Source organism: Nuphar pumila, chromosome 14 (genome assembly GCF_984573655.1).
Source record: "Nuphar pumila chromosome 14, dmNupPumi1.hap1.1, whole genome shotgun sequence".
Taxonomy (NCBI): domain Eukaryota; kingdom Viridiplantae; phylum Streptophyta; class Magnoliopsida; order Nymphaeales; family Nymphaeaceae; genus Nuphar; species Nuphar pumila.
In genome coordinates this window covers 85,308,653-85,380,741 of record NC_143262.1, presented here as the reverse complement: position 1 = coordinate 85,380,741, position 72,089 = coordinate 85,308,653, and the positions used below count along the sequence as shown (strand labels likewise).

At 37.2% G+C, this 72,089-nt stretch overlaps 2 protein-coding genes, 1 non-coding gene and 1 pseudogene across 5 annotated transcripts in view; 2 read left to right on the top strand and 2 right to left on the bottom strand.

The window, feature by feature from the left end:
- LOC149817211 (uncharacterized) overlaps window positions 1–7,836 on the bottom strand; it is a 13,677-nt gene extending 5,841 nt beyond the window's left edge. Inside the window, exons 1-2 of one of the 3 annotated variants that reach the window (XM_089986678.1) lie at window positions 7,670–7,836; window positions 5,779–6,976 (exon numbers count right to left, since the gene is read on the bottom strand). In XM_089986678.1, coding sequence (XP_089842804.1) covers window positions 5,779–6,672 — 894 coding nt within the window. In that variant the 5' untranslated portion in view covers window positions 6,673–6,976; window positions 7,670–7,836. The remainder of the gene's footprint in view (window positions 1–5,778; window positions 6,977–7,669) is intronic. The other 2 variants (XM_089986679.1, XM_089986680.1) reach the window with 2 other exon arrangements.
- A 419-nt stretch (window positions 7,837–8,255) lies between these two features.
- Window positions 8,256–8,336, top strand: TRNAS-UGA (transfer RNA serine (anticodon UGA)). The gene has a single exon. It is a non-coding gene; the product is annotated as a tRNA-Ser (tRNA).
- A 12,353-nt stretch (window positions 8,337–20,689) lies between these two features.
- Window positions 20,690–50,310, top strand: LOC149817209 (single-stranded DNA-binding protein, mitochondrial-like). Its single transcript, XM_089987910.1, has 7 exons — window positions 20,690–20,787; window positions 22,952–23,049; window positions 24,867–25,036; window positions 25,170–25,378; window positions 25,558–25,658; window positions 49,945–50,004; window positions 50,080–50,310. The coding sequence occupies exons 2-7, from the start codon at window positions 22,968–22,970 to the stop codon at window positions 50,094–50,096; spliced, it is 639 nt and encodes a 212-aa protein (XP_089844036.1). The 5' UTR covers window positions 20,690–20,787; window positions 22,952–22,967; the 3' UTR covers window positions 50,097–50,310.
- A 2,030-nt stretch (window positions 50,311–52,340) lies between these two features.
- Window positions 52,341–53,933, bottom strand: LOC149817208 (uncharacterized; annotated as a pseudogene).
- Window positions 53,934–72,089: the final 18,156 nt, after the last annotated feature.

The following is a 72,089-nucleotide window of genomic DNA, read 5'->3' as shown; positions in this document are numbered from 1 at the left end:
AGAATAAAGAGTATTTTCTGAACCCAATTACTGTACATTGTACAAGCAAAAGATCAGGATTTTGTAATGAAATGGTGATCTTCCACGAATGCACTCGGATCACTCAAAAGGAAGTGTTTACAAGACACTTTAAGCAAGGCTCATAAAGGGTAAAAGCGGAAAACCACAAATAAATAATGCTATTTTATTGAAGTAGACAAATGCTTAAAAAGCATTTGAGAAGATATTTTACAAGAGGGGCTGCACCCTTATTTATACAAGAGCAAGAGGGAGAGCTCACCCTTCTAGTTGTTGGACTAGTCCAATGGCTAGAAATCTAGCCGTTGGAACTAGTCCAACGACTAGATCGTTTGGTTAAGTTCCAGTTGGAACTTAACCAAACTATATTATCTAGTTCTCTATGAACTAGATAATATAAAATACATTAAAATAAAATAAAATAGAAAAAATATATATAATATTATTATTATATATATGTTACATTTTAACACTCCCCCTCAAAATTACGGTACAATGACCAAAAGTTTGTCTAAAAGGAAGTGAAATCGAGGAGCTGCGAGAGGTTTGGTGAAGAAATTTGCTAATTGGTATTCTGATGTAACATATGGCAGATCAATGGTGCCATGCAAGTATTCCTTTCTGACGTAGTGACAATCCATCTCAATGTGTTTGGTGCGTTCATGGAAAGTTCAGTTGCTTACGATATAGATTGCACTCTTGTTGTCACAACACATTTGTAAGGCTTGTATTGCTTCAGCTCCCATATCAGCGAGCAATCGCCTAAGCCAAACTTCCATTGTGGTGGTTGTCATGGCTCTATATTCAGCTTCAGCGGAGGAAAGAGAAACTTTCTACTGCTTTTTGCACCTCCACGATATTAGAGATTCACCTAAAAACACACAGAAACCAGTGGTTGAGTGTATTATTAGGATCACCCCCCAAGTCAGCATCAGTATAAGCAATTAAATCTAAAGATGACGATGCAGACAAGAAGAGTCTGCGTGAGAGAAAACTCTTTAAATATCTAATAATGCGTAAAACTGCTCTCATGTGAATGGAAGTGGGAGCATGCTGAAACAGGCTAGCTTTGTGAACAACATGTGCAATGTTTGGTCGAGTGATAGAAAGGTACGAAAGTGCTCCAACAAGTTATCTAAACGAAGTGGGATCTTCTAGTCGTTCTCCATCATCAATTTTCATTTTAACATTTACTACTTCTGGAGTGTCAACTTTCTTATCATCGATAATGTCAGACATGCAAACAATCAAAAGCGAATTTAGATTGAGATATTAAGTACCCACGAGGGGAATAAGCAACTTTTATGCCTAGGAAATATCGTAAAAGTCCTAGGTCAGACATTTCAAAATGAGTTTTAAGAAGAATTTTGATATTGGCTACTCCCTGTTTGTCACCTCCGGTGATAATCATATCATCCACATAAAGAAGAAGAATGATGATACCTGCATCAAATTGCTTAATAAACAAGACAGTGTCAGTCAAACAAGAATGAAATCAAATATCAGTCATAACATGACTAAATCTGTTATACCAGGCTTTTGGTGCCGGCTTAAGGCCATAAAGGGCTTTCTCAAGACGAAGAATTTTACCCTTAGGAAGACTGATACCAGGCGGAGCTTCTATGTATACTTCTTCAATAAGACTCCCATTTAAAAAGACATTTTTGACGTCTATTTAAAATATAGGCCATTTTTTGATAAAAACTAAAGCAATTAAAGTTCGAACAGTGGTCATTCGAGCCACAGGAGCAAAGGTTTCTTCGTAGTCAATGTCATACTCTTGAGCATAGCCTTTGGCCACAAGTCGGGTTTTATATCTTTCTAGGGTCCCATTACTTTTGGTTTTGACTTTGTATACCCATCTACAGCCTATAGGTTTCTTTCCAAGTGACAAGTCTTGAATGGACCAAGTGTTGGCCTTCTCTAATGCATCTAATTCAATTTTCATAGCTTCAATCCATTCTCCATGATTTTTTGCTTCAAAGTATGAGGAAGGTTCAGTATATGATTGAATTAATGCAAGGGCAGCCCTATATGAGGGTGAAAAAGATTCATAAGAGACGATTTTTTTGGGAGGTCTAGCAATTCTAGAAGTCCTGCGAGGAGGAGCTTCGGAGAATCTTTCTAACGCACATGAAGGGCGTTGCTCTCCAATTCTTCATCTTGAATACTGTAAACCAACATCCCTATTGGTTTGGTCTTCACTATCATTTTCAGAGATAGTAGGACTTTGATCATTGTCAACGTTATATTCAAAAACCTCTTCGTTGGATTTTGAAGTTAAATCAATTAAAAAAGAATATTCAGTAATATCTTTGGATTTTTCACTTTCAAAAAAATTTTCTTTTTTAAGAAAAACCACGTTTCTTGACACATATAATTTACCATTTTGAAGATCATAGCATCTGTACCCTTTTTTATTTTCAGCATATCCTAAAAAGGCACATGGGATTGCCCGAGGGGAGAATTTATCGTTCTTGTTTGTAAATCCAAAACATTTGCAACCAAACACTCTTAATCTAGAGTAGTCCGGAGCTAACTCATAGAGTTTTTGAATTGGAGATATATTTTCTAAAGAAGAAGATGACATTTTGTTGATGAGATAAGTGGTCGTTAAAGCTGCTTCAGCACAAAACCCTTTTGGCACTTGACTTGCTATTAGCAAAGTCGAGTAGTTTCCATAATGTGGCGATGTTTGCGTTCCGCAAGACCATTTTGTTGAGGGGTGTTTGGGCAAGATCGTTGATGAATAATGCCATATGAATTAAGATAGTTTTGAAATTCTCCAGACATAAATTCTCCCCCTGAATCGGTGCGAAAGATGAAAATATTATTTTGAAATTTGTTTGTGACCATTTTATGAAAGATTTGAAAGTGAGCAAAGACTTTAGATTTATATTTAAGAAAATAAATCCAGGTATGTCTAGAAAAATCATCAACAAAGATGACATAATATGCATAACCGCCTTTAGAAATAACTGGTGCGCGTCCCCAAACATCCGAATGTATTAGCTCAAGAGGTTTTGTAGAAACAAAGGTTCTACTAGAAAACGGTAATATTTTCATTTTTCTAAGAATGCAGTCTTTACAAGCAAAATTTTCAGATTTACAAAATTTTCCCAAACTTGGGAAGTATTGAATTTTAGACATATGAGGATGGCCAAGTCTTTTGTGCCATAAGTCTATTTCCAATTTTTGAACATTTAAACAAAATGCATTCTTTGGTAGTTCCAAAAGGTCCATGTAATATAGCCCTTCTTCTCTATGGCCTTTCCCAATCAGCTTCCCTGATTGACGATCCTATATCCAGCAACCATCAGAAGAGAAGGATATATTACATCCATAATCAGAGATTTGAGGAACAAATAAAAGGTTTAAATTCAGTTTTGGGATATATCTAACTTTTGGAATACAAAAAGTTTTGGGTTTTTCAAAACATCCAACTCCTTTTATATCGAGAGATGTTCCATCTGATGTAAAGACTTTTGAAATATTTGAGTTATTTTTAAGACATTCAGATAAACATTTGTAATTTGGGGTCATATGAAATGAGGCGCCAGAATCTAAGAGCCAAGTAAAGTTACCTAGACCGAATACAGATGCGACTGTTGCTCCAGTTGAGGCTTCAGCGGAAGAGGATACCCTTTGGAGAAGGGGTTGAAGGATCTCCATTAATTGAGTCATGGAAACAGGTGCATCTTGATCTTTTGGCTCGGCTTCAACTGATGCAACATTCTTTTCATGTCTCCTTTTTAACTTTGGACATTGGGGCCTATAGTGTCCTGGTTCATGACAGTGATGACAAATCACTTTTCTTTTGTCAAACTAGTCATTTTGCCTCCCAAATTGGGGTGGCCTATAAGTGCGAGTATGATTCACAGGCCTAGATACTGCTAGGACAGAATCATCATCAGCTTTAGAGAAAAAATTTCGGAGACGATTTTCCTCCATTGTTAATTCTTCAATAGTTTCCACAATAGAAGGAACTTTTCCTCTGTGAAGGAGGGCTGATTTGGTGGATTCAAATTTTAGCCTTTAACCAGTTATAAACTAATAGAAATGTTCAGCATCGAGTTGTTTTTGGCGAAGCTCAATATCGTCGATACAGTGCCATTTTGGCTCTAGAAGAGATAGTTCTTCCCAAAGTTCGGATAACCCATTGTAATATTCTCGAATTGATTTGTCTCCTTGGGTCATCATCCGAACCTTCTCTTGAGGATTGCACACATGTGCAAAATCTTCAAGGGAATACATATTTTTAAGGTATTCTCATGCCTTATCGTCGTGATCAAATTTGGCAAGACGAGCACTTTTAATGTCTACACTATTGATAAGCCATGACATTATTTTCGCATGTCCCATTCTCCACTCTTTTCACTTTTTTTCATAGGAGGCTAAAGCCTTTATTTTCTCCTCTTCTGATAATGGGACCACCTTATCTCCCTCTTTCTTGGTAAGGGATAGTTCAGGTTCCGAATCAGAACCATCCACGATCCCCCATAAGCCTTTACCTCATATGTGGTGCTTCATGATTGAAGCCCACGTTACATAATCTGTATCGCTTAATTTCATGGGGATGATGGTGACTTTATCATTGTCATCCATCGTTTACAAGAGGGAACAAAAAGAGAAAGATAGAAGAAAAGAACAAAAACAAAAAAATAGGAAGGGAAAGAGATACAATACAAGATGTTGAAACCCTTCAAATGATGCGATTTGAAGTCAATAATGAAGTGATAAAACACCTCTCTCTAAGTGGCGAAACACTTTGTAAGAACAAGGTGATGACACACCTTTTGCACAAGCGACACAAAAACCGAGGCGGCCTTTCTCCAAGATCTAGTAATCCCACGGCTCTGATACCATGTAATGAAATGGTGATCTTCCACGAATGCACTTGGATCACTCAAAAGGAAGTGTTTACAAGACACTTTAAGCAAGGCCCATAAAAGGGTAACAGCTGAAAACCACAAATAAATAATGCTATTTTATTAAAGTAGACAAATGCTTAAAAAGCATTTGAGAAGATATTTTACAAGAGGGGCTGCACCCTTATTTATACAAGAGCAAGAGGGAGAGCTCATAAGGAGCTCTCCCTTCTAGTCGTTGGACTAGTTCCAACGACTAGATTGTTTGGTTAAGTTCCGGTTGGAACTTAACCAAACTATATTATCTAGTTCTATATGAACTAGATAATATAAAATACATGAAAATAAAATAGGAAAAATATATATAATAATATAATATAATAATAATAATAATATAATATAATATTATTATTGTATATATGTTACATTTTAACAGATTTTACTCTATGTTGCCCAAGAATCATAATATGCTACCATCTACTGAATCATTTACTCTATGTTGTACAAGAAAAAAATCAGGATTTTCTACATATATTATGTTCTTATTCATTGCATGAAACAACATAAAGTACTCATGAATTCTAATTCCATTTTATACACTTAAATCTCAGCAAGTTCTTGAATAGGTGATGTGTAACTGTATTTTCTGCTTCGGGATTTTATTGAGATAAGCATGCCACCAAATCTGGTAACTTATCTAATTCTAGGAACTATTAACCCAGCTCATCCAAAAAAGATAATTCAGCTTTAAAGACTAAAAGATGAAAAAGAAGACAACAAAGCAAATGAATAAGCAAAATGTCTGCAAACTTATGTGACAATAGAATGAAAAAGAGGGGCTATGATATCCATACCAGGCATTGATTTGAATACCACATAAAAAGAAGTGTACCTTTCCAACACGAGGTGCAATCAGCCATGCCAAAGTAACTGTAAGCAATCCAGTGGCTATGAGTATCCCAGTACCTTCTACAGCCCATTTGGTAGTAGGATTCTCATTGGGGGTAGCATCCTCAGCAGGTGCAATGGAAACTTGATCAGTAGCACCTTGTGACGTTGCAGTGAAGTGATTTTGTGGATTAAACCACAAAGAGATCTCAGTAAGCCTTTGTCTTCGAATTGCAGCAACAGCGTCAGGATCTACACCTGGAATCGCCTGTACATGTACAGGTGTAGGTTCTCCTGCAGCAGTTCTTTCTCTTAAAGTTTCGCAATCCTTCAAAGAGTCCATGACCTTCTGGAAGTCTGCAGCCCTGATCTTTGTTGCTACACTGCCACAAATTTCACAGACAGTGGATCCATGGCTGATGAACCACCTAAGGGCGCAAGCATAATGTGCAAGGGCAAGATCATTCTTGCATGAACATCCAAGAATGATCAGTGCGTCTTGATAGTGATATGTCCCTGCTTCTAAATCATCACTACAAATAAACACTTCACCTTCGGGGCTCACAAACTTGATAAAACCAGGCTCCTTTTCGCAGACTTTAAGATCATGAACACTATCATGAGCATTCCTCAAGGCATCCTTGTCGCCCAAACTATTCTCCTTACTACTTTGTGAATCAATGTCTACTGGGGGAATGATGTCAAGGAAAACCAATGCCGCATCCCCCCTTCTATCAGGCTCAGCACATTGACAAACACGGCAAATTTGCGACAGTCCTTCATTGTCGGAACCATCATAAGATGCGGAGGTGGTCAGATCCTTTTCAACTTCAGAAACTGAAGGTGTTTTATCATCCTGAGCTCCATTGCACTGCACATGGTCATCTTGCACTACCATTATGATGTGATTAATTTCACCTTTGAATTTATGTTATTTCAATTGTGAATTTTTCACCATAAACTGTTAAATATTTTTCCAGTTCTTTAATATATTAGAGTTGCTCTAGCATTCTACCAAGATGGGACAACTGATTCACAAAGAAGGAACAAACTTCTTGACCTAAAATACCAAAGGTGGGTATCTCCAACAGAGAGGCCTGATATACAAGGCATCCAATATAGCAAAGAAACTCACAGACCATCACTCGAAATTAGTCTGATGCAGGAGGGAAACCACTTCTACATGGCAACCAGTATCTGCACTAGAATGAAGAGACGCAGTAAGGAGATCTAGTAAAAATTAAAATGGATGGGCTTAAGATTTAGATTTTTACAAAATGCAACAAATGATTCTTTGCAACAATATTCAGTAAATACACTCCTTGGTTCTTTGCTAGAAACTCAAATCCCATCAATCATCTATTTAAAACAATTTTGCTTCAGAAATAAGCAACAAGAGTCTTTAGAAACTGAATTCCACAAAAGAGATGGTTCAAATTCTGGCACAAACCCATTACACCCAAACAAACCCAAATAACTTAAGAAGAAAAAGACAGGATTAAGATGATAAACATGAACATAGCCACTCTAACCTTCACGATCATTCTAGTTGCCCATCTACACCAAACAAAACATGAAGAAAGTAAACATCGGTTTTCTCTCACTAATCTGAAAAATAACCAAGAACAATGAAAACCCACAATTTAAAACTCATCGGTTCACATCCCAGAACCCCAAACGGTGACCACCACCATCTTCAAAAACCATTTTGGTTAAATACCCACATCAAAAAAACGTAAAAATCTCAGCTCTCTCACACGAATCTTTCCAAACAAACAAAAAGAAAAGATACCCAACAATTGAAACTCATCGCCTTACCCACATAAGGACTCGCATCTTTCCACCAATCCAAGGAGAGAAAATGAACCAAGAAAGGAAGGGGTGAGGAAACCAACCTGTTAATCATTCATGGGAGCAAAATTCGACTGACGAGTAACCACAAAACGCTTGGGAGTTGGGTACATGTTCTAAAGGAAGGAAAATAGGGCTCCCCATGATCACACGAATACGGGAACGTTAACGTTTTCGACAATAAAGTCGCCACTCATTATCACGAACACAAATATTATGTCATCCGCGTGACTACCAACACTAACGATGTGTTGACAAGATTACCTTTTTTTCTCTCTCTAATATCATCGTTGAAGACTACTGACTACTAATAAATGTTTTAAGAGTAATTTGTGCATTCTTTTCAGATAGTAATTTGTACAATTTTTTTTTTTGAAAGGCTAATTCCTACAAATTTTTATATGACTACATTACCATATATGTCAAATCATCTGGTTTGGTTTGGATACCCATCGTTCTGAAGCCACTTAAAACTGTATTTGGTGAGCCCGTATAAGAGTACATGAATGGTAGGTGAACCATGTTTCTAAATATGAGTTTGATAAGAATTAGGAATATGATTATATGTCACTACAAACGTGGTGGTGTTAACCTCGAATACTAGTTACATTAGATTTATAGTGACCAAATGTCGATATGTCCGAGTGGTTAAGGAGACAGACTTGAAATCTGTTGGCTTCGCTCGCGCAGGTTCGATCCTTGCTGTCGACGTTACATTTTTCACCATTCTTTCTTTTTTATCTATTCCCTCAAAAAAAAAAAGAGATGCTCTAAGTGGTCTACAGTGACGATCAAGTTTGCTCGGTGGATTCAACACGATTTTATTTTTTGTTAATTACGAATTTTAACAGTAATTTTTGGGGAAAAAGATGATATCATCAAGTGCCTAATTTGAACAAAAAAAAAGAAAGTCTAATAACTCTGCCACGCGTATTTCTCAAATTCATTTTTTTTTCTTGAGTCAGCTCAATTGAGCAGCATCTTGAAAATGAGATTGTCATTAAGAGAATCAGATAATATAATATAATAAGATGGGATTTGTGTTCTGTAGAATATAGACCTCTGTGACAAATATAGCTAGATTTATAAAAATCTCGCGATAATGATAATATCGCGAGAAATTGCCTCGCGAGATTTTGAAAACAGTGACACATATCGTGGTATTTACGGTTTTATCAGATATTTATCATGAAAAAACCTTAATATTTTTATTTTAAGTGTATTTTATTTGTATTTTCTTATAAAAATATTTTCTAATTTTTAATTTATTTTTTATTCCCAAGATTTTGCCAAAAAATGCATGATTTATGAAAAATTTCAAAATCTCCTGAGTTTTTTACTCTGGAGATTTTTACCGTTTTTAACTTTTGTCACTATGATTTGGACAAGAATTAAATAAAAAGTACAAACAAAAATAGACTTTGGTTATTTTATTATGAGTAAATTCTTCAATTTGATTCCCAGCACTACTCGTACTGTAAGGGCTACTTGTAAATGTCACCAAGTCGACGAGACATCACAAGTTCAAAACTCATGGGTGACATCCCTTGTCGCAAGGTCGAAGCTGTGTCAACTTCCCGGTGATAGGTGGGGCCTCAAGGGTTTTACCGACTGGAGGTCTGCCAATATGCGGTCATGAGGGGTTTTACCTTTGGATTATCCGAAAAAAAAATTCATTTTGATACATAAATTTAATGATAGTTACGGCATTATTTGCCTAACTTAGATTAAAAGTTTGGCGGGATTTGAAAAAATGAGAAACTTTGGTGGATATATTAATTAATTACTGCCAAATTTTTTATGGCCATTTGAACTTACACTCTTTTTCTTGGAAATTTCTTTGTGAATTCCCAACTTTTAAATCAAAACGAACCAACCTTTTTTTTAACAAAAAGGCAAATTAGGATCTGAGTTCCATTAACACAGGCCACAATATATTTAGCAACAAGTTACATATAGTATTTTTGTTAAACTATTCTTCTTATATACAAACCGATGGTGAAAACACCTTTTCAAAATGATGAAACTAACTTTTTGCATGTTCTTCATCTTCCACTTATTCATAAAAGTACTATATATTTGTAAGCTCTATTGGAGTGGTTCAAATCCTATGGGCATCACCCCTACGTAAGTCTATTCTTGGTGACTCTATGGGGTCAAGGGGTAAGCCCTCAGAGTTTTACTCAGACAGAACAGCGACCATAAGTACAGCAGGCTCAGCCAGCCTGAGTCTTTGCGCTTGGGGCGGTTTTTTCAAGTTATATATATTACTTGATATATATATATATATATATATATATATATGTTATTAACTGCAAGTAAAATGCATTGAATATTCTTTTCAATATTAATCAAATTAAATCACACACATAAAAACAATAATTTTACTTTAACCATCTAAGTTAGATGGTTAAAGTAAAATTATTGTTTTTATGTGTGTGATTGGCAATCGGGTCGGGTTGGCGTGTCAGCATACCTCAACCCGAACCCGACCCGTTTATTAAACGGGTTGGCTGTGGCAAACACGAACCCGACCCGTTTAATAAACGGGTAACCCGACACGACCCGCCAAACCATTTAATAAATGGGTTGGGTCGGGTAAATGGGTTTTCAGGTTGGCGGGTCAGGTTGGCGGGTCGGGTTAGCGGGTTGACGGATCGGGTAGGCAGGTTGGCGGGTCGGGTTGACGGGTTAGCGGGTCGGGTTGGCGGGTTGGCAGACGGGCTGGCGGGTTGACCCACCCGCCTAACCCGTTTATTAAACGGGTCAGCCAGGTTGGCATACCCCCAACCCGAACCCGACCTGTTTAATAAATGGGGGTCGACCCGTTTATTAAACGGGTTGGCTTAAGCCCAACCCGAACCCGCCTAAGAGGCGGGTTGGCGGGTCGTGTCAGAAATTGCCACCCCTACATCTAACCTATGATAAAATTAAGTTTAACCGCCTGTCTTTCAAAACTTTTATGGGCGCCTGAGGTTTCATCATACAGATCATATGACTGCTTGAGGCTACTTTTTTTTGAGTAATGAAGAATTTTTTTTTATAAAATCAATGAGGATGAGGAGATATCGTCGTATACTTGACTTACTGAAATGACATTTTTAATCATTTTTTTTTCAAATGACTGAATGTACTTTTTCAAAATATTGGATGTCTTTTGTAGTTGCATTACAAATAAAGTTAAATAAGGAAAGTGATACAGGCGGTCATACGAGCAATATGCTGAAAACACAGGCACCTATTTGAAAAGTTTTGAAAGACAAGCGGAAGGAAATATTGTAGGCAGTTAAACATAAAATTCACATCTCTGAATTAGACTCTTAATTGTTAGGACAGTGGAGATAAAGTATGAAGCCACTGTGTTCTATATTATTACCATCAAATATGGAGAAGAAACCCCATATCAACGGGCATGTTTCAAACAAAATCATGTCCAACATGAGCTTCTAAAAGTACACAAGTTCCAACCTAAGGGTACGTTTGATGGCTTGTTCAAGATTGGATGGAACTAAACAACAAAACCAGCAGAATCTGTGTTGTTTATTCTGTAACAATTGTACTTTATCCAACACTTGTTTTGATTGTACACAGAAGTTGTGTTCTAAAGTCTAACGTTTGTTTTACATTGTGCAGACAACATGGACACACATGGATAATGAGTCCAATAACTTTGTTTTGGATCATATGACTTGATTTGCCTAACCATATGAGTGTTTTAACATGTTTATTATGGATTTTAACTTTGAATATAGATCTTGGATTGAATCTAAAAACTAAAAAAATATTTAAAATTTGGGTAATTTTAGAAAAAAATAAGAATTGATATTTTGTTGATATATAAATGCTTTAATTGGTGTCATATTGGATCTAATTATGAAAATTTATCAAAGCATTATGGATTTTATCTTCAAATATGGATCTTAAACTGGATTCAAATATGAAAAATGTTTAAATTTTGGGTAATTTGAGAAAAAAATAAGAATTTATAATTTTTTATATATAAATGAAAAAATAATAAATAAACCATAAATAAATTAAAAAACCTAAATACACGGAAACAAATCATAAATAAACCAAAAAATCCTAACCTACAAGAAAAATAGATTGCAAATAAGCCATAAAATCAACGAAACTATAAGCAAACCATAATAAAAATATAAGAAACCCTAATAAAATAAAATAAAAATAGCCCTAATTTAAGAAAGTTGATTCAAAGCCTTAATCAAATAAAATAAAAATAATAATCAAATAAAAAATCATTATCGAATTAAATTTCAAAATCCCTAATTAAAGATATTTGATTCAAAGCCTTGATAAAAAAATCAAAGAAAATCCCTAATAAAACTAAATTTAAAAATCATAATTAAAGAAAATTGATTTAAAACCCTAATCAAAGAAATTTTTTATTTAGATCCCTAATCAAATAAAGAATAAGAAAAAGAAAAGAGAGAAAAAATGGGAAGAAAGGGGAGAGAGAGGAGACGAGTGTCATCACCGTTGACCTTGCCGCCTAGCCATTGCATAGGGTGAGAGATTGAAGAAGGAGAAGAAAGAAAAGAGAGAGAGAGAGAGAGACATGGGTGAGAGAAAGAGAGAGGGAAGAGAGAATGAGAGGGTGTGGGTCATACCCCCATCCTATTTTCAGCGTATCAGGGAGGGTGGAATGGTTGGATCAATGAAATAAGGATGCGGTCATTTGTCGCATCCATCATTTGTTAAATCCTCCGAAATCGAGCGTGAGATGAGTGATCAAACAAGCCCTAATGGAACAAAATAGACCAACTCAAACTATGGAAGCAAATGAAGTTTCTTCAGTCATTGGATAGAGAGAGAGAGAGCAAATAGGCCATTTGAAACAAAGTTATGATGCATCATGTATTTCTCTTTCAATGGTTCTTTAATTTAATAAGATTGTGTTCAACTTAAATGCTCATAATGGTGCTCTAACTCATCCAATTGTCAAGAAAAGTAGGTCAAGTTGGGAAGTTGCATAGAAAACTACAACAAAACTTACAAAATATATAGTACTTTTATGGGAAAGTGGAAGCATTTACACTAGGGGTGGGTAATTGGTCAGGTTTGACCTAGGATCAAGGTTTGGTGATAGAGAAAGAGTTCGGATTAAAATCCAGGCTAGACCTAAAAGAAGTAATACATGGAACTAGATATGGTTTGTGAAATTTCATATCATACAGTGTTCAACCCAACTTATTAAGATCCACGGTTTTTTTAATGAAAAAAGCTTAAAAAAAATATATTTTACTGGGTATGGATCGGGTATTGTTCATGTAATCCATATAAGACCCATATATGGTTTTTTCTGTGGTGGGTCTGATCAAACATGGGTCCAGATCCAGTGCCATTACCTCAAAGTTAGATTCAAGTTTGGACCCACCTTGATTTGAATTAGGTCTGATCTGTTGACACCCCTAATTTAAACACATCATTTACAAACTATAGAAGATGAAACCAACTATGAGAGAACCACTAGAAGCACTAATGTTGACAAGAGAGTGGTCTAAAAACCACTTAAGGGAACCTGAAGAGGGAGCATCATGCTATTAAGATATACGCTTTGCAATATATTACATGTTGTTGCTTGTTGCTATCTTTAAGTAATAAACAGATAACTCTCTCTCTATATATATATATATCTATATATATGTATATATAAACTGCCCAAACTTGTAAACTATTTTAAACTAACAAGAGTCATCTGATCTCAGATCTGATGACTCCGATGTAACCACTTCGTTAGCTTTCCACCCCCTCCCCCCCTCCCCCCCTTCCCCCCCCCCCCCCCCCCCCCCACACACACACACACTTTTACCACCTCCACCACCCGTCGACCGGAGTTCTCTGAGAAGGATGAAATCCAGATAACCTCTCCGAGAAAACTGTCATCCAGACCTCCCTAGACAGCCTCCTCGACCACCAGATTTGAGGAGTGTCGTGGTTGGAGGAGGCGTCCCTTGTAGCAGTTGAAGCTGGTGTAGTTGAAGGCCGACCAGTGGAGGTGGTGTCTCCAGTGGCACCTCCGCCACTTCTCCTGCTCTTCCTCCATCAACGATCGAGCGCACATATGAGAGAGAGAGAGAGAGAGGTTTGTAAGTGGGCTTGGAAGGGGAAGCCGTCTAGTGATGAGGAGATCGTCCGGTAGGGGAGAGGACAGTGGGAAGGCAGAGAAAGGAGATGTGGTCGAAGGGGAAAGAGGACAGAAAGGAAAGGGGAACCCTGTTGGTGCACAACAGTCGTCTGATATTCAGATCAGACGGATCTTGTTAGTGCACAGGGGTTTATATATTTTATATATATAAGAGTCGTTTGATCTGAGATTGGACGACTCCTATGCAATTTTCCTTGTTTTGCTTTTCCCCTTCAATCATCATCCTCCCTTTTTTCCCCTTTCCAGCTCCACCATAGATAGCATGAAGGATCGAGGTTGAGGAGAGATGTAGGGATGGTGTTTACGACCTTCTTCAAGGAGGGTTAGCTCACATTGATGTATATATGGAGAGTGAGCCCTCTCTTCTATTTATAGCAGAAGAGAGAGTTATCTGTTGTGAGGTTTATCCCCCCTTGGGTAGCTGTTACCCAAGCACAAGGTTGTTACGTTGTTTCACCTAGAGCTTATCTAGAATAAAGAGTTTTATTCTTGATAAGGCCCTCAACCTGGAAGATTTCACTCGTTAGAGAGAGAGAGTGGGCACACCTTTCTCTTCAACGGGTGAGACCCTCTATAAAACATGGCCACAAAGATCTTTATCAGATCAACATCTCCTACTTGACCATATAAAACAAATCAAGATGCAAGATTTAGCCTTTCATTATTGGAGTATTTTCCTTGCATCAACATTCCTATAATAAGTTATATTTTCAGTTTCTCATTGAGACATATGTCTTTGTTAGACATATCTTAATCTCATATATGATACATGTTTTGAGAACATTTTCTCTGATATGCCCTTTGTTATAGGATCAACAATCATACCAGATGTAGGTAAATAGCTGACTTTAATTTCATTCATTTCAATCATATCATGAATATAATAATACTTTACCATTCTATGTTTACTTTTTGAATTATCAGCTCCACTCTTCATGAGAGAGATGACAACTTGATTATCATAATAAATTTGGACTTTCCTACTTCAAATCATTAATAAAGCGACTTATCCAAATGACAAATGTTGTAACTGCATTGCATGCAATATATTCAGCTTTCTGAGTATGTTGCGCTACACAGTCTTATTTCCTAAAAAAACAGAAAATTTCTCCTCTAAGAAGGAAAATATATCCAGAGGTTAATTTACTATCACTTGTGCTATCAGCAAAGTCAGCATCAGAATATCCTGTTAATTCTAAGAAATAGGCTTGAAAACATAGTTTCAAGTTTATAGAGCATTTTAAATATCAAAATATTTTTTTACTGCTTGCAAGTGTGGCCAACCAGGATTACTCTGGTAGCGACTAACAAGGTCAACAACAAAGCTTATATCAGGCCTTGTGTATAGCATAGCATACATCTTGCTCCCAACAACTTGTGTATAAGGGACATTCAGCCTTTCTTGTCCATCACCTGGACTATTATTTTTGCTCAACTTGACACCTTTTACCACTGGTGTTTTAACTGGCTTACAATCACTCATTTCAAATTTTTTGAGTATCTGATTTAGATACCTTTCTTGGCTTAAACTTAAAAATCTAGAGTTTCTATCTCGAGTGATCTTAATTTTAAGAACATAGGATGCTTCTCTCATGTCTTTCATTTTGAACTGAGAATTTAACCATGACTTGGTTTTGACAATCATATCATTCTCGTTTTCAGTCAGAATAATGTCATCTACATACAGTGAGACAATAGCAAATTTACTCCTACTTTTTCAGACATAAACATAGTAGTCAAATTTATTCGCCATGAAGTCTAAAAATGTGATAGCCTTATGAAACTTCAAGTACCATTAACGTGGTGATTGTTTGAGTCTATATAGGAATTTTTTCAACTTATATACTTTATCTTTTTTGCCTTTAATTAAGTACCCTTCAGGTTGTTCCATAAATATTGTTTTAATCAACTCACCATTAAGAAGAACAGTTTTAACGTTCATTTGATGTAGATCTAGGTCGTAGTGAGCTACAATTACAATAATTATCCTTATCGAGGCAAATTTTACAATAGGTGAATATGTGTCAACATAATTTAATCCTTCTTTATGAGAAAAACCCTTAGCAACCAATCTTTCTTTAAATTTTTCAATGCTACCATCAGACTTGAATTTTTTCTTTAATATCCATTTATATCCAATGGCTTTCCTTTTTTCAAGTAACTCAGTCAATTTTCAGACCTGTTTTTTCTCAATGGACTCAATTTTCTTGTTAATGGATTTTACCCAGTCTATTGACTCACGGGAGTTTATTGCCTCTCCATATGACAGTTTATCTATCATGTCATCCATGTTTAAAGCATAACAAAGTTTCTCCAATAGGTAGACATAATAGTGATCTAAGCAAGACAAAGGAGCTCCAGACCTTTTATGCCCAACCTTAGACTATTGAGATGATATAGAAGAAAATATTTCAGAAGATTTGTCGTTACTTATAGGTTTTTACAGATCATCAGAATCATACTACAAATCAAGAGGATTATTTCTATTTATTTTTGGAATAACTTATTTCATGTTTTAATCTTTAAAGAAGATTACATATCTACTTTCGATTAAACCCTTATATGGGTGGTAAAATCTATAGCCTTTAGATTCTTTGAGATATCCAATAAATATACACCTTATACATCTGGTGTCAAGTTTATCTCTCAACTACTCTATAACCTTTATATGAGCTACAAAACCCCATATGCAAAGGTGACTTAAATTGGGTTTTCTTCTTGTCCATAATTCATAAAATGTAGAGACAATGGTTTTACATGGAACTCTATTTAGAATATATGTTGTTGTATGTATAGATTCTCTCCAAAATACGTTGGGTAATAAAGCATTACATAACATACATCTAACCATATCAAGAAGAGTCCTATTAAATCTTTCAGCCACACCATTTTGTTGAGGTGTGCCAAGAGTTGTAGTTTGTGGTATGATCTCATTGGGTTTGTAATATTCAAAGAATTCATTTGAGGTATATTCTTATCCCCGATCAGACCGTAAAACTTTAATCTTCCTTCTAAGTTGATTCACAACCTCTTAATGATATTCTTTAAACTTATCTAATGCTTCATACTTATAAGTGATAAGATATATATAATTGTATCTAGAAAAGTTATCAATAAATGATATAAAATATTGCATTACTTTATGAGTTGGAGTCCTGAAAGGACCATAAATGTCAATGTGTATGATTTCTAATGATTCTGATGCTCTAGTAACATTTTGTGGAAATGATTTTCTTGTCATTTTTTCATAGATGCAAGTTTCACATTTATAAAATAAAGACTTATTAAATTCAGGGATTAATTTTAAATCAACAAAATTTTTCATCTTTTTTAAGCTAATGTGTTCAAGTTTTTGATGCCAGACATTTACATCTACATGGAAGACACTATCAATATAAGCAGAAAGTGATGAATCTTCATTTATATCAAAATCATTGATTTTAAACAATCCATATTGTTTATGGCCTTCTTCAAGGGGGGTTAGCTCACATCGATGTATATAGAGAGAATGAGCCCTCTCTTCTATTTATAGCAAAAAAGGGAGTTATCTGCTGGGAGGTTTACTCTCCCTTGGGTAGCCGTTACCCCAACACAAGGTTGTTACGCTGTTTTACCTAGAGCTTATCCAGAATGAAGAGCTTCATTCTGGATAAGGCCCTCAACCTAGATGGTTTCACCCATTAGGAAAAGAATGGACCCACCTTTCTCTTCAACGTGTGAGACCCTCCGTGAAACATGACCACAAAGATCTTTATCAGATCAACACGGTCGCCCCTTCCTCCACCTCCCCACCATCCTTTCCTCATTGGGTGTTGTCGTTCTGTCCATTTTCCTCCCCATCGTCTTCAACGCCCTCCTCCTCAACCTCCTCCCAGCCTCTCCATCCCAGGCTTCATCCACCATTGTTGTAAATATGTCTCTCTCATTACCAAGCCCCTGCCACCACCACTAAGCCTCCCTGGCAACCCCAAGCCCCAACCAACGCTCACCCTCTTTGCTGGCTTGTCTGATTGCGCAAGACAGGGAGATGGAGAGAGGACAAATGAGAGGAGATCTACTAGGTCGTCAGAGGTGGTGCAGTCGAGAGGGGTAAGACGAGGTGTTGGATCATGTAGGTTCACCAAATGGAGGTTGTGCCATCATTGGAGATGCAAGCCTTGAGGGAGAGGCAAGTTGGAGAAAGAGCTGAGGTAGCAAGAGAGAGGTAAGGAGTGGGTCTTGGGTGGCCGAATCCGAGTGGGGCAGACGGGAGGGCCGGTGGTAAAGGTGGTGGGAAGAGAAAGGGGAAAGAAGGGAAGGAAAAAAAGGGAAAGTAAGAGGAACTACCCGATGTAAGATTAAACTACTCCCGTAGGTGCAAACCAGGATATTCTAGTTTCTTCATATATATATAATCTTCCAAACCATTTATCAATCTACGCTTTATTGAGTACAAAACATGTATTAGTTTTAGCATTTTTGATGAATGTGTTTTTAGCTCAATGAAAATATCAACTATATATACAACAACAACAACAACTACGCCTTCATCCCAAAACAATTGGGGTCAGCGATATGAACCAAAAAAGAAATTCATTTTGGGTCTTCCACATGAATCCTTTTCCTCCAATCATTTCTATCCAATGCCATGTCTTCGGTGAGGTTCAAAGCATTCATATCCTTTCCTATCATCTCCATCCAAGTCTTCCTAAGCCTACCCCGACCTCTTTTAACTAATATATTTTCCCATTTCTCCAACCTTCTAACTGGAGCATCATTAGGCCTTCGCCGAATATGTCCAAACCACTGTAAACGATTCTCTCACATCTTATTTTCAATGGGTGCAACACCTACCTTCTTACGTATCTCCTCGTTCCGAAAATATCAACTATATATATCGTACAAAAAACTTGATTAACTAAATCAAGAATTCTAGTTAATCGATTAGATTCAAAGCATGGATTTTTAGTAAATAAACATTGATAAACACATCCAGATGTTTGGATTAAGCAAAAACATGCACAAATATATTTTTTAAAGAGGTCTCCAGAGATAAATGGTACATATTTTTCAAAGAGGTCTACCTATTTTTCTTTCATTTTTTTTTTACGTCTAAAATGGGATGAGTCATCATGCACTTTACCTTAGAGCTTGGATTTCACTCGAATTTTAAACTTTAATGAGTTCATGTTCAGCTTATTTTAGTAAAGTAGTGCAAAAAATCCTATGAAATTTTGATCAAGATTAATAAAATTGAATCGTCATTGTCATACAATAGGGATCAGGTGACCGAGCCAATCACCACAATCATTTAAGCAACCTACATTATCAAGAGCGTTGGGCCCCACAAGGACACTCTCTCATAGGATTGGTTGTGCAGGTGATTTTACACTGAGAAATCACCCAAGGCATCAAAGACTTAGATGCGCTGGCTTTGTCTGCCCTACTTACAAACAATTAGGGATGCACAACTAGCCAAACTAGCCCAAGCTCAGCTCATTTAAGCTCTGCTCCAACTCGTTTAAAAAATAAATGAGCTGAGCTTAAATAAGGTTTCAGGCTCATAACACATAAATGAGCCCAGCTTGAACTGACAGTCCAGCTCGAATAACTCGGTAAGCTCGATTAGGCTTGATTCATATAGTTATATAAATAAATTAGATTTATATATCTATATATTTTGTTCACATTCATAACACAATTCATTTATCATTTTTGGTAGAGACGTGAGTTCAAATCTTACTGTTTGCTTCTCTTTCAAAATAACGTTTTACACAAATTTAAAAATATTTTATTAAAGGTTTTCAGCTCGAGCCGATCTTGAACCTGGTTGTTCGAGCCTCGGCTCGAGTGTTCATCCCTACATACAATCGCTGAGTCAGCCAACGTTAGGGTCAAACCCTGCTCGTGTGCATCCTACTTACAATAGCTGCTGCCACACTCCGGGCTTACCCTTTACCCTAAAGAGTCGCCACACTTTGGCTTGTTTGAGGAGTGACACCCATGAGATTTGAACCTAGACCACTTGCCTAACGACCTAGGACACATCCCACTATGCCAAACCTCTTTGGGTAGGGATGGCAATGGACCGGGGGAAAGCGGGGCCCTGCCCCGCCCCGCCTCGCCCCATTTGGACCGGGGATGAAGGGTATGAAACGGGGATGGAGACGGGGACGAAGGTCAAAATCCATCCCCGTCCAGGGATGAATGTGCACTTTTCCCCGCCACGACCACTTTTCCCCGCAATATCCCCGCCCCGCCTCATCCCAGTTTGAACCGGGGATGGAGGACATGAAACTGGGATGAAGGCGGGGATGGAGGATAAAATCCATTCCCCGCCAGGGATGGAGGCGGGGGTGGAGGATAAAATCTTGAGGCGGGGCTGGGGTGGAGACCTTGTGCCCCGCCCCGCCCCACTGCCATCCCTATCTTTGGGGCACCGATTCTTAGGTTTTTTATGACTTTTAGCGTGAGCCTGAACGAACACGGTTGCTGAGCTCAATCCAACCCAGCCGGCTTGGCTCATTTACCAACCCTAATGTGGAACTGGAGGCTTATTGGAAGTTATGTAAACTGTTCAGATTTGGATCGGATGTGACCAATACCAGATCCAGCTTATCTAATGTTGTCTACATGAATTCAAATTCGGATTCGGATTTGGATGGTGAAAACCTCATAACGAATATACTTTTTTTACATGTAATTGGATTATATCCATCAAATCTACGTATCGGTCGGATTTGGTAGCAAAAACCCAAAACCATATCCGGTTTCGGTCTGACTAAACGAAGTCGGTCGGATGTCAGATAAAATCCGATCCACCTAATCTCATAACCCAATTCAGTTACGAAACTGCCCTTGTAGTTTTTCTTTTTACCTAATAAGTAAAACCACCTCTGCGCGCCCTCATCTCTCTCTCTCTCCCTCTCTCTCTTGAAGCAAACTGCAGCCCACACTCAGTCGGCTTCTCTCGGTTGCCTCCCTCCTCGTCCTCTCTCCAACGGGCTCTTGCACAAGGTATAATTTTCTCTCTCTCTCTCTCTCTCTCTGGTCTTAAAATGGATTATGTGTAGCGAGAGAAGTGGTTCAAAGAGTTTCTATTTGATGGGTGTAAAGTTTTGCTGGGTTGCTGTGTTTTGCGTAGAGAGTGGCTTTTGGGGTGCTCTGTAGCAGCCTTATTCGTGAAGTCAATGCAAAATTGGAGAGGCACCCAAAACCATCATTTCATGGATTTTGATGATGAGTTGAGGGGAGTGAAGTGGCTCGTGGAAGTCGGTGTCATCCAAATGAGCCGCATGAAGGGTTATCTGATGTGTTATGTGTGACCCACAAACTGTTTCTTAATTTGCGTATGAGGATTCTTGTTTAGATTGTTATTGCTTTTTTCCATCCTTATTCGTATGAAAAATGGTATCAATGAATCAATGTTCATATGGTTATCTCATGAAGTATTTTATAAAATCAATCTTATTATGATCGCTTTGTTCAGTGTTCTGTGTGGGTCATTGCAGGTATGGTCATTTTGGAGGGCGCTCTATGTATGGATCATTGCTGGTGTGGTCATTTTGAAGAGTGATCCGTTCCTTGGTCATTGTTTTAGGAGAGTATATGTGGAATTGAAGTTATTCCACATTTAGATAGATTATCAACTTTGAGTTCCTTTGGAAGTTTGTGGTGGATAATTTACATTGGTTGGCTGCGAACTTAGATTCTGTATCCAGGCGCTTGTGACCAACGAGTATATATTTCCAGGGGGAAAAGTCCATGTATATTTTGAAAAGTTTAGGCACTTATTATTGAGGGGGGATCAGGTGCAATCACATTGCACAAACTGCCTGGCCGCATAACACCTGCCCCATTTAGACTGTGAGTCCTACAATGGCTAACCGATTCAATGCATGTTTTGTAGGGCCAGCAGCATGCACAGTGCTAGGTGATGGGGCATCACATTTGTTTCGAATTGCATTTCACATGATCCATAGTGGTTATTAACTGTTTCTGTAAAATCAAACAACTGATTTCAGGGAGATGGGGCATATTCCTGCTTACTTAAAGAAACAATTGCTTGTTACTGATGACATGATTAGCTGTTTACTTTGTGCAAGGTATCTCGTGGTTAGTGTAACTAAATATTGGTATATAAAGATTATTGCTTTTCTTTTTAACTTGTAAATGTGATCCTTTTTCCTGAACCAAACCTTGTATTCGAGACCTTTTCAGAGGAGTTGCATTGTTTATTTTGAATGGATAATTTTAAGTTGTGGTTTCTTTAGGAGCATTTTCATTACTTATGGGTCTTGATTGGGGGATTAGTATGGTTTTGGCAATTACTTAGGAGTTCGGCCATTTGGGCCAAGCAAACGTGCCCTAGTCTAATTTATTTTCCATTTTTCATTTAGTGGGTCATGGGATTACTTTTTCCCTCCATCTTTAATCCTTTTGTCCTTTCTTTTGTGCTAAAACATATTGTGCTTCAAATTTTCCCTTATGACTTCTTAATTTGGAAGGTAATGTTTTAAGTTGTTCCTAGTCATTTTTATGTCAAGCTTAAGGTGTAATGCACATTAAGTGATAGAATAGTCCACAAAATCACATTTAAACGAGATCTTTTCAGCGACCTTTTTTCTCACAAGTCATTGGATATTCTTTAAACAAAAACATTCGAGTGTGAACCAAATGATGGCGAAAGCTATGATTTTTGGAGTCTCAAAATGAAGACCCTATTCGCCTCACAGGACCTCTGGGAGCTCATTCAAAGTGGATACGAGGAACCAAATGATGGCCACCATCCGTTGGTGCTCGCTAGTGGTGCCTGGTAGAGAGAGAGAGAGAGAGAGAGAGAGAGAGAGAGAGAGAGAGAGAGAGAGAGAGAGAGAGAGAGAGAGAGAGAGAGAGAGAGAGAGAGAGAGAGAGAGAGTCGGGGTGCCTACCCTGACCCTCTTTTATGCAGATCTCTCTCTTTCTCTCTCTCTCTCTCTCTGCGTAAACGAGGCTCAGGGTGGGCAGTCCCTGACCCCTCGTGCCCACCTTGGCTCCACCACTGGCTGGAATATATTCTGCAGAAACATGACACTGTGAAATATTACTTGCGGAATATGTTTCATGTCCTTCTGTCTTGGCATTCAGCAATCTTCAATAAAGAACTCTCTATTAATCCTGATTTAACATGATGTCATTGCAGTTCATTGTTTCCAACTATGCAGCACACAAAGCTGACTTCACTTGTGTCTAGACTTGCGCAATATTCAAGCTGGTATCCCATAAGAGCAAATTGTTTTGGTAAATACTTTGGCCCTCTAAGATATAGTTTAATATGCAAGTTTTTGTGGGTTCATATGCAAGTGCTGCTCTTCCCTTTTCCTTGTTTTCTTCCATCTTATTATATGAATGAATGTTCTTTTGAGTGAAACATGATAATCTTATGAATGAGATAGTAAACCAGAGTTACCGGAAGCACCTAGGCGTACGGGGAAGCGCACTTCCCCGATACGCGCTTTGGAAGCGCGAAACGTCGCGCTTCCAAAACGCATGGGGAAGCGTCCCCCTTTTTTGGGAAACACGCTTCCCCCACACTTCCCCATTTTTTTCATTTTTTTCGCTTCCCCCTCGCTTCCGGTTCGCTTCCTAGGTCGCTTCCGAGACGGTTCATAATTTTCTTCTAAGTGGTCCCACGCTTCTCCGCTTTCCCGCTTCCTAAATTTTTGAAAGTGCCTCGCTTCTCGCTCCCGCTTCCTCGACTGGTAACTCTGTAGTAAACCAACCATTCACGTAGAGAAACATTTTTTTGTGCGTGCCTGCAAGCATGCTTATAAAGGTATTTGTGTGGAAATGTTGTCTGCCAAATTGTTATTGAAGTGTTTGATATGTTATATAGCATATTGCATAAGGTGTTGATCAAATTGTAGAAAATGAGAACGTTCATGTAGTGCTGTCAATGGGTTGTGTTTGTGTCAGGTATATGACCTGACCAGAACCCAAATAGCAGGTATAGGCATAAAAATGTGGACCCAAACCCAACGTAAATAATATGTAGGTTAGGTTTGAGCTATGATTTTCGTCAGATATCTGATTGCCATGATTTTAATGAGTAGTTTACAGGCATCTATGCATATTTATGTACACACACTTTAAATTATACTGATCGGTTTTAGGCTTTCATTCTCGTGACTCAATGTAATCCAAGTACAAACCTGAACCCGACTATTTGATTTTTGGTCAGTTTGGTTCACCCTCAGGGGTGGGATGACCGACCGGTCTGACCCTTTTGGATACTTACCACATAGTATGATTACAGTGGTCTTAGGAATGTAATGCTCATTAGATAGAGAAAGTGAAGTCATACGATCTTATCCTAATTTGAAGCTTTAAGAAGAAAATGGACTCTTCCTTCTCTTCTGTTGGGTTTTCTCTCTGCTTTTCTGTTTCTTTTTTAAGGAAAATGGAAAAAAATTAACTTGATGCCACATAAAATGGCAATGTAGTTCTCTTCTGAATTTTAAAATGCCTAATAGCTTTCTTGTTTTGTTCCAGACCCCTCCTTTAGAAGGAGCAGTTTTGGCTATTTGTGCATACGTGCACTGCCTATGTGTGAAAGGATCAACTTTTCCTTTCATGTGACTACAATAGTTCTGGATGGTTGACTAATCTTTCATACTTTCACATTGAAAGATCCTTTAATTCCTTGTCCTTATTGCCTTTTACCTTTAATTCTGAGTTTTAAAAAGCATATATCTGGTTTTGCAAGTCAGAAAATAATTTTAGATATTCATCTCAATCCAAATCAGTCAAGACTCGGGTCTTTCTAGTTTTTCTAGTTCTGGCTTGTGCCATCAGAGTCTCACTGATCCTCATGGTCGTATCTAGGGACTCTTAATGAAACCAAGGGCCATCCATGAAGTAGGTAGAATCGTAGTCTTCAAATGTTGGTCTGAACTGGAAACTGTATATGCAGTTCATGTTTTCCTTTCAATAATTGATAAAATCAACAGGGAATTCCAAGTCCTTGTCTCTGTTACAATTGCAGCTCTGGTTGGGAAAGCCATTTTTTAAGATAAAAATCATCCTTCGTCGTCACTTATAGGCATTATTTGCCATAGGTCTGCAAAGAGGATCACAATTGAGCTACTCCACCATCGCATTTAAGGAGTTTGAGGAGGCCCATTCTGATGGAAAGGATGATGATGACGAATTTATCACCAAGAAGAGAGAGATTCAACCACAGGGTGTAGATCCTAAAAAGGGTTGGAATTTTCGAGGGGTTCACAGGGTATTTTTTCTTTTTGCTTCTTAAACATGAAAAGTAGATGTCAAACTGAAGCATTTGGGAAGATTTATGTCATACTGGGTTTGTTTAAAAAACAAAAGAGACCCAAATCAAACATGCTTTTAATTTCCTGTAGGCAATCATCTGTGGGAGACTTGGACAAGCTCCGGTTCAGAAAATCCTAAGGAATGGGCGGACAGTGACCATTTTCACTGTGGGAACAGGAGGCATGTTTGATCAAAGAACTGTAAGATCAGAAAACATGCCAAGACCAGTTCAATGGCACAGAATTGTTGTACATAATGAGTCACTTGGAGCTTATGCTGTTCAGAAACTTCTTAAGGAGTATGTATTATGAATTTTCATTTGTTCTGGATTCATGTTTTAGATGTTTTGTTTTTTGGGACGGGATTTCAGATTCATGCCATCTTGATATCTCCGAATGCAACTCTGCAGTCAATATAGGCTTTACTAGTTGCTTCTATTTTTCAATTGGATTATTTTTTCCTGCCTTCTGTATTCAGCTCACCAGTTTTTGTTGAGGGGGACATTGAGACCAGAGTCTACAATGATAGCATCAACGGTCTAGTGAAAAATGTGGCTGAAATATGTGTGCGCCGTGATGGTATGTGCTAATAACTTATGTTCATTTTTTATTTACATATGCTTTGATAGAAGTGTTCACTAATTTTTACGTAGTGGAAAAGTTGTGTCCCTTAGCTTTTTCTTGGGAATGAATTTTAAAAATAATAGCTTTAAGTTTTATATGTTGTCTTCCTCCCTAAGCACGGGCTATATTAAGAGGCCTAATCCCTTACATATTAGATCAGTAGGATACACATCCATAGAACATTCGTAGAATTACAGTTAATACTGACTTAGGTTTGCTATTGCTCTGGGGTATTTCTGGTTTGTCAAAGTAAATATTTGTTTTTTTTGGGAAGGAAGAAAGATCTTTGTTAAAAGTAAGAAATAAATTTACAAAAAGGATAAATGTCCATCAAGGAAGCCAAATGGACAAGCACAAAGAGCCGCTATGGGCACACTCACAACGGACACTAAGGGCATACACCAAAGAGGGCTCACAATATAAAAATAATATTTTATTACTTCACAAAAGGTATGCAAGAAGCATACCAAACAATGAGGGGGTGACCACTTTATATATACAGAATGAGAGGGAAGGTCTAACGGCTAGTCAACATGATTTGACTCAAATAAAAAAACATAAAATAATATTTACAAGAAAGAAATAAATAAATAAATAAATAAATAAATAAATAAATAAATAAATATATATATATATATATATTATGTATGCATACATACATATACATATATAATATATACATTATATATGTACAAGGTATACATTTTAACACTCCCCCTCAAACTTACGGTATAATTATCGAAAATTTTCCAAAAAGAAAGTGAAACCTAGGAGCTGGGAGAAGTTTGGTGAAGAAGTCTGCCAATTGATGCTCTGATGTGACATAGGGCATGTCAGTATTGCCTTGAAGATACTCTTATAGTACATAATGACAATCCATCTCAATATGCTTTGTTCTTTCGTGAAACATATAGTTGTTGGCAATGTAGATCACATCATCACACCCTTGTTGTTACAATATGTTTTCAAATTTCTTTTATTTGAGTTCCCATGTTAGCAATCTTCTTAGCCAGATCACCTCGTCATAGTCATGACCATGGCTTGGTATTAGACTTTGGTCGATGAAAGTGAGACCTTCTACTATTTCTTGCACCTCCATAAGGTCAAAGATTCTTCTAGAAAAACACAAAACCCGTGGTTGAGTGTCTATTGTTAGGATCACCTCCTCAATCACATCAGTATAAGCAATTAAATCTAATATACATGAAGAAGATAGAAAAATGACACTAAAAATAAAATTTTTAATGTATCTAATAATTTGTAAGACTGCTCTCATGTGAACGAATGTGAGAGCATGCTGAAATTGACTAGCTGTATGAACAACGTGCGCTATGTCTGGTATAATGATTGATAGCTTAGAGAGTGCTCCAATCAGTTGTCAATAAGGCATTGGGTCTTCAAGAGGTTATCCATCATTAATTTCTATATTGACATTAGTAACATTGTGAGTGTTAACTCTCTTATCATCTGTAATGCTAGGCCTCAAAACAATATCAGAAGCAAATCTAGGCTGAGACAACAAATACCCCTTAGGAGAGTAAGCAACTTTAATTCCTAGAAAGTATCTTAGAAAACCCAAATATGTCATTTCAAAATTGCTTTTAAGAAGTTCTTTGATATTTTCAACTCCCTGTTTGTCTTCCCTAGTGACGATCATATCATTCACGTATATGAGTAAAATGACAATACCTGCATTAGATTCATTAACAAACAAAGTTGTATCAGTCGAGCAAGATAAAAAATGAATATCACACCCAACCTTGCCTTGCTAAATCTATTTTACCATGCTTTTGACATTTGCTTTAAGCCATAAAGAGCCTTACTCAAGTGAAGCGCCTTCCTTTAATATGCTCACACCTGATGGTGCTTCATGTACACATCTTCAACTAGTTCCCCATTAAGAAATACACTCTTAACATCCATTTGGTACATGGGCCAGTTTCTAATGGAAGCAACTGCTATAAGGCTCCTAATAGTAGTCATTCGGGTAATAGGGGCAAAGGTTTATTCATAATTTGTCCCATATTCTTGAAAATATCTTTTGATTGCTAATATGACTTTGTACCTCTCAAGGGTCCTATCACTCTTGGTTTTTACTTTATACACCCATCTATATCCTATAAGTTTCTTTTCCTGTGGAAGATCTTGAAGTGTCTAAGTTTTGGCTTTTTCTAAGGCCTTTAGTTTGACTCTCGTGACTTCTACCCACTCAAAATATTCTTTAGTTTGGGCATATGAGGCTCTACATAGGAGTGAATCAACATGATACACACCTTGTATTTGGATGAAAATCGTAAGACAAACTTTTTTGGGGGCTTTGATGCTCTAGATGATCTCTTAGATTGCATCTTATTTTCACTTTCAATGTTTGAATATTTTTCAAGTGTACATGGAGGTTTTTGAACCTTGCGTCCAGTGTATTGCAAGTAGGTTTTGTCTCTATGGGGTTGCTCTTCACAAGTCATTTCATATCTTGATTCATTGACATTATCAAGGCCAAACTCACAATCACAATCATCAATATCATGCTTTAAAACAAAATCAAATAGAAAATAATACTCAGTTACTTAGATTTTTCACAAAGAAACTTTCATTTTCGAAAAAGGACATATTTCTTGAAAATATAATTTTTCATTTTTAGGATCAAAACACGTATAACTTTTTGGTTGTTTGCATATCCAGAAAAGGCGCAAGTAATAGCTATAGGAGAAAACTTGTCATTTTTTTGGGTTAAGACAAAACACTTGCATCCAAAGATTCTTAATCTTGAATAATCAAGATTGAATTTGAAAAGTTTTTCAATCGGGGAGGTGTTTTGCAATGATGATGTCATTCAGTTTATAAGATACACAACGGTTAAAGTGGCTTCGGCCTAAAAAACTTTAGGTACATGACTTGTGTTAAAATATGTAATCTCATATCTCATATGTAATCTCATAGGCAACTCATGTATCTCATATGTAATCTCATAGGTAGCTCATGTAATCCCTTACAATATTTTTCTTTTTTTCCATTTAGTTTTTAGTTTGATTAGTTCTAGTTAAAACCCAACTAGAACTAACTTAAATCCCCATTTTAGGACTCTCATAGGCTTCACCTTTTTGACTAGTCAAAAAGGCCTTTTTGACTAGTCAAAAAGGCCTTTTTGACCAAGTCAAAAAGGCCTTTTTGACCAAGTCAAAAAGGCCTTTTTGACCAAGTCAAAAAGGTGCAGCTCCAAGGGAGCCGTTGGACTCTCAACAACTCTAATGGAGCTGTTGGGAGTCCAACTACTCCCTTGAGGCTCCTCTCATTCCCTTTATAAATATGGGGTTATTCCCCTTGTACAGTTCATGCTCTCGAGCGTGGGATTTTATCCCAAGTTCAATAAAAGTTTATTTTTTCTATTTTTGTTGTGAATAACCTCTTTTGGGTATAGTGTATGTTTGGTGTTGATGCTCTCTTTGTAAACCTTTGTAGTTCTTGTAATCTCATTATGAGAACTTGTTGAGAGGTATTTTTTGTGGATTGCATTTTCTTACATGGTATCAAAGCCTTTGGTGGACGTGCATTGGGAAGCGTGCCATTCAAGTATTTCTTTAATAAAGTGAAGGCTTTTTGAAAAATTGATTGTGTGTAGCCGTGAAAAGCTTGGAAGGCTACCCATTGTTTTCGTGGTAAAAATACTTTTTTTTTTTCTTATTTGTTCCTCTCTTCCCCTTTCCTTCTCAAGATTGTAAAATGGATGCCAATGATAATGTCACCATTAAGCCCATAAAATTAAACGATTCAAATTATGTAACATGGGCTTCTATCATGAAGTACCTCATTTGGGGAAAAGGTCTATGGGGCTTAGTTGATGGAACCGACGAAGAACCACAACTAACTCTCACCAAAGAAGGAGGTAAAGAAGTACCTCTTTCGGAAGTTGAAAAAAATAAGGCTATCTCCAAGTATGAGAAAAATTGGAAAGAATGGAGAATGGGTCACGTCAAGATCATGTCTTTGCTAATCTCTAGTGTGGATATAAAGAAGTGTCCAAGTCTCGCAAAATTTGAACACGCCAATGATGCATGTGAGTATCTTAAGAGAATGTATTCTCTTAAAGACATTGCTCACATTTGTAACTTGCAAGAAAAAATTCGGAATATGGTTCAAGGGGAGAAGAGTATTAAGGAGTATTATAATAGCCTATCCGAGTGATGGGAAGAGTTGGCTCTTCTTGAACCAAAGTGGCATTGCCCACAAGATATTGAGCTTCGCCAAAATCAAGTAAATGCGGAGCATTTCTTTCAATTTATCAATTGGTTGAGACCCGAATTTGAAACAACCAAGTCCGCTCTTCTACATCGGGGAAATGTTCCTTCTATTGAAGATACAATTGAAGAGTTAAGTATGGAAGAAAATAGACTCAAGAAGCGAGTCGCCAAGAGTGATGATGATACAGTTCTAGCCGTATCAAGACCAGGCAATCACATTCGCACTTACAAACCGCCACATATTGGAAGGACAAATAATGAAAGACAAGGAGGTGATTTTGAAAGAAAAAAAGTTATTTGTTATTACTCATGAACCAGGACACGTTAAAACTTACTGTCCAAAGTTAAAAAAACCTTATGAGAAGAAGGTAGCTACTATGGAATCAACGAAAGAATCAAATGAGACGTCCATTGGAAACATGTCTCTAACTCAGCTGGTAGAGGCACTACAACCTCTTTTCAAAGGAGCTTCTTTCTCTGCCGGAGCCGTTGTTTCTTCTGTTGGCATCTCCGATCCAGGTAAACCTCTATGACTTATTGACTATGGTGCTTCGTTTCACATGACACCAAACATAAAATTGTTTTCTCAATGTAATAACTCAAGTGGATCTAATGTTTTTACTGCAGATGAAACAACTCTTGAAATTAAAGGAATAGGGAATTTCAAAAATAGTTCTCAAAACTCAAAAGGATTTTGTGTTCCAAAAATTAGATATATTCCTAAACTAAATTTAAATCTCTTATCTGTATTTCAGCTAACTGACCATGGGTGTAATGTTTGTTAAATTGTCTACGAAGAGACAATACACATACGAGCACAAATACTTTATAAAAGAAGTGCACGATGGCACTCTCACAACACTTGAACAAAATATGCAAAAAGCATATAAATAATAAACATGCAATAATGCATGTTAGAAAGTGACTTGGAATGCATTGGATTCAATAATGAACCCATACCTATGCACGTGAAGTGCAAACATACCCATTAAAGGGAACAACATAAGCACATAATGTGCTAATACATAAAACCCAAAAAAGGGAAAAATATGACATAAAGTCATAAGTTACATATCATTGAAGAATAAATGGAAAAGGGGTAAAAACCCCATTACAATGGAGCATAAGCTCCCTCAAGAAGTAAAGAATTCAAAGGGGAAGAGCCCCTATTTATAACCCTTTGAGGAGCCACATTGGGGGCTCCCAAAGGAGTCGTTGGGAGCCCCCAACGGTCACATTTGTGACCGTTGGGGGCTCCCCAACGACTCTTTTGGGGAGTCCTCCAATGTGGCGCAAACCACAAAAATCATATTTTAAAAAATAAAAACAAAAAGATAAAAGAAAGAATTACAATCATATTCCGAAATAGAATATGCGTAAAATGACTAAATTACCCCTATTGCCTAAAATAGAGAAATATATATTTTATATATATAATTAGGATAATACATATGCATATATACCATATATGAATATGTATTATACTTTATATATATAAAATATATATAATATTACAAATGTTGGATGATACATTTTAACACCCCCCCTCAAGTTTTGCGTGGGGGAACGAAAAGGTTGAAGACGGCAAGAAGAAGAATCTCAAAGCTTCAAGAGCCTTCAGAACGAATGCCATTGTAAATGTCTTCCTCCAATGTCTTTATCGATGAGCACCTTCTATCCAAGGGACTTCTTTTCCTCCTATCTTCAAGATCCTGAGAAAGGAAAACAACAAAGAACAAGTAAACAATATCTTTGCACTTTACTAAAAAAGGAACATTCCTAACAAAGTGCAAAAAGTATGCATAATATGATGGTTACTATAGAATGAACCGAAAAAAAATTTTAGAAAACCAAAGTTTCTAAATTATACATCATGTTAAAACAAAATGAGCGGAAGCAAAAAAATATGCAAAACTAGATTGCAAGAATGCATAGTGCATTCATAAGGTCCACCATTGGACAAGTATAACCCCATAATGGGGAATAACAAAAAGATCCACTAAGGGATACCACAAGAATCCTACGAAGAGGTATAACATACATATGCTTTATTGAATGAGAGCCCAAAAAAGACCATAAAGAGCATATGCATATACTTATCATTAAATGAATTAATCCTCAAAGAACTCATTAATGATCATGCTTCAAACATGTAATGAAGTGCCAAATAAGAGAAACGAAGTCTCCAAGCATACTTTAGGCAAAATAAACACAAGAGTTCACAAGATTTTTTTTTTTAAAACATTTATGAAAGTCACACTTTAATTGACAAACTACACATTTTGCATATAAGGGTGACAAAAAACCATAAGCACTTAATATATAGATTAAATGCTAAGAAATCAACTTGATATGCATATCAAAAATATGATTTACTTGAAAAACACAAGTCATGAATGAAATTTTGCAAATTTCAACAATAGTTTATCCATTACAAACAACTTCCTCATTAGTCCTCCAAAAACCATAAATCAAGTGTATAAGCTACTAGATCAAGAATATGAAGCCATTAAAGGCCAAAGACACACAAATGTGTGTAAAAGAACCTCTTGTCTACATATAATAATACTTGAAATAAGTGCATCTACGACAAGAACAAGAGCATACATGCCAACATGGACTAAAAAGTATCTCTTGTCTACGTAAAAATACACTTAAAACCAAGTATGTTCAGCTACTAGAACAAGAGTAATAAGCCAACCATGGGCTAAAACATAATACATCTCTTGTCTACATAAGATGGCACTTGAAATGAGTGAAATAAGCCAACCATGGGCATACATCTAAGCGACTAGAACAAGAACACAAACGCCAACATGGACTAAGACCACACACGATGGTGTGCATCAACGTGTCTTGTCTACATATGATAACACTCAAGACAAGTGTGTTTAGCTACTAGACCAAGAGAGCAAAAGCCAACAAAGGCCAAAAAAACACACGAAGGTGTAATAAAATTCTTGTCTACATATGATAACACTTAGATAATGGGCTTTAAAAGGAAAAGACTTTTGAGGCAATAAACCTGTAATGAAAATAAACCTTGAATAAAACAATACTCCTTTTTATTAAAATGAACTCTCATAGCAATAATATGTATGTAAAAAATATCTTCAACAAGATACTATAATCGATAAAATAAAATTCTTGAGAACAAATATGTGAATATACACACACCAAGAACACTTAGAATACTTGTGAAAAAACACAAGACCACAAAATCATAAATTTATTGCCATGTAAAAGTATCTCCAACAAGATACAACAATCAAGACCTTAATATTCTTGATAATAAACCCACCATGAATGCACAATAAGAATGCTTTTAGAACACTTGTGCACAAAGAGCACAACACACGGAATCACAAATGTGCAAATGCACTCATAAGATTCTTAAAATAAAAGGTTGGGCTATAATCCCAAAACACCTTGATTTTAAATATACCTTAAAACATTTAAGGTTTCAAACACCATATGTCCATCACATTTACATAGAAGCATCCATAATATCAATGGCCACACCAAACGAGTGACACAGTCATATACCAAATCATTCTAGAGTCCCAAGGTGCCCATAACTCACCTCAACCACCATCTATAATATGGTAAGATTCAATGGAGTAGCAAGTAACTTAAAGACAAAGATCTCACATAAAGAACATATTAAATTCTTCATACAATACTTCTAAGAAGTAGAAAGCATACTGAATAACTATATAAAAGAAAACAATAGAGAAAAATGAATACTTCACCATTTTTCTTTAAAATTCTTGAACACCACGCTTCCCGATGCACCACATAGCAACTCGATCTCAACCGGGCTCTGATACCATGTTAAATTGTCTACGAAGAGACAATACACATACGAGCACAAATACTTTATAAAAGAAGTGCACGATGGCACTCTCACAACACTTGAACAAAATATGCAAAAAGCATATAAATAATAAACATGCAATAATGCATGTTAGAAAGTGACTTGGAATGCATTGGATTCAATAATGAACCCATACCTATGCACGTGAAGTGCAAACATACCCATTAAAGGGAACAACATAAGCACATAATGTGCTAATACATAAAACCCAAAAAAGGGAAAAATATGACATAAAGTCATAAGTTACATATCATTGAAGAATAAATGGAAAAGGGGTAAAAACCCCATTACAATGGAGCATAAGCTCCCTCAAGAAGTAAAGAATTCAAAGGGGAAGAGCCCCTATTTATAACCCTTTGAGGAGCCACATTGGGGGCTCCCAAAGGAGTCGTTGGGAGCCCCCAACGGTCACATTTGTGACCGTTGGGGGCTCCCCAACGACTCTTTTGGGGAGTCCTCCAATGTGGCGCAAACCACAAAAATCATATTTTAAAAAATAAAAACAAAAAGATAAAAGAAAGAATTACAATTATATTCCGAAATAGAATATGCGTAAAATGACTAAATTACCCCTATTGCCTAAAATAGAGAAATATATATTTTATATATATAATTAGGATAATACATATGCATATATACCATATATGAATATGTATTATACTTTATATATATAAAATATATATAATATTACAAATGTTGGATGATACATTTTAACAATGTTTCCTTCTCTTCTCATGCTTGTCGGGTACAGGATCACCAGTCAGGGAAGCTGATTGGGGAAGGCCATAGAGAAGGAGGATTGTACTACATGGATTTTTTGGAAATACCCAAGAATACATTATGCTGCAATGTTCAAAAATTAGGCTTGGATCTTTTGCACCAAAGATTTGGTCATCCTTGTATGTCCAAGCTTCAGTTCTTTCCAAACATGGAAAAATTTTGTAATCTTGAAACTTTTAAATGTGAAAAATGTATTCTTGGAAAAATGAAAAAATTACCTTTTCATGAAAGAACCTTTGTCTCTATTCGACCACTTGAATTAATACATTCTGATGTTTGGGGTCCTGCACCAGTTGTGTCAAAAGGTGGTTTTTTGTATCATGTAATTTTTGTAGATGACTTTACACGATATACTTGGATTTATTTTCTTAAGCATAAGTCTGAAGTGTTTTCATTTTTTCAAATATTTCACAATATGGTAAAAAACCAATTTAAAAATGATATTTCAATATTTCGTACTGATTCAGGGGGAGAATTCTTGTCGACTGAATTTAAGGAATATTTGAACTCATATGGGATTTCACATCAAAAATCTTGTCCCTATATTCCTCAACAAAACGGGTTAGCAGAAAGAAAGCACAAGCACATTATAGAATGCCCTCACACATGAATTCCCTAAAGTCTTTTGGGTCGAAGCTATTTTAACTGCAGTTTATCTTATTAATAGAATGCCCTCATCTTCAATAAATAATATCCCTCCCACTGAAAAACTTTATAAACAAACTTCAGATTATTCTAGACTAAGGGTATTTGGGTGCAAATGTTTTGTTTTTACAGATAAGAATGATAAATTTTCTTCCCGTGCTATTCCCTGTGCCTTTTTAGGATATGCTAGTCATCAAAAGGGCTACATGTGTTTTGATCCTAAAAACAACAAATTATATGTTTCAAGAAATGTGTCTTTTCTAGAAAATGAAAGCCTTTTTTAAAATATAAAGTCTACTGAAATAAATGAGTATTCCTTCTTGTTGGATTTAGTTCCAAAGAATAGTGAAAGAGAAATTGATCTGGATGATCAGACGAATATGATTGATTCTGATCCAATTAACGACGGCCAGGATTGTATTCAATACTTTAGGCGAGGAAACTTAGAAAGACAGTGTGCCCTGGACAAATACATAAGGGAACAAGAATTTGCTTCTTCTAGAAAATCCACTAGGATCTAGAATGTTCCTGAAAAGTTTGTGTCTTACGAGTCTTTTTCACCAAAACATCAAGCCTTTATTGCCCTAATTCATTCCTATGTAGAACCCTCCAGTTATGATATAGCCAAGGATCAACCAGAATGGGTCAAAGCTATGAAAGTCGAATTAGAAGCCTTAGAAAAGGCAAACACTTGGACCATCCAAGATCATCCTCCAAACAACAAGAAACCTATTGGTTGTCGCTGAGTATACAAGGTGAAAACTAAGAGTGATGGCACTCTTGAAAGATTCAAGGCCAGATTAGTGGCAAAGGGTTATTCCCAAAAATATGGAATAGATTACGAAGAAAACTTTGCCCCAGTAGCTAGAATGACTACTGTTAGAATCCTAATAACTTTAACATCGATAAAAGGGTGACATATTTTTCAAATGGATGCTAAAAATGCTTTTCTAAATGGTAATTTAGCTGAAGAAGTATACATAGATCCACCACCAGATTTGAATGTTCCCAAAAGGAAAACTCTTCGCCTAAACAAGGCTTTGTATGGTCCCAAACAAGCTCCAAAAGCTTGGTATGACAAGTTTAGTAAGGTTATGCTTGATTTTGGTTTTCGTTTTTGTCTTACTGACACAACTCTGTTTGTTAAGAATTCTAATGCATGTATTATCATCCTTCTACTCTATGTTGACGACATGATCATCACCGGAAGTGATAAACAGAGAGTTTATGATATTAAAAAATTTCTCAAAACACACTTTGAAATTAATGATTTGGGTTTCTTGAAATACTTTCTTAGTATAGAAGTTGCATACTCACCTAGGGGATACTTGCTAACTCAATCTAAGTTTGCATTGGATATTGTTGCCAGGTCAGGTATTTCAGATGAAAGACACATTGATACTCCTGAAATTGTGAATGTCAAGATGAAGATTGATGATGGAGAACCACTTGAGAATCCAACTCCATATAGACAACTTGTTGGGGCTCTATCATATCTGTCCATCACAAGATCTGACATTGCACATGCCGTTCATACAACCAGTCAATTTCAGCATGCCCCAACTTCTGTTCATATGGGCACAGTTTTGCACATTATTAGATACATTAAAAATTCTATTTCTCGAGGTTTATTTTTATCTGCTTCTAATTTAGAATTGCTTGCTTATATTGATGTAGATTGGGGTGGTGATCCAAATGACTGCCACTCAACTACAGGTTTTTGTGTCTTCTTGGGAGAATCCTTGGTGTCATGGCGATGCAAGAAGCAACAAAATGTCTCCCTCTCATCAACAGAAGCTGAATATAGGGCAATGACCACAACCACTATAAAATTAGTCTGGCTTCGACGTCTCCTTTCTGATATGGGAGTTGAAAGTTCAAAAGCATCAAATTTGTGTTGTGATAACAAGAGTTCTATCTACATTATAAGCAATCAGACATTTCACGAACGCACCAAGCATATAGAAATGGACTGTCATTATGTTCGAGAGAATTTTTTGCGCGGCACCATCAATCTTCCCTATGTTGCTTCAGAATATCAGTTGGCCGATTTCTTCACCAAGCCTCTCGCTGCTCCTAGATTTCACTTTCTCTTAGGCAAACTTTCAATTATCCAACCGTAAGTTTGAGGGAGAGTGTTAAAATATGTAATCTCATATGTAATCTCATAGGCAGCTCATGTATCTCATATGTAATCTCATAAGTAGCTAATGTAATCCCTTGCAATATTTTTCTTTTTTTCTATTTAGTTTTTAGTTTGATTAGTTCTAGTTAAAACCCAACTAGAACTAACTTAAATCCCCATTTTAGGACTCTCATAGGCTTCACCTTTTTGACTAGTCAAAAAGGCCTTTTTGACCAAGTCAAAAAGGTGCAGCTCCAAGGGAGCCATTGGGAGTCCAACTACTCCCTTGAGGCTCCTCTCATTCCCTCTATAAATATGGGGTTATTCCCCTTGTACAAATCATGCTCTTGAGTCTGGGATTTTATCCCAAGTTTAATAAAAGTTTATTTTTTCTATTTTTGTTGTGAATACCCTCTTTCGGGTATGGTGTATGTTTGGTGTTGATGCTCTCTTTGTGAACCTTTGCTGTTCTTGTAATCTCATTGTGACAACTTGTTGAGAGGTATTTTTTTGTGGATTGCATTTTCTTACAACTTGCAATGTGTAAAGTTCTCATTGGTTTCAACAATATGTCTATGTTTTCTATCAGCTAAACTATTTTATTATGGTGTGTGAGGGAAAGATCTTTGATGTGTAATGCTATGCAAATTAAAATAATTTTTAAACTGTTTAGACAAAAATTCTCTCCCTGAATTAGTGAGAAAGATAAAAATGTCATTGTTAAATATATCTTTGACCAAGTTATGAAAAATTTGAAAATGCAAAAAGACTTCAAACTTGTGTCTAAGGAAGTAAATCCAAGTATATTTAAAAAAATCATTCATAAATATTACATAATATGCTTAGCAATTTTTTGATATGGTTGGTGCCAGACCCCAAACATCCGAATGGACTAACTCAAGTGGTCTAGTAGAAATAAAAGTCCTTTTATGCAATGGTAATTTCTTCATTTTGTCAAGGATATAATCATTACCAGAAAAATTGTCAATGTTACAAAATTTTTTGAAATTTGAAAAATATGGAATTTAGATACATTTGAATGTCAAAATCTTTTGTACCATAACCATAAATCCAAATCTAATTTTTGGAGATTACAATAAAATGTATTCTTGGGTATTTAAAAAAATCCATATAGTAAAGACCTCATTCACGATGACCTTTCCCAATCAGCTTCCCTGACAGGTGATCCTGCACCCAACATCCATTTGATTAGAAAGAGACATTACATCCATGGTTTAATATTTGAAAGACTACCAACATTTAAATTCAGTTTAGTAATATATCTAATTTTTGGAATTGAAATTTTTTTAGAGTTTTGATTTTTTTTTTCAAAATTTTCTGTTCCTTTTATTTTAAGAGATGTACCATCGATAGTAAAGACATTAAACATGCTTGAATTATTACGACATTTGGATAAAATATCAAGGTTAGGAGTCATGAAATGCACTGGAATCAAGAAGCCAAAGAAATTTACTGGAAGCAGAGTAGGATGAGATTGTGACACTGATTGAGGAAGACGATCCTCTAAGAGGAGGTTGAAGTGCCTCCACCAGTTGGGATAGGGACATGCTTTCAACCGATGTGTCTTGAGGGTTGCTCATGTCCTTAGGCTCTTGAGGTGGACTAATTGAAGCCACCTTCTTTTCCTCAATTCTTCTCAACTTAGAACACAATGGTTTGATATGTCTCAGTTCGTGGCAATAGTGACAGGTGATTTTCTTTTTCTTGTCATATTCATTGCCTTGTCTCCCAAAGTTAGGTGGTTTATATAAGCGAGCATGGGTTCTCGGCCTAGATACAACCAAGATGCATCATTTTTTAGCATGCGTTTCTTCAACCTATTTTCTTTCATACTTAGTTCTTCAATCGTATAAACAATAGAGAGAATCTTCCCTCTATGGAGAAGAGTTGACTTGGTGGCCTCAAACTCGGGTCGTAACCCATTTATGAATGGGTAAAAATGCTCTGCATCTATTTGTTTTTGTCAGAGCTCAATATTCAAAGGGCAATGCCATTTTGGTTCAAGAATAGCCAACTCTTCTTAAAGTTTTGATAGAGTATTATAGTATTCTCTAATGCTCATCTGCCCTTGAGTCATGGTTCTAATCTTATCTTGTAAAGTGCACACATGGGCAACATCTTTAAGTGAATACCGATTTTAGAGGTAATCCCATACATCATTGGCATGCTCAATCCTCGTTAGGCTAGAACATTTTTTATGTCTACGCTATTGATAAGCCAAGGCATTATTTTTGTATGTCCCATTCTTTACTTTTTTCATTTTTTTTATAATGGGTTATGACCAGTGTTGTGAAAAGCGTTGAGGCGTAGCGAGGCGCTCCACCAAAATCTGAGGCGAGGCGTAAGCCTCGAGGCGCAAAGCGTAAGCCTCGAAAAAAAAATATTAATTGTACATAAATTATAGTTACTTCTTACAATGATTAAAAACTCACTTTATAAGAGGAAACTCAGCATATCCCACTTTAAAAACTTTATGGAAATCAAGCTTCTTAAAAAGTGAAAATATTGTTTTCCTAATATAAAAATGGATTCTCCTGATGTGGGAAACATGTCTTTCATGCCAAAAGAATCGTACTTTGGTATTTTAATTGTATGTTTTTTACATTAAATTTATGCATGCAATGATTTTTTAAAAAACAAGTTTTAAAATAATAAAGGCTTTAACTGCATTTTATGCATTCCTTACATTTATTTTCTACCACTACTGAATTTCCATTACTTTTCTTAAATGCTTCACACTTCACGTACATTCTTAGATTCTAGCTTCTCACTTTGCAAACAGCCTCATGCAATGACTTATTCCTACAGTAATAAAACAACGAAATGTAAGTAAGAATGTCAACGGGTCGGATCTAGGTTCGACTTAATCGGAACTGACCTAGTGGAATTCGGATTCAAATGAAAAATAGTGAGGTCCATCCAAGTGACGGGCATCTCATTGGTACAGGTATTGGATGTCGTCCATCTTGAGATCAACGACATCCAGAAGTGCTTTGACGGAATACCGTGAGCACATTCTGACCTGATCCCCTCTCGTCGATGGGTTAGGGTTGGGCTGTTGGGTGGCATGGACTCTAATTAAAATTGCGTAGGATCGGTTCGGGTCGTCCCCATGTCCCACAGTATATGAGTGTGAAGAGGCAACTCGAACGTGCCAAAGACCTCAAATGAAAGAGGAAAAACGAGGAGCTGTGTTCCAGCTTTCCAGTCTCTCTCTCTCTCTGAGATTACCAATATGTTGGTAAACAAATTAACATGAGCCCGTAAACCCCACTTCTGCTTTTTATCCGCTTCAATTTTGGCTATTCGTTTAGTGAGAGAAAGCAGTAATCTGTGCGTCGGTGCTGCTCCACTTGGGTTCTGATTGTTACAAACAATGAGAGGATGGAAAAATTAACAAGTGGGTTTTGAGATTCAACAATTCTATCACTAATAGCACATGAGATATAGCGTTGCTGAGAGACGAGAGAGGGCCTGAGTGAGAGACGAGGGAGATCTTAGAAAGCAGAGAGACGAACAGTGAATGAGGGTTTGAGGCGTGTACGCCTCACCTTGAGGCGCGTACGCCTCACCTTGAGGCGCGTACGCCTCACCTTGAGGCGCGCCTCGCTCTGAGGCGTACGCCTCAAAGCGTATGAGGCGTACGCCTCGGGGTATTTACGCTTTTATGTTGCGCCTTAAGGCACAAAGGTCCTCGCCTTGAGGCGAGGTGCGCTTTTTGCGCCTTGAGGCGCGTTTTTAATAACACTGGTTATGACCTTAGTTCTCTTGTCCTCTTGGAGTGCAACTTCCTTCCTATTCTCTGCTTTGGTGAGTAAAAGTTTAGGTTTCGATCAGATCCATCCACTAATCTCCACAAACCCTTGCCCCAAATATGGTGCTTCATGATTGAAAACCACATTACATAGTTAGTATCATTGAGTTTGATGGGTACGATGGTAACTCTTCTTATCCCCCATGATTACAAAGAAAAGAGAGAGAGAGAGGTTGGTGTAGAGAAGGAGCACGCCCACTTGAGCTACTACGAGCACCACACTACGAACACTTAAGGAGCGATCCACGAGCACACGAACAATGATATTTCCAACTTCAAAGATCAAGATTCCTATGGCTCTGATACCATGTAAAGAAAGTGGAGCCTTTAAGCAAGAACAAATGTCCAAAGAAGCCAAATGAATAAACACAAAGAGCCACTATGGGCACACTCACAAATGTCACTAAGGGCACACGCCAAAGAGGGCTCATAATATATAAAATAACATTTTATTACTTTACAAAAGGTATGCAAGAAACATACCATACAATGAGGGGTGACCCCTTTATATACACAAAATGAGAGGGAAGGAAAGAGCTTACTAGCCGTTAGACCAGTTCTAATGGCTAGTCAACATGATTTGACTCAAATAAAAAACAAAGGATAATATTTACAAGAAATAAATAAAAATAAAAAATATATAATATATGTATATATCAATGTTGTGAAAAGCATTGAGGCGTAGCGAGGCGCTCTACCAAAAACTGAAGCGATGCGTAAAGCGTAAGTCTCAAATTTTTTTTTTGAAAACTTAAAAAAACTATAAAAAAATATCTAAAAATATAAATAAATAAAAAATGCTTTATTGATGAAGCAACAACCAATAAGAAATAAAAAATCTCAAATAAATATAAAAAACAAGGTTTGAGAGATCCCATCAACTCTTGTTCTTCATGTGCCTTGAGAGATCCCATCAACTCTTGTACAAACAAGGTTGCTAGATCTTTTGATTTTTCTATGCAACTACAACATAATCATATTTTAAAGGCAAGCTTCTTAGAAAATTTTCAACAATCTTTTTGTTCTTCAATTTTGTCTCCATAGCTCCTGATTTGATTAATAATTTCAGCAACTCTTGAAAAAAAATTTTGTATGCTTTCATTGTCTTTCATTGATAGTGTATCAAATTTTCTCCACAAGGATTGAAGCTTGATGAAAATGTTTTTTCTAAGCCTTGGAATTCAACTTTTAAGATATTCCAAGCTTCTTTCTTTGTGGAGGCATTCATAATTCGTGGAAAGATCGAATTGCTTGAAAAAGTGTGTTTAGGTGTACGGGTCTCGGGTCTGGATATCAAGACCCGAGACCAAGACACGTGTCCATCCATTGTATGTACATGTTTTCATATTTTTTCTTTTAGGTCTGGACATTATACCAGATCCAGACCCATATTGTACACTTATGCATATTAATATGATGTTTAGGTCACAATTTCTTTTACAGAAATCGTGACAGCCGCAACCCCTTTTCTTCCTCTATTCCCTTTCTCTTTTCTCCACAGGTTCCAGAGCAGATTCTCACATGGTATCAGAGCAAAGATCCGTTTAGGGTTGAAGAGGCTTTCGAAAGGTGCGATCGACCGATCAGAGGTTTGAGGTCTCCTCTTTCTCAGTTTCTTTTACTTCTTTCTACCTCTCGTTTCTCCATCTTCTTTCTAAATCTTCTCCTTTGAATTCATATCTATGTGGGTCTGATATTCACGTGAATCATTATTCATGGAAATCCTGTGCATCACAAAAAAAAAAAGAAAAAAGAAATTCTGTTTCACGTGAATCGCTGAAATCGATTCACCCATTCACGTGAAGCCCCTATTCCTTTCACGTGAAACCCCGATTCTTCTTTCCCTTTCACCTGGTATTTCCAGATCTTGTGCATCAGATCTATTTTCGTTTTTGCACATTCCCCTCTACGTATCTACTCTGCGTATCCAGATCTGACAGTAATGTTGCGTCAGATCTGAGATACTAAGCCCTCTTTGCTGTTAGTATTTGCTGTGTGACAACGTTTTCAAATCTGATTCTCATTCTTTTTCAAGTATCTCCTCTTGCAGTTCTCTTGTTGTCACAACTGAAAAGATTTTTAGATTAATACTCTTATTCAACGTGTGGTTTTTTTTTTTATTATTACGTCAATCTCAAATCTTATAAAAGTGCAAGGGAAAACTTAGGTCCGATTTCCTCTTAAATCTGACATCCTCTGATTGTCAGTTTTAAGGGTTACTCAGCCAAAAAAAAAAAAGGCGATCAACAAACTTCCCTGTCAGAGGACTGAGCACTTTGTGATCACTCTTGTTAAATTTACTTTTTCCATGGATTCTTATTCTTCTCAATCGAGTCTTTCTTCAAGCTTTCTCAATCAACTCGTTTCCAAAAAGTTAAACACCTCAAACTTCTTGATTTGGAAGAGACAAATCATTCATTTTATAAGGAGCCAAGGTCTCTTAGGTCACCTGGATGGAACCACTTCAGTCCCGCTAGAATTCGTTACGAGAGAAGAGAAAGATGATAAAGGGGCGAGTTTAATTGTGTATGTCAAAAATGTAGAATATCTCAACTCGGAAAGGAAAGATCAATCAGTAGTTGCATACATCACTTCTACCTTGTCTCAAGAGGTTCTTGTTGCAATCCCCGACAATTGTACTGCCCTGCAACTTTGGGAGAGATTGGTTCAGACGTATTCACAAGTTTCACAGGCAAAGATGATTTTTCTCAAGAGGGAATTTCAGCTACTGAGAAAAGATTCCATGACCATCATGGAATATTTTAACAAGATAAAGACTATCACAGACCAACTTGCAGTTATAGGATGTGCCGTGAGTGACAATGATATGGTGCAACAAACTTTGAGTGGATTGGGACCCGACTATAATATGATCATCTCACTATTGTGTCTGCCTGCCCTTCCTACTTTTGATGAGCTGCGAGCTAAATTAATTCAGTACGAAATGAATCTGAAGTTTTTTTCTGAAGAAACTCATGTTCATACGAATTCCCAAGAAGTTTTTGCCACAGAGGTGACTTACGGTCGAGGACTGAGGACAAGGGGGACAATGGCGAAGTGGACACGGAGGACGTGGATTGCTTCCCACCCCAAATATGTTGACTCATACATGGGGACAAAGATCCATTCTCACTTGCTTCCTTTGTAACAAAAAGGGGCATATCAAGGCGAATTGTTGGCACAATCCAGAAAATAAAGGAAAGGCTCCACAGACAGAATCCAAAAGAAAGTCCACCAATATCAGAGACAGTGGAGAGATTAAAGATCTGCTGATATCTGCCTTGTCAGAATTAAAATTAAAGCAGGATGATCAAGGCACTTGGCTTGTTGACTCAGGGGCAGCAACTCACGTGACTGGTGATGCAGGTAAACTTTCTATCCCTATTCCTTATTTTGGCAAAAGTAAATTTGTTACCAGTGATGGATCCCACCATCCTGTCTCCCATGTTGGAAAAACTGTCATTCCCATGTCACATTCTGCTCTTGAACTTTCTGATGTCCTTCATGCTCCCAACATCAAGAAAAATATTGTCTCTGTTTCTAAACTTGTTGCTGATAATCATGCTTCAGTAGAATTCACTCCCTTCTCTGTGCAGGTCAAGGACCTTCGCACGAGAGCGACATTCGCTGAAGGAAAGAGACGAGGAAATATGTATGTCTTTGAAGAAGCTCCATGCCATTCCGTCCGCCCTGCCCATCTGGATTCGAAGTCTTCATTAGAGTTGTGTTCCTACCATTCTGCAAATGTTTTTAGTATTTATGAATGTAATAAGCCTTTCTTATGACATAGTCGATTAGGACATTGTGGGAGTCATTTTATTGAGAAACTTGTTTTTAATAATCTCATTCCAAAAGAAAGTCTCAATGGGGATGAGAAAAGTCAGAAGTGTTCCAGTTGTCTTTTATGCAAAAGTCATGTATTGCCTTTTCATTCTATTAATAAGAGAGCTTCAAAACCTTTTGAGATAATATGTTTTGATGTATGGGGACCCGCTCCAGTTGCCTCTGGCTCTAGAAGCAGATACTACCTAATCTTTGTTGATAGTTATTCTCGATACACCTAGATATATTTCATAAAAAATAAGTCGAAAGTTTTCCTTTTGTTCCAAAACTTTCTTTCCTTGGTAAAAAATCAATTCTCTGAGTCCATCCATTTTTTTCAATGTGATGGAGGTGGGGAGTTCTCATCTAGTGATTTTATTTCTTTTCTCCAAAATAATGGGATAGGAAGAAGGGTGTCATGTCCATGCATTCCTCAGCAAAATGAGATTGCTGAGCGAAAACATAGGCATATCGTTGAAAGTGCCATGAGTATGTTGCATGACAATAACCTTCACATCAATCTGTGGACAAAAGCTTTTCATTCTGCCGTACATGTGATAAATAGATTGCCTATGATTGTTCTGGAAAATAAGTCTCCTTATTACTGTCTTTTTGGAGCTCATCCTAGTTATCATGATTTGCGTGCTTTTGGATGTGTTTGTTATGTACACATTGATCGGTCCCTGAGAAACAAGTTTCAGGACAAGGCTCAGAAGTGTAGATTTGTGGGATACGCAGACGACTACAAAGGATATAGGTGTTATGATCCTACCAACAAACGCATCAGAATCTCAATATATGTTGTCTTTGATGAGCAAAATTTTGATGTTGGCACAACGGAAATGCCCTCTAACACAACTAAAGTTTATTATCCTTGGCTGAATTCAGAACTTTTTGCTCGTTCAAATGAAGTCTGTTCTCCAGATTGTGTGCGGCAAGAAGAAGAAATGTTTGAGATCACTAGGACATCGGGATCACAGAATGAGGAAGAAGTACCATCATCGGTACCGGGCAGATACAAGGGCATCTCCTATTCTAGACAGAGAACGACAGTGTCAAGCCTTCTAAATCGCGCCCCAACAGTCAATCCTACTTCCTCTCACACTCTTGAGGTCAGAAGATCAAATCGCATACGACATCCTATTGATAGATGGGTTAACTATAACTTCTCCTTGGATTTTCAGCTCTTTTTAACTGTCCTCAATAAGGAAGATGAACCTATTATGTACTATCAGGCAGCGACTTCTACCAAATGGGTAGAAGCCATGAATGATGAAATGCAAGCCTTACATGAATGTGGAACCTGAGAAATTGTTCCCAGACCACCTGACAAAAATGTTGTCGGATGCAAATGGGTCTACAAAATAAAGTATAAACCAGATGAAACTATTGAACGATACAAGGTAAGATTGGTGGCAAAAGGGTTTACCCAAGAAGCAGGGCAAGACTACGATGAGACCTTCAACCCGGTGGTGAGAATTAGAACGATTCAAATTATTCTTTCCTTAGCTGTTGAACATGGATGAAAGCTGAATCAACTTGATGTAAAAAATGCATTCCTGCATGGGGATTTGAAGGAGGAAGTATATATGGAACAACCCTCTGTATATCAAGAGCAAAATTGTAAAACCCATGTATGCAGGCTAAAAAGAGCTATCTATGGTCTAAAACAAGCATCTCGTTCTTGGTTTGACAACTTCTCGCTTGAGATTCAAAAGCATGGATTTTCACGTTCTCTGCTGGATCACTCATTGTCAGGACATGATCACCCTACTATTAATTTATGTTGACGATATTGTCATCACAGGAAACTCTGAAGCTCACATCAAAGAAGTAAAAAACCTACTAGGTCAGAGGTTCAAAATGAAAGATCTTGGTGCCTTGCGCTATTTTCTTGGTGTAGAAGTTGATAACCAGGCTTATAGTTTAACCCTCACTCAGCACAAGTATATAGTAGATGTTCTCAACAAGGCAAATATAAAAGACTGCAAGCCTCTAGGAACTCCAAGTGTGCTTCACCAAAAGCTTAACACTCATGATGGAGATCTGTATGAGGACCCCACCAGGTATCGCAGTCTAATAGGGATGTTACAGTATCCCACATTCACTCGTCCTGATATTGTTTATTCAGTCAATCAAGTGTCTCAGTTTATGCATGCACCACGTACTGGACATATGAAAGCGGTTAAAAGGATTCTTAGATATCTGAAAGGGACCATTGGGGACAGGTTGATATATTCACCACAGTCGTCTGGCAAGAATGAGCGTGAACTTACTGTATATTGTGATGCAGACTGGGCAGGGGATCCTGATGAACGAAGATCTACATCAGGATATTGTGTCTTTATTGAAAGAAATTTAGTCTCTTGGAGTAGTAGAAAACAAAAGGCTGTCGCTAGATCAAGCACTGAGGCTGAGTATAGATCCATGGATGCAGCTACTGCCGAAGCCACGTGGGTCAGCCATCTCCTAACTGAAGTAGGAGAAACGATCTCTCGCTCTACCTTGCTGTGTGACAATCAAAGTGCTCTCAACATGTCATTTAATCCAGTACATCACAGTCGTGCTAAGCATATTGAGATCCACCAACATTTTGTAAGACAAAAAGTTGAAGAAAAAGAGATCGAGCTTGAGTTTGTCAATACTGAAAGACAAGTTGCAGATATATTTACAAAGGGCTTGGCAAAAGATCATTTTTGGATGCTTAAAGACAAGTTGTTCATGGTTCAAAACCATGATCAACTTGAGGGGGGGGGGGTGAAAAAGTGTGTTTAAGTGTACGGGTCTCGGGTCTGGATATCAAGACCCAAGACCAAGACCCGTGTCCATCCATTGTATGTACATGTTTTCATATCTTTTCTTTCGGGTTTGGACATTATACCAGATCCAGACCCATATTGTACACTTATGCATATTAATATGATGTTTAGGTCACGATTTCTTTTACAGAAATCGTGACAGCCGCAACCCCTTTTCTTCCTCTATTCCCTTTCTCTTTTCTCCACAAGTTCCAGAGCAAATTCTCACATTGCTTACCCCTAATTGGATGCGGAGAATCTCCTTTACCTATTTCTTCTTGTTCTTAAATTCTTTCAGTTTTGCTAGAGTCTATGATGCAAGGTTTTCGTCATCATTTGGTTCCTTGTATCCACTTTGAACGAGCTCCCGAAGGTCCTGTGAGGCGAATAGAGTCTTTATTTTGAGACTCAAAAAATCATAGCTTCCACCATCAAACACATGTACTTGAAGTTGGGAGAGATTGGCCACATAATTGTTGGAGCTTGCTGTCGATTTGTTTTAGTATGGCTGTTCAAGTCCTCTTTATGCAAGCTCTGATACTAAAGCTTTTTGGTGCAGCATAAGTATGCAATGAAATGCAACTAGGATTTAGAGAGGAGGAGAAGGGAACACACAAGGTAATAGAAAATTTAGTGAAAAGAGAGGATTTGTGGAGAATATTTTTTTGGTTGTAGGGACCTAATTGAAAATATGCAAGACACACACAAGAGGCACCCTAAGTAGGCTATTTACTCAAATGAATTTTTCATTCAAGCTCAAGGTGATGCGAGATACATGATACACAAGTATTTATATGCCTGCATTAAGCCTAAGATTTAATTGACTTAAATGAGGAGGGGGAGATTCCAAGGAGCTCTCACCCATCTCAATATGCCCTTTCAATTTCCTATGTGCTATACGCTGAGGTACAGGTAACTCTCATGACCGACTCATATGGGAGCATTAAAGAGACCGGATCATAAAGATCGAGGAGTCTCGCACATGAACTCATTCACTTCTCAAGGTAGCTGACTTGGGAATATATGCAAATTAAACTCTAACAGGATTAATTACAATTTAATTTCTTTCAACAATTGTTGCCATTCAGGACAAATCTCATCAGGAATAAATATGGCTTGATAGGATGCCCTTATAATTGCATTTAGAATTATAGATGGAGAAGGGGAACTGGTATTTGGTAAAGGTGTGTTGGGGTCTTGAAGGATTTCAGGAGATACTAGCATAGATATGGAAATGGGTGATTGTCTTCCTTGTAGGCAGAACCTCGGACTGGGGAAGGACATTTTGCCACATCATTTTCCTTCTATTTATTCTTTTGCCAGCACTGAAGGTGCAGGGCGGCTAACTACTGGTGTCCTAAGGGTTGATGGCTCCTGAGTCCTGACTCTAAGACATAAGTCTATGTTTGATGAAATAAGGGAAATGGATGGTGTTTGATGAATTGCCTAAAAGATTTGCCCTTGGTGGAGGATAAAGAGTGTTTTTTCTGATTGTTCATGTTATATTTTCTGATTATTGTAATTCTTCTGGGGAATTTTTTCTTCCTTATTTCTGTATTGGAATGAAACTTCTCTTTCCTTCAACCAAGGGAAAAATAAAAGAACTCAGGACTTGGATGAGCGAATCGAGTCTCAGATATGTTGGACGTCCAGTCGCCAGCTTCTTTGATCTGTTCTGCTTTGCTTGGTTAGGTCAAGTTCCATGGCTGTGAATCTGTCCACGGTCCAAAAATGCTTGTTGCACCAGGTTCTCATTTCTTTTTGGACGAAGGAAAACCTTCACCGAGAACTGGGTCACTTAATGGGCACGCCTCCCTGCATTGAGGACACAACCATCCAGCCTTACATGACCCAACCATGGTAAAGAAACAGCAGCCCCCATGCGCCAATGGGATTCGATCCTGGGCCTTCAGCTTGACATAGGACCCTGCTGACCACATGGGTAACCACCGCAGTGGTCACCGGCTCTCAATCTGTTGAGAACTGTCTAATGACTAGTGTCCATAGATCTCTTTCTTTCCCACCTCCCGCTTTCAGAAAAGTTGCATAGCTAAAGTTCTTTGTAGGAAACTATGTTGCAATCATTTTTTAACTTTAGCTTTCTTTTCTGAACCTTGACAGGTAAGGTTCGGCTCATCAAGACATCTGAAGGCATCAGTGATGCTTCTCTCAATGAGCTAAGTAAGATTCAAAATGATTTCATGTTTTTAACTTCTTTGTTTGCAATGTGACTACAATGCATATTGCTGCTGGCAGGAGAAGGCTTATTTTAGATGGTATCGCATGATCAAGCATTTCTGTAGAAGATGCACATAATGAGCTTGGCTATTGGAAACGTTGCTTGCTTGTAACGTGAGGTAGATAATCAAGATTTTAATCTGTTTATATTGTTGAATCCATATTTTTATAGGCTCATATCAGCCTAGTAAATTCGTCATATACAAGCAACAGATTGATCATCACATTTTTATGATGGTGAAATGAGTTTCGGCATGGATATTTTTTTCTCTTTTTATTAAAAGGAGTGTGAGAAAAGTTCTGGAACTTTATCTATGCTCTGCTCGTTCATGACCCAAGTCAGGTTTACTGCTGCTCTTGAGAACCTGATGAAGGCATGAACTTGTTTTTTTTTTTAGTATAAATCCTGATGTCTACCTGCAATACAGAGGTAAAAGTTCATGTTTGAGTGCCCACAAAGGCTCCGCTATCTGTTAGGGGTCTTATAAATGTCACAAAGTTGACTGGATGTCACAAGTTTGAAACCCACAGGTGGCGTCCCTTGCCGCAAGGTTGAAGCTGGGTGTACTCTCTGGTGGGCAGGGGGGACCTCAAGGGATTTACCAACGGGAGGCCAGTCAATGTGTGGTCAGTGCTGTTTTTTTTTTCCTTTGGATTATCAACAACAAAAAAAAAAAAAATCATGTTTGAGCAATAACGAATTGCTACATCACTAACAGGGTGATCTCCAAGTTGAGAATTATCATGGTGCTCAGTGTGGGCCTTGGATATAGTTGTCTTGGAGAACCTGTTGCTAGATGACTACCAAGCCATGATCTTGTGATCAGCATCTATGTCACAAAGATACTGACACAACCCGTCACATGATGCAAGTACAACAAGCAATATCCATACGTGTCAGTGACCATATCATCGAGTCTGACCGTGTTGTGTCATGTGATCAGGGACACATCACTAAAATGGTGATAGATGAGCATCTGTCAAGTTTATCAAGCTGGAACTGATTCCCGGTTACCAACAAGGAAAGCTTATGCCCTCCAACCGATCGGAGCTCTGACCTGGTTTCAACCTTTATCCAACCCATACTGGTGATATGTATTGTAGGTGGGTCTTGTTGGTTCTGGTTCCAGATTTGTGCAAGAATATGAAATTCAATCTAGGTCAGAATGCTGCGTTAACTTCTTTTTTGGGGGGATAGTCTGTGACTTCTTTTGCTATGTTTTAGGTGAGTGTATCTGGAGCCTTAAAGGGCTCACTGGGGCATGAAGACTACAGCAATGTTGCTAAAATCGATTCACTGTTTCTTAAAAAAAAATGCAAATATTGAATCAAATCGATCAACTTTTTACCATCAAATGATACACATCATTAAAAAAGAATAAAATATATTAAAAAAAACTTTTAACCCCTTGAAAATATTAAAGAAAATAAATTGAATCGGCCTTGAATCAGCCCCTTTTGAATCATCTTTGGGATGCTTCAATCTTAATCGGCCGATTCAGACCGATTTTAACGACATTGGAGTATGGAATTGCAGATATGATCAGGTTCATGAAACTCCAGTGACTAATACCAAACCTACAGTGACCATCAAAAGAAAAACTAAGAAATACGCACCTCCCATCACTGTATTTATGGAAAACAGCCAGTTCTAAGAACCCGAACTTGGTACTTGGCAATCTTTGCTTTCAGAGAACAAAGCATTTTTCCCCCTTCTAGCCAGGCCAAGGGAAAAGCCCCCCATCACCAACCATGCACTGCTGGCCTCCGGTTGATAAAATCCTTTAAATTCCCCCTTTTCATCAAAAGAAACATCCAGTTTCAAGCTTGCAGCAATGGATGCCTTGTGTGGCTTTCAAACTCATAGTGTCTTGTCAACTTAGTGACATTCATAAGTCACTACCGGATGATCCGAGCCCTTGTGGGTCTGACATGTGTGGATGCTTGTCCAGTGCGTCAAACACGCCCTTAAACAAAACTTGACTCTCAAATTCTCACCATTTAAGACAATTTTCATGAGGTTTATGGTGCACTCTGCGTAACATGGTTCACTTGAAACATGACATGATTCTAAGGATACAGTGAGAAAGAAAAGGGACCAAGAGACAGCAACTCCCCTCTTAAATGATTCAACAAACACCAAAGGAAGGCACTGGTAACAGGCATATCGTTTTTAAGACGGTCTTCTTGTATACTATGGTACAAAGTGTGATTTCCTCAGTTTAGTGAAAAAATAACAAAGGAAAAGTATGAAACAGATGAACAAGAAAAGCAGTTTATCATGACATGGACATGTTTTGAAACAGTTCTCTTATGCCCCATTGTTGTTCCTTACTCAAGCGTGCAGGAAATGTTACTTGAAACCGAACTCTGAGGTCTCCTCTCCTCCCCTGGTCTTTTGCATCAGGCATCCCTTGGCCCTTGATTATCTTCTCATAACCAGGATATATGATTTCAGTGAAGGGCACACTCATCTTGTCATCACCAAGAAGAGGGATGGAGAGTACACAACCAGTTAGAGCCTTCACTAATGGAACTTCACGCATCAAGATCAGATCATTTCCATCCCTCTTGAACAGGGGATGATGCTTCTCTGCTATCAAGAATACTAAGTCAGCTGGAAGCACGCCAGGCCGCTCGTCGCCCAAACCTTCAAATGTGATCTTGGTCCCTGTCTTCCACCCAGGCTTCACTTTAATCCTTAGCTTCTCCTGCTCTTGAACCATCTTCCTGCAAAATCCACAACAGAGACCAAATACAAGTAATGTATGTCAATTAATTAAGTTGGATTATTATCCTCAAAATCTTCACATGTTTAGGTAAATCAATAGTTTTTACAGATACTATATCAAGAAATTTATGTAATACCACAGTAGTACAGCTCTAACATAAAAATTGTGTGTCAAGTGAAACATGCTTGATAACTAGCATGAACCTTCAAATAATCCTGTCTCTTGGGAAAAACAGAAAAAAAGAAAAAAGGAAATAAGGAAAACAGAAACTCCAAATTCTTCATTTTCTACAGTTGTTTGTTTGCTTGGCTTTTTAGTTACTTAGGTATTTGTTCGTAATTGGTTTCCTAAAGTCTGCCCTATTACAAAAGCCAACAATCGGAAGTGCTGAAGCTTTGGTAAAGTTCAGTACTATTTGTCTCTGTCACAAATATCATTGATATTCTGAAAAACAGAAAACAACTTGATTTCATCATGGTATCTTTGAAGCCGTACACATTTTTTAAAATATCACTGGTTTTGAACATATCACATTTTTATCATGTTATTAACCCGACAAAAAAGTTTGTTATACTTTTTATACGATTTATCTATCTTAATTTATACATGCCAATATTTTCCCAAGAAAAGCCAGACTTTCATAAATATAGTGAGATTTTCAGCCGCGAGGCTTTTCCCAAATAATCAAGATTATGACATCGCTATTAATATGTTGGAAAATTATAAGATGTCCTTTCCTTGAGAATTACCGAGCATCAAACAAGACATCACCAACTATCAGTAGAAGTTTTTATTATTTTGGACATGATGGTGACTCACAGAGCTATTCATGATAATGGTAATGATGATTATGGTATGGAGATGGTCCATTGCTCACCCATCCATTCCTATGACGTCTCTTGTGATGAGGATTTTCTTGACACAGCCATTGCAGAGCTCCTCCAGCGTGCACTCAAGTTTGCGTTCAACAGTAGGGGCCTTTATTATATAAGCACGACTCTTACTTCTTGAGATGTCCCTAGGGAAGGGGCTGTCAGCAGTCCGGTGTTTGTAGGCATTGGAAGTAGAAAGGGTTCCAGAGTTTGAGGTAGTCGCCTCATTGCCTGCTTCTCCATTGTTCCTGTACTCAACTCCGTGCATGGCTGTCCTTGTCTTTCTTAATGAAATCCTAGAGGAAGAGAACAACCATGAATTCTTGTTTATAAATCAAATTTTGTATGCTTGTTATGAAGAGAAAGATTGCATCAGGAAAAACGAAAGTAATACTGTGCATTAATTTAAAAACTTTATGTGAAAATCAGTTCTTAGCTATGTGCATCATGACCTATGTCACACGGATACTCCATTTTGGTCCCCGTATGGTATCCCTTTATATACTAGTCATTGAAAACTTCATAAAAAGGCTGAATCCTCGCATCTGCAGCTGTATCCATGTGTCATGGATCATGGCATTCAGGTTCAACATGGAGATATGGTGACTCACAGAGCTGTCAGTGCACGCCTCCTTGTTGGTGGGACGTTGCAGGTTCAAAACCCAGTGGTAAGTTGAATAGTAACTGGTGAGGGTCTGCCTAACCCAAGCTCCTCTTTCAGAAAAAAAAAACAGGTATGCCCATCCCATGTGACAAGTTTTGAGTTTTTGTGTTTTTGGTTCTCACTTTTTTTTGAAAACCCCTTCATCACCGACCTTACATTTGCAGACCTCCAATTGATAAAACCTTTGAGTTCCAGACCTTGGGAAAGGAAGCTCGCCGTGGACGTCCCATGTCAGGTGACAAATCACGGACACCCCTGTAGCCAGGAAGGCAAAGTCCACGTGGGCGTGACAAGACAACAAGGTTGATGTTGTTGATTTTTAACATAAATTCTCATCACCCTATCTACAATTCTTGGTTGCTTTTTCCTTGTGAAATAATCCATGCAATAGGAAGAAACCCAACTATGCTCACGCCCTTGGTGCAAATGAAGGCAGGTAGAGATGATGCATCATTGGGTTCATGTATCCATCAAACATTGTGCTACTTTCACACATTACCTAAGGCACACCATCGTCCAACCATTGAAGGGTCCAATGGCATTTCATGCATAATAAATGGTGGAAACATGCACATATTTCACACCTTCTCGGGTCGCCCAAGTGGCTCTGGGCCTGGGGAGAAGATGTTGACCCCTTCATCCCAGGTTTGATTTCCACCGAGTGTGCGGGTGCCTTTAATTGGTGCGCTCAATTCGGGCTTGGGTGTCTGTGACCCCATCCGAAGATTACCCGCTTCGGCAGAGAACTTCTCCATCAAAAAAAAAAAGAAAAGCATGCACATATTTCATATATGGATCTGATATATTGCCAGGAAGATAAGAAAGAAAATGAGTGATTGCATGAATATGTATGTATGCAACACCTGCATGCATGCGCCCATATAAGCAAATGAGTGCATTCAAGAGGAGCAGTAGATGAATGAGGAAAGAGAAAAAAGAAAAAAGGAAAAAAATACATGCAGCCATGTTCATGCATATATTTATTTACCTTTTACAGTGTACCAATGAACAGAGAATGAAGCAGAAAAATAAAGGAGAGAGAACACGTATGTCACCTAAGGTAGCATCAGCCATGGACTACAAAGAACAGAGAAAATGAAGAACATGGTAGAAAAACAACGATGGATGTGGCCAAATCACATGGATAGTCTGTTAGAGAAATGAAAAACCATAGAAAGCAGGATGCATGCACTTATGTATATAAGGATATGTTCATATGTAGGACATGGGTACCTGGTAACTTGATTTATGGCTTTGGATTTAAGCCTCTTTAATCCTTTTATGAGATGGGGAATGCTTATCTGAGTGCCATTTCATGAGAAGAGGCCAGTGGGCTTTGTGTATAACTCAAGGGGAATGAGAAGCCTTTAGGGATGCTAAGGATCAGATGGAAATCTTGCAGGTGCAGAGGATTACCATGGCAGAAGGGCGAGAGAGAGAGAGAGAGAGAGAGAGAGAGAGAGAGAGAGAGAGAGATTGGATCCAATCAAAATGCTAAGGAGGTGGAGGGATGTACCGGTTTTTAAGGCCTTACATTAGGCAATTTCTGTTTCATGGATGCTTCAAAACAAGTCACAAGTATCTGCCAGTTTTGCTTTTTTGAGTTGTTTGAATTTGAAAAGGTAACGTATCAAAGACCACATCAAAGATCACAGCCCTATCTTATGTAGAATATTTTCCATCAAATCCAAGAGAAGTTTCCAAACTATTGAGCACACAGATAATCCAAGGAATATTAGCTCTCCCCAGCCTTCTAGAAAAAGAAATGAAAACAAAAACAAGCAATTTTTTTTTCAACTCCATATTAAAGCACTCGATGCTGTCAACGGGTTGGATATGGGGTCGGATAACTGGACGACCCAAATATAGTCACAGAAGTTTTGTTACTTTCCATGATGACTAGGAAACATTACCTGGATCATGTTTTTTATTGTTTAAGCCTTGAATATTTGTGAAAATTTTAGACTATTGATTTTTAAATCTTATGAAACTTACATGCCAAATGGACGATCCAAGAGTCGATTCCCATAAAATCAAGTAGAACACATTTATAAGATCAAAATTAAGAAAATCAATATATATATATATATATATATATATATATATATATATATATATATATATATATATATATATATATATATATATATATATATATATATATATATCATGCTTGCCATGTCATGTTTATTATTTTGTGTGCTAAAATAGCTCCAACATGGTGTTTTGGACCATTTCTAAGTCATTGTTATCCTCACAATTTATGAGCCATTGATTATCCTTCATCTTAGTAATTGAATCTTCTAGTATATAACATAGTAAATACATTGATGTCGGATCAGGTGCAATCACATTGCACACTTTGAGTGTGTCGCTGCACTCTTGACTGCCCTCCATCTATGGGATACAGCTGTCAACAATGGGTCCCAATAGAAGATGGAGGGTCGATAAGGTGTGGCAGCATACTAATGTGTGCCATGTGATCACACCTAATCAACCATTCAATACCAAATCTAACACTTGGTGGATAGATCCATGCAAAAAAAGTGCGCATCACCATAATCATCACATGGTATTGTCATTCAAAACCACCATGCCCCGTGATTCTTGGATCTTGTGATTGTAAATCACAATCACTACACTTTCAAAAGGTTGGAACATAAAAAAAATAAAAGTTGTAATCGTTTTTGCTTGTTTCTGCCTTAAATCTTGTGAAAGTAGATAACAAGATTTCACCTTATGCAAACATGGATTGAGGTTCAATCTGTTCCATCCCACTTACACCCAAAGAATTATAAAACTTATTTTTTGAAAGGTAAGCTGGGGTTAGGCAGACCCCTATATACCATTGGGTTTTGAACCTGCAACGTCCTAACACAGGGTGACGTAGCTGCTCCTACCAAACAAGCGGAGCCCCTTGGTAAAGAACCATAGAACTTACTCCTCTCACTACTAAAACCCAAGTCTCCATGCAATAAACCCACCACCCCCAAATAACCGAAAGATCCTTTGATGCTAGATGATCTATATTGATTCTTGTCGTACAATGGATGCGTATGGATAGTTAGAATTAGTCCACATCCAAGTGAGAATGTAGACAAATCACAGTTGTTGATTTGGACGAACATAGGATGGATCGCATCATATGTCAGATGATGTAATTCGTTCATCAAAGTAACCATTGCCTCCACCTCCAAGGCCAGGACTATCAATGGGTTGGGTGTCCTCTTTGAACCCTATAGGTTAGGGTTTGGTGATATAAAAAAGATGCCGGATTATTAACTCAAAAATTTTAAAATAATTTTTTTTTTCTAAAACCATAGCAGAAATATTTTATTAATCCTTCGATCAAATAATTTGGGTGGGTTACAGGTGATAACACAATTCAATCTCATTAGGCGCATTAAAGCCTTGCCTTGAAATATTATAAGTAATAAATAATATAATTAATGAATTTAAAGTCAGAGTTTCTCAAAACATCCACAGAAGATATGGTCTCATAGCACTGTCCGCAGCGACGATCGCAATTGCCCTGATATCTTTATCTGTTTTCTGAAAAATAATGATTCAGATGGGGTCAGACTACACCCCGTCTGAGTAAGAAGCATAATATCAATATGAATGTGTTCAGTGTCATGTGTACAAGTATATCTGCAACACATTGATATAAGAAATGTCAAACATTCAAACAAGTTCGAAATATACAGTTCATCCAATACAAACCTTTCATGATTTAATACATAAAAAAAATATTAATGAGCGACACATCATATGAATGAATCACATTTATGTTATAACAATTTTGAATGTAAAGGAAAGCATTACTAAGTTATGCATCACAATCATACTATAACAAATGCAACATCAAGCATTGTGTATACTGAAGACTCTCAAATGTGTTCTGACTTTTATGTTTTTTTTGTTAATTACCATGTGGGTACATGCATGCATTCGACATCGTAGCAGATCGAGACCACACGAGGGTCTATTATATTTTTTAAATTAATACCCCGTATGACTAGCCGTACGGATATCCAAAGGGGATAGTTCATGATCGATAGAGTACTTCCCAGTGGATAGAGCTAGAATTGGGATGCACCCTGTAACTTCTGCAGAAGACTTGAATCTACCACCTAGGATATACACTACAAGAAAATTGTTAATTAGCGACGGAAATTAGCGACGGATTTTTTCCGTCGCTAATTAGCGACAGATTAGCTAGAGATAGAATCTGTCGCTAATTCGCGACGGATTAGCGTGGAAACAAATTTTATCGCTAATCTGTCGCTACTTAGCGACGGATTAGCGACTGCATTTTTTGTCGCTACTTTTTATTACAAGAACACCATTTTAGCGATGGATTTAGAGAGGGAACGCTGTCGTCGCTAATCCGTTGCTAATTAGCGACGACGTAGCGACAGAATATATTCTGTCGCTTTTTTTGTATTTTGATTTAGCGACGGCTTAGCGACGAAATGTTTCCGTCGCTAAGCCGTCGCTAAATGTCGCGTAAATCCCTAATCCCATCCCTCTTTCTCTTTTTCCTGTTTCGCTGTATTGCTCCCGCCCGCCGCCCGTCGGCTCTCGCCACCGTCTGGCCGCCGCCGCTCGCCAGCCGCCGCTCCCCGTCCACCGCTCGCCAGCTGCCGCTCCCCGTCCACCGCTCGCCAGCTGCCGCTCCCCGTCCACCGCTCGCCAGCTGCCGCTCCCCGTCAACCTCCCGCCACCGCCCGACGACGCGCAGGTAATCTTCTTCTTCTTCTTCTTCTTCTTCTTCTTCTTCTTCACGCTGTCGTTGGTTGTTTTCATGAATGGCGCTGTATTTTTTGCCTAATTAGGTTTAGTTGTTCTCTTTAAGGGGAGTTTGGGCATCTGGTCTTTAAAGTTTGAGTTAGTTTGAAACGCTGAAAGTGTTTATCGTGATTTTGGTTTTAGCTTTCTGACTTTATGATTGATTTGTAATGGTGGGTGGGTGTTAGGAACTATATTGTGTTTGTTTTACTGTTGTATTTTTTCTGTTGTTCTATTTATCCCAAAAGGTACGATAATTTGGGATATTTTTCTCTTCAAAATGAAATTATGATGATTCTTGTTTCTTGAATTATGATACATGTATCCTGAAATGATAAATGTGAAAACTGTGATGCAACTTCTCCAAATAAAGTCTTCTAGGTTGTTACCTTTATCTAGATGAATGAATCGGTCTAGATAAATAGTAATTGGTTACTTTGGGCCTTTGGCATCAGTGAGGGAGAATTCTTCGTTAAGATGTCTTAAGTTCAGGTCGACCAACTGTTTTATTCAGTTGTTGTTAATGATCTCCAATTGTGGAATAACCAGCTTTCTATGTAGCACGAGAAAGTTTTTCTATGCACAAATACACAAGCAAAAAAAATTATCTTTCATTTCCATTCTGTTTTCTCATGCTAAACAAACAAGCAAAAAAAATCTTTTGGAAAACTTCTCATAGGCAAATCTTTCATTTCTAATTTGTTTATAACTTTGTGCTCCTATATGAAAATGACATGATTTTTGTTAAGTCAAAAAACTAAGATTGACTAGTTTCAACTTTTTTTAAAAAAAATAACTTAAAAAATGCAGTTTTGATATATATAAAAAATGCAGTTTTGATATAAATGAATATCGGCTCTCTTCTTCTTCTTCTTCTTCTTCATACATGGTCATGTACATGTTACCATTAAATGTATGCACCCTATAGGCATTCTAAACACATGTTATTGGAATCATCAAAATCACATTTCTTCCTTAAGATTCCACATGCTTGTGTTAATTTTTTTCTTCTTTTTTCCACTTTGGTGATGATCATGAATGTGTGCATCAAGCATGAAAGAATCAGATTTCTTTTTTTTTTCCTACTTTGGGCAAAAAGTTTTGTAACATTGGTGCAATTTTGAATTATACTGAAAACATGGGAGCAATTTGAAAAATTAGCCTTTAGTTTTTTCATCGAGTTCTCACTACAATTTGATGTTCAAGCTTCAAAAACAAGGTTCGGAGTGCACTTATAATTTTTCTCCCTTTTTTTTAGGGGAAGACGCTAGTTTAAAAAAATATATCATCAATGCTTCTTTTTCACTTTATTTCATCGCATTTCATCATTAGATATATCATCAACAGTTTAGTTGTTTTTTGCATTGCATAAGTGTTTGTGTTTCCCTAATTAGCTTCAATATTCATTTTAACATAGTGTTTTTTGCAGATTTCTCAACGGAACTCGCTTGTGCCCCGCCACCCGTGGTAAGTAAGTGACAAAAATAATGCAAATCGGGTAAATACCCGTGGTGAGTAAGTGATGCAAGCGCATCACATGTTATTTAATTTATTGAATGTAACACTTTATTGTTCACACACTCACTTAGTTGTTGATATCTAGGACTGCTTTGTTGGAGTTCGGAGATCATGCTGAGCATGATTTTAATGTATGAGAATAGAAGTGTTCTTATTTTTGGAGTACGGAGTCCATGCTATGCATGGTAGTAGTTAGTGGGATATTGAAGTGTGTTTGCTGCAGGTACATGTTTGACATTTGTTTGATATGAATTATTTCGATGTATTGCAATGTTTGATGTGATTGTATCCATGCTTACATGTTGTTACTTTCAATTTGATTATGTCTTCCATGTGAATGTATTATAATTTATGCAATTAACGAATGATTTGAATTAGTGCAATACTTGATGTCAATGATTTGAATTATTTGAATGCATTGCAATGCTTGATGTGAATGACTCGAATGCATTGTAATACTTGATGTGAATGATTTCAATTATCTGAATGTATTATAATTTATGCAATTAACGAATGATTTGAATTAGTGCAATACTTGATGTCAATGATTTGAATTATTTGAATGCATTGCAATGCTTGATGTGAATGACACGAATGCATTGTAATACTTGATGTGAATGATTTCAATTATCTGAATGTATTATAATTTATGCAATTAACGAATGATTTGAATTAGTGCAATACTTGATGTCAATGATTTGAATTATTTGAATGCATTGCAATGCTTGATGTGAATGACTTGAATGCATTGTAATACTTGATGTGAATTATTTGAATGTATTGTATGACATATGTTATTTGTTAGAATATGGTTCGTGGAGGTTATAGTGGTCACTCATCCAGTAGTAGCCAGGCTCAACCTTCATCTTCACGGGCTCCTGTGATAAGTATATCATATAACTAATTAGATGCTTGATTAGTTCAAATGCACATTCTGAGAATTTCTAATGTATTTTTTTACAGATGATGTTGCGCCTGTACACGACCCACCTACACCAGTTGATCACACAAGTCAACAACCAACACAGGAAACAGGGTCTTCTCAGGCTGGCACAAGAAGCCTCATTCGAATAGTGTATATCGATAATCGACCGTAAGTATTTTGTTTTCAATTATTGCATATCTTTTAAATATTTTGTATTGATATTTACTGTGTAACAATTCATGTGCAGCACGAGGTTTGAGCCACAAGAAGTAGTACGGGAGATTAGGAATTCACTTCTGCAACATCTACCAGAACCAGTTGCTCAATGGAAAGAGTACCCAAAGGAGGTATTAGACAGATTGTGGTCCTCATTCATGGTATACAGTTGTTCCTCATAGTTAATGTGTTTCATATTTAATTTATTTAAGCAATGTCTACTAACTTTCTTAAAATATTTGTAGGCTTCGAATCGCTTCGCAACTACGGTGGAAGAAAATGATGCAAGGAAGGTGTGGCAGAAGATGACTGCCAATCGATTTGCAGACATGCTGCACACTATGAAGACTGCAGCAAAAAAAGCATCTGGCGTAGTAGATGATCCATTACTGTGGAAGGGCCATGGTCTTATTACTATCAGGAGAGATTACTGGGATGAAATGTGCGATAAGTGGGCGGGAGATGCATTTAAAAATCGCTCTGCGAAGGCTTTACAAAATCGATCGAAGATGCCTGAAGCCCATCTACACACAGGTGGATCTAAGACATTTGGGAGCCACCTAAAGAAAATGGTAACTCATCAATATATAATATTAATTTTATAAATATTGTTGCAAACTTGTGTACTAAATCTTTTGTCATTTAACTTCGCAGGAAGCAGAAAAAGGAGGCAGTGTACCATATAAGGATGTGTTTGTAGAAACACATAAACGGAAGACCACGGGAGTCTTCGTATCAGAGAAGGCGAGAACGACAACGATATGTATTAATTCTATTAATAATCATTGCAATATATATGCAAGTTATCATAATGTTATCATTAATTATTAATGAATACTTTAAACATTATTTTGTAGGAGGCATATGAGCAACAGATGGTAGAGCGATATGGCGAAGACGCTACTCAACATCCATCATTTGATCCTACAGCATGGGTGACTGCAGCAGGTGAACCCAAAAAAGGTCGCGTGTTCGGGTTTGGGAGTAATATGAACACTTCACCAGTTATTGGTTCTTCCAGTTACGGCTCACCGACTTCTTGCGCCGACATAAGCTCCAAGCAGCCGACTATTCTTTCCGGTGATGATGTACGCGAGATCATTAATGAATCACTGAATAACTACTTCCAATACACCGTCGCCCCCTTTCTCCGAAATGAGATCAAGGCCGCTGTTCATGATAGGGGATCTTCGATTCCAGGTCCCTCTCAGGTATAATCACATATATAGTTTTTTTGACTGTCTTAAAGCACATCTGAGCATGGTAGAATCACATATAGAGTTTTTCTAGATGCCTTAGAACACATATGAACATGCTATAATCACAAATTCAATTTTTTTTCTGCCTTAGCACACATATGAGCATGATAGAATCACATATAAAGTTGCTTTGCCTGCCTTAGAGCACATATGAGCATGCTATATTCACATATTCAATTTTTTTACTGCCTTAGCACACATACGAGCATGATCGAATCACATATATAGTTTTTTGCCTGCCTTAAAGCACATCTGAGCATGGTAGAATCACATATAGAGTTTTTTTATATGCCTTAGAACACATATGAACATGCTATAATCACATATTCAATTTTTTGACTGCCTTAGCACACATATGAGCATGATAGAATCACATATATATATATATATATATATATATATATATATATATATATAACTTTTTGTCTGCCTTAGAGCACATATGAGCATGATAGAATCACATATAAAGTTTTTTTGATTGCATTAGAACATATATGAGCATGCTATAATCACATATTCATTTTTTTGACTGCCTAAGAATACATATGAGCATATTATAATCACATATTCAGTTTTTTGACTGCCTTAGCACACATATGAGCATGCTATAATAACATATAGAGTTTTTTAACTGCCTTAGAACACATATGAACATGTTATATATCATTTATGATAGAATCACATATAAATTTTTTGGCTTTGCCTGCCTTAGAGCACATATGAGCATGCTATATTCACATATTCAATTTTTTTACTGCCTTAGCACACATACGAGCATGATCGAATCACATATATAGTTTTTTGCCTGCCTTAAAGCACATCTGAGCATGGTAGAATCACATATAGAGTTTTTTTAGATGCCTTAGAACACATATGAACATGCTATAATCACATATTCAATTTTTTGACTGCCTTAGCACACATATGAGCATGATAGAATCACATATAGAGTTTTTTTATTGCCTTAGATCACACATGAGCACATGATAGAATCACATATAGTGTGTAATTTATTTCATTATATTTTGTTTATCAATACTGACTGTTCTTTTCTTGTGTAGGCTGCTAGCGATAATCAGGGTAGTGGAGCTGAAGGGACAGATAAAGACAATGAACAAGAAGACGCACAAAATCTTGGCGATGATTAGAGGACTGTGTTGAAGAAGTTCTATTTTTTTTATTTTTCCTAAATGTAATTGTTGAATTGTAAATAATTAAACTTCTTAATTTTAAGGTGGAACGATTAATTATTGTAGATACTTGTTATATGAATTTTTTTGTGTGGTTTGTTTTTTATTTACAGGAAATATAAATTGTACAGGAAATAGAAATTGTACAGTTCTCGGTAATTAATTTTTAAATAATTTTTTTTGATTTTTTTTCGTGTTTGCGACGGATTAGCGACGGATGATTCCGTCGCTATTCATATTAATCTAGCGACGGCATAGCGACAGAACCATCCGTCGCTATTCATATTAATCTAGCGACGGCATAGCGACGAAATTAAATCCGTCGCCAAGCCGTGGTCGCCGTTTAGTACCGGCGGATTGGCGACGGAATATAGCGCTCGTTATTCCGTCGCAATTAGCGACAGACCTGGCGACGGAATAATTCCGTCGCCAGTTAGCGTCGAAATATTCGCGACGTAAGCATACTGTCGCCTCGTTGTCGCTAATCCGTCGCTAACCATGTTAGCGACGGATTAGCGACGGAATGTGGTCGTCGCTAATCTACTGCTTTGTTGTAGTGATACTGGTAGTCCTAACCCTCAAACTTCGAGGACTGGGGACCGGGTGAGACGCCTAGATCTCACAAAAATACAACTGTCCCACAGAACTTGTACTACCTACCCTCTTTAAGGTAGGTTATGGGTCTGATAACATACACCATCTTTCAGGTGTACCCAAAACTCTGGGAAACCAGTAACATATACAATTGTCAGGTATACTCAGTATCCCACAGTTAGGTTATATGTGCATATTTTTCATTCTTATTTATTTTTGTGTGCTAGTCATTGCACCACAAGGGATTTCCAAAAATTTCAACCCACACTCAGGATGATCTTAGTGTATGCACATTACCCATCGAATGCCCAATAGGCACCAAACATATTTTCTCACAAATTTTGGCTCAACTCTGAGCCGATTACTTATACTTACAATATTTTAAAATTTTCATTTAGGAGCTAGGGTGTACGTTTCGTACCCCACCGTTCATGCACCCACATGACAAGTCTCAAGTATGACTTTTCATAAGTGCTCATATGGCACTACAATGGTCCTGCGAAACCCCAAGCTCAGTTTTGAGCTTTCACATGATCATGACATGTCAAATGTCCTTTATTAGACAATTTTTTGGCAGAACAAGCATATATCAATCGCCACAAAATCTGTCATAACATTTGCATGCAATCATAATTCAATTTATATGTGAATCAATTAGCATCATAAGTGCCCCTATGACACCACAAGGGTTCTGCATGCTCAGTTTCAATCTTATACCATCATGTCCCTTATAGTTTTTCTTAATTGTGTCATTATAACAAAAATATGCATTTAACAACAGGTGGTTCATGCTTTGAACATGGGTCGTAACATTCATGTGTCAACCATATACAAAACTATGTGCAACATAAATATGTCATTGATATCTCATTCATTGGCCACATTCATCAACACATAATATTCTCTTCATGAGTAAATAATAAAAATTCATTATGCTTTTTACACACATGCACTAGGGTGAGTTTCCCATAACCAATGTATGTGTATATTAGTGAGTTTCAGGCCTGCTCTGAGTATGTGTGTATTAGTGAATCTTCAATGAAATACATATTTTATTTGCGGGGGAAGCAACAAGTACAATTGTCATTTTCTATATTTCACAAACTCAGGAATGAGATAGACATTTATTTTGGGAACAAATAGTAAAATGTGCAACTTTTGCAAAAGTGTGTTTGCGCGACCAGAACCATACAAATTTCTAATTTTCTTTAGATAGACAAATAGAACAAGAATAAGTACACAATTCAGGTTTTGCAAATTCAAGCATTTATCATTTATAAGATCATATTGAACCTTTTGTCTCTTAAAATATTTTATTATATATTTATATATATATATTATTTATTCTGTTTAGATTGAGGTCTGCTTGTGACAAGTCATTGCTATGTTGCCAATCCACTGCAGCCACAACTGGGCATAGACAAACTTCTAACAGCCTTGCAACTACGTCAGTGAAGACCACACCAAACCGCAGCTAGGGTCAATGTGACTCATCCAATTATGCCCAGCAGAATGCAAAATATTCAGCTGTACACAGTGGCGGTCAGCCACAATATTGCAAATCATTAAAAAATCTGTATCTAGTAAAAATGAGGCATACTTTACTTTTAAACAAAGTAATAATTACAATTGTTAATCTATTTTACAAAACTTGGGAAAGTGATAAGCCTTGATTTTGGAAACTGATGATAAAATATGCAACCTTTGCAAAAGCGTGTCTACGTGCATTGTTTTCATAAAATGATGATCAAGCCATCAAATTTCTCTCTTTTTTAGGACTATTGAATGGAACAAAAATAGGTATATAATTGGGCCTTTGCAATTTCAAGTATCCATCGTGCAACCGACCAATTTTTTTTTCAAAAATGTTTTATCATATAGAACATTATATATATATATATATATATATATATATATATATATATATATATATATATATATATATATATATATATATATATATATATATACCGGTTGGGGTTAGGCAGACTCCTTGAGTCTGATGTGCAGCATCCCTACTCACAGTGATGCTCACAGGCTGCCCCAATGGTAAGGCAGTCCACTATTGGGTTAGTTAGCCCCCAGCTGGCCCTGCCCAGTAGGGCACAGGGCTGTCAGTGGAATTAAGGGTAACATACAATGGTGTAGTGCACCTAGCCGCACAAACTGAACTCGGGTTGGATAGCTACCCAAAACCAACTGAGCCAAACCGACCTGCAAGGCTGGTCCATAAATTATTATTATTATTATTATTATTATATATATATATATATATATATTGGATTCTCAATCTAGGTGCATACGTGTGTGCAAGTTCACGTTAAACAGAACCACTAAATGCATATTGCATGAATGATAAACACCTGATGATACCGTAAACAAGGTTTCTAAAACAACACAACAGTATCAATAACTATAACATATGAACTCAATGCTTTTATTCTCTGTATACAATTATGCGTTTTATTTGAATAATGACCAGATCGATATTAAGAATATTGTAAAACAAGAAACGTATATGTATATATCCATACACTTCTCCTTCACTTAAGTAGTAATTTTATCAAACACAGGATTGTGAACTATTAACATGTAAGTGATCATATCTTGCATCCAATATAACCTAAATTGCAATTCAACATGACTAATACCTACGTGCAGACACCATATACTAGTTAGATTGAAAGCTTCCAAGCTAGCAGTTTTACTGTATCCATGTGGAACAACATAAATGAAAATATAAGAAATGAAGCATAAGCTTGAATGCAGCCACATTGGCCAATAATTCATCTTACCATTCACATCAAACAAATCTGATATAGACCCAACTTGCATTTGGACTGACCTCTTGCCCCAATAGTTCAAAATATTAGGAATATGCAGATCTATGATCTGAACCTATGCCTTTATCTCAACACATGGATCTACCTAAACTAATTTATAACGAGTCGTTAGACCCAAGCATATTCGCATACAAGGTTTGAAAGCAACCTTCGTCAGCCATGGCTAAGACCCATGGCTGTATAGGTATGGTTTCATACAGGTTTGCGAAAAGTATGCAATGTACATGTACTACAGAGCACATCACACACACATAAAGAATATATTGCTCCTTACCTCAATTTGAAGAACCGTGTCCCAAAAATGGTATTGCTTCCTTCCTTCTCGGTTGAAACCCCACGTAAGGTGAGGAGATGACTCAACAAGCAAAAATGGAAGCTTTGGAGGGCTTAGAGAGAGAGAGAGACAGAGAGAGAAGAGAGGATGAGGGAGTAAATCGTGGTTCACGATTTTCTAACAAGGCTCCTCCCCTATTTTAACTCCATTTAGTTAGGTTTTCAAAACTTTTTGAAAAAACCGTCCCACTTACATGATTTCTCCTATTTTCTAAAATTCCAACTCAATTCCCATTCTGCCCCTCCTTCTTAATTGAACATTTGATTTTTCAACCACCTTTTTTTTTCCATTTGTGGTACCTGTTCTGCTCTTGTGGTGATGGCTCCCCTAAAAACGTGAAAAAGAGAAAAAAATCTTTAGCTCTTAAACTTTTCAGCAAACTTTCCACGTTACCACTTGCTCTTTGAATTGGCTAAGTCCCACGTTTTCTCCTTTTTCTGAAAAAGGTTCAAAATGACATAGTACAAAAAGCTATGTGCATTAGGGGGTTTTGAACCAAGGTCAATTTTTAAAGGGGCAACAAACCCCACCACCGCACCAATTCACATTTCATTTCTACTAGTGTGAAATTAATTTTCTTTAAACCTGTCTAGACTTATTTCGGTTTCTTTGTAAAAAAAAAACATGTTTTACCATAACACAAGTGTGCGCAGTAGGTTCTGATCATGCATCAAACCCAAAGAGGTAACAAGCCTCACCACTACACCACACACTCTTTCATTGCTTATTTTGGCGGAATTAATTTATATAAGCCTTTGTTTGACGTTTCTCTTCTTGGCAGATTTCTCGTTTCTAATTGGGTTCTTCTGACTCCTCTTACATACCTACGACTTTTCATTTATTGCTTTTCGGATCTCGAATAAGGATCACAAGATGTTTGGATCCATAGGAATCCAATTGCAATCGGGTTAGATTTTCGAGTCTTTCTGGAATCTGAATCCAATTGCCATATTCGAATCCAAATACTGGATCCATTTGATCCGGTTCAAGTTCAAGATCTATTTGGATCAAGTCCCTATCCTATTATCATATTTATTTTAAAGAATTTTATTTCATTAATTACCAAAAAATTTCAGGTTTTACAACTTATTCCTCTCGGTACTAAAACCCAAGTCTCCATGCAATAAACCCACCACCCCCAAATAACCAAAAGATCTTTTGATGCTAGATGATCTATATTGATTCTTGCCGTACAATGGATGCGTATGGACAGTTAGAATTAGTCCACATCCAAGTGAGAATGTGGACAAATCGCAGCTGTTGATTTGGACGAACATAGGATGGATCCCATCTTATGTCAGATGATATAATTGGTTCATCCAAGTAACCATTGCCTCCACCCCCCAAGTCCAGGACTGTCAATGGGTTGGGTGTCCTCTTTGAACCCTATAGGTTAGGGTTTGGTGATATAAAAAGGATGCCCGATTATAATCAGGGTCAAACCCAAAGAGTCCAATTAGTATATATAGCAGGCATGGTTTGCAAAATTTAATACCAAATTGGGGTCCAACCCAAGTTCTAATCAACATCCACAAATTTTCAATGTAAAAAAGATAAAAACGTTATTTGAACTGAGTCTGGTTTATTTAATCCTTATAGAACCCGAGTCTGGTTTTTCCTATGGTGGTTCGGACCTGAGTGCAAACCCGAACCAGCACCTCAAAGTCAGTTCCGGTTTCGGACCTATCTGGCTTTCGAACCAGACCCGACCCGTTGACACCCCTCTTAGCACTCGATAAAACGCTTTCCCTTCCGAGAAACAGGGAAGTTCAGAAGGTTCTCTTCCATCACCTTCTTCTGAGGTACCTTTCTTTCATTCGCCTCTTTTTTTTTAATATTTTTTTCCATTTCTTTTATTATTTCTGTTTCCGGGGAGATTTTCTTTTCTTTCTTGTTTGGGTTTATTGTTAATACAATTCCCTCTTTTTTTCGTTTCCGGAGAGCTGTTTTTCTTTTTTGGTATATATATTTTTTCCATTTGGGCATCACCAGTGTTCTCTGCTTCAAAAAATGAGTTTGATTGGCTGTTTTTCCTTATGGGCTTCATGGAGTTTCGAGAATGGATCAGAAACTCTAGATTCCTCTTCGAAGTTGGTGGTGTTTCTGTGTTTGTTTGACATTAGCACTATTCTGAAGAATTCATGCAAATGAGAAAGATTTGGTTCATTAGAAAGTGAGCGCCTGATTTCCATTTTCTTTCTAACAATGTGATGGTTCCTTTGTTTCCGCGTGCTGATTGCTTCAGAATCATACTCTAATGAAGATCTCTACTGAATATCTGTTGAATTATGTATCATCGTGATTTATTGGATAGTTCTAAGCTCAAGTTTATGGTTTCTGCGTTTTTGGTATATTGGTGTACTTATTCTGTAGAAAATACAATTATTGTATGAGATAATAGCCATAGAAAGGAATGTGAACTTTTTTTTTTCTTTCTTAGCTATGTTCTACAATTCTGTTTAGATTTAAGGCAATGAATGGTGTTTCTTTTTTTTTTAACTTCTTTCCATATTTTAATAGTGTTGAGGTACTTCTTGGGGGTTTTGACATTTTTTCAACTCATCAATAGTCGAAGTATCCTTTTGTATTGTTTGGAGATTTTAATGTGTAGGTTTTGGCATCCTCTAACTGAGGAGTTTGGCGATTAGGACCTGAAATCACATGTTCAGACCATAGAAATTACCCCAGAGGAGGGGGAAAATGTTGACACGACATCAAAATCTGGAGTAATTGAATTCCCATTTGTCTGATAATGAAAGTAAGGAGATACTACCCTAGAAGCATCAGACAAACAAAGAAGTTGATCCCGTCAAACTAAGATTAGGCAGACAATATTCTAAGCGACAACAACCTCTTCTAAGTTCTAAGGGAATAACACTCCCAAGGTATTCCAATTTCAGACGCTTCCAGCCTAGAAGAAAAATCTTCCTGAGATCACCAAAACATGATGTCCTTGAGTATCTTATAAAGATCTCAGCATTATTCAGCATTTACAAGGTTCCCATTCTTTCTCTCCTTAGACTAGGAATTCCATCATTCATGCAAACATTGCATTTGCGTTCTTTAGTATTTCTTTTTTCTCCTTTCTGCGTATGAGCCATAGGCTCTTTCTGTCATCATTGAAACACTGTTACACGGAAAATTTTGGCATTACTATATTTTTTCTTTTCAGGTTCAAGGTATAATCACATATGCACTAGATAGAGTTTGGGTTATTTTGATCTAATTCTTTTTTTCTGGGGGAAGCTAATCTTTTTTTGATGTTTTTTTTTCACCTAAGGGCATCCATTGCTTGGATTTATATACAGCTTCTTGTTTCGTTGCTTTTCCTTTTTCATTGAGATTGAGTGAGGAGAAGGATATATGGTTCCTATAGAACCTGTTTCTGACGGAAAAGATGATCCTGTTGGAAAATATAAAGCTAAAGGTAATTACTTGGTTGCGGAGGAACCAAGTAAAGAAGTTTAGGGGTATGAAACTGCTAGTGAAGGTGAAAGGGAAGGAGATGAACAGTTGTTGGCACCTGCTGTCACTGATGACTCTTATGAAGATGCACTAAGCCACTAACTGATGAACAACTTAAAGAGGTTATTGTCATTTCTTTTCTATGTTAAATTTCTCTTTAAATTTGCACTGCCTTTTTCCTGCTGGGGAATAGATTTCAGCTGCCCTACTAACACAGACTAGTTATGTGTGTTGAGTTCAGTATTATTAGAGTTTTGGAAAAAACTTGGTATTAGAAAGCTGTAAACCGTGTTTTTGTTTCTGATTACATGTCTAGAATTCCATGATTTCATCTTATGACTAGGTTTTAGTAAAATATAGTAACCATAAAATGGTCAAATCTGTAGGTGATTTGTTGAAAAAACCGCATGTTTCTCCATATAATCATGGTGATGCCTTGAGATGTGATATAGTTGCCTCATCACATTCTTTATTTTGAAAGCAAATTGATGTTAGCCAGCATGCTTGCGGGGTATTAGCTTGCTTACCAGCAATATTTTCTGATTATACTGGCAATATGGTGCTGTGTTTCTCATCTAATAAGCTTTTCTCATGGATGAGTATTTTGATTTTAGGATGTATCCAC

Bases quoted from the DNA above. Each gene is read 5' to 3' on its own strand.
- LOC149817209 (XM_089987910.1), top strand. From the start codon at position 22,968: ATGCAGCACACAAAGCTGACTTCACTTGTGTCTAGACTTGCGCAATAT. The intron at 23,050-24,866 runs GTAAATACTTTG...TATTTGCCATAG, and splicing joins CATAAGAGCAAATTGTTTTG to GTCTGCAAAGAGGATCACAA. The intron at 25,037-25,169 runs GTATTTTTTCTT...AATTTCCTGTAG, and splicing joins ATTTTCGAGGGGTTCACAGG to GCAATCATCTGTGGGAGACT.